At 41.9% G+C, this 71,857-nt stretch overlaps 2 protein-coding genes across 8 annotated transcripts; one reads left to right on the forward strand and one right to left on the reverse strand.

Annotated features, from left to right (window-relative positions):
- Positions 1 to 2,734: 2,734 nt before the first annotated feature.
- LOC123931836 (putative tripartite motif-containing protein 75) lies at positions 2,735 to 4,144 on the forward strand. The gene has a single exon (XM_045989447.1). It carries the CDS (start codon positions 2,735 to 2,737, stop codon positions 4,142 to 4,144), a length of 1,410 nt encoding a protein of 469 aa, XP_045845403.1.
- A 7,857-nt stretch (positions 4,145 to 12,001) lies between these two features.
- Positions 12,002 to 53,921, reverse strand: TMEM192 (transmembrane protein 192). 7 transcript variants are annotated; one of them, XR_006817054.1, is made up of 7 exons: positions 50,674 to 50,827; positions 46,628 to 46,774; positions 38,929 to 39,193; positions 34,916 to 35,050; positions 26,883 to 26,985; positions 26,045 to 26,573; positions 12,002 to 12,587 (listed from the first exon to the last, which is right to left on the reverse strand). XR_006817054.1 is itself a non-coding variant. In XM_045996817.1 (6 exons), the coding sequence occupies exons 1-6, from the start codon at positions 53,814 to 53,816 to the stop codon at positions 26,435 to 26,437; spliced, it is 816 nt and encodes a 271-aa protein (XP_045852773.1). In that variant the 5' UTR covers positions 53,817 to 53,921; the 3' UTR covers positions 26,023 to 26,434. The 7 variants fall into 7 exon arrangements, 6 of the variants coding, with proteins under 6 accessions (XP_045852773.1, XP_045852777.1, XP_045852770.1 ...); XM_045996817.1 differs by lacking the exons at positions 12,002 to 12,587; positions 50,674 to 50,827 and adding an exon at positions 53,790 to 53,921 and having other exon boundaries at positions 26,023 to 26,573; XM_045996821.1 differs by lacking the exon at positions 12,002 to 12,587 and having other exon boundaries at positions 26,023 to 26,573; positions 38,929 to 39,130.
- Positions 53,922 to 71,857: the final 17,936 nt, after the last annotated feature.

Below are 71,857 nucleotides of genomic sequence, written 5' to 3' on the forward strand. Positions count from 1 at the left end.
ACCTGGTCAGGAATGACATTCGGGTTTGGCTTATTTCAAAACGTGTTAGTGTTCCCTGTCTCTGAAACAACCTCGTACAGAATCACCTGAAATGCTTGCTAAACACACAGTACCCAGGTCCCACCCTGTCCTAAAGAGGAATTAATACCTGTGTGTGACAAAGCCCAGAGAGGGGTGGGTCTGACATTGAATGTGGAACTCTATACAGGATGTCTTGGTGAAAAGTGGTTTGTGGTGGGGGAAGTGGAGGGCTAAGAGCCATGGGCCCCTGTACCCCTGATTCTGAAGTCCCACGTGCCCTTGGTTTTACTTAATTTAACCAATCTGCTTTCTTAAGGGAGCAGACTTAAGTCTGAGGTTAAGTAGTTTACCCCAAGTCACAACTTGTAAAGGGAGCACCAGGAATCTAATTCAATAAACACTTAATGAGTTCCTGAGCTGGATGTTTAAAGGTCATTTAGGATAAATAAGGATACAGCCTTATTACTGTTTCTGGTGGTTAGTGTGGAAGACAGCGTGACCTCAAAGAAAACCACAACACTAAGATTTCCAGGGGGACGTGTCTGATATGAACCTTGAACGTAGGGTATTGAGGACAGACGGGATGTGTGAGATCTGAGGGAAGAGGAGGAAATGGGCCAGAGCTTTGCTGGACCTTAGTCAGCAGTATGCCACTGTCGTGGGGCCAGAAGTTGGTCAACTTGGAGAAAGTGAAGAACAGGCTGGAGCTAGCTTGGGGGGGCGGGAGGGTGGCAGATAAAGGGTCAGACCGTGGGGGAGTCTTGTGGGCCCAGTAAAGGATTTGGGCAACTGAGCACTCTCTAAATCCTGCACCTGTGTAAGCAGAGGCAGAAATGCCAGAAGGAGCATGGTTCCCCCACGCTCCAGGTCACATGGCCATCCTGAAGTGTCTACAAGTCTGAAACTCAAAAAGCTATAGAACAAGTCTTTGATAAATTTGGTGCAAAATGTATTTGGCAAAACTTCGTCTGACATGAAGCTTTTTTAACCGATAAAGGATGGTTTTAATTACTTCACTTGGTTTGGGTTTCCCATCCCAAAATATGCTCTTTCACAGCATAACAACTTTTTCAAGCTAATTACTTTTGAAAGACAGCAAATGCTGGAGAATCCTTAAAAATAGAATAGATGTTGCCCTTTGTGAGGGAAATTTAAATTCCTCAGAGAAATACCCATTTGTAAGGGTTTCTTGAGCTCCATCAGGAAGAGGGGCAGGACTAAATCTCTGGATACCCTTATCTTTGGAGAGTGCAAGGATTCAAATCTGCCTAACCTTGACCTTGTTTACTCTGCTTTGCCTGATACGGTCAAAACTGCCCTCCACCCCCAACATCTTTTGTTTAGCTGGGGATGGTTTCTAAGGTGGTGGCTTGGGCCAGTTCTGGGAGTTACTCAGTTCTGCTCAGTATCTCCCTTGTGTACAGGATGTATGTATGTCACAAAAATTACGTTTGTTTTTTTGTGTTAATACATCTTTTGATTAGTGTAGAGTCTTGGCCAAGAACCTAGGAGGATAGAGGGAAAATTGTATGTCCTCCCCTCTAGGACCAGGGATGAAAAAAGCAAACCAAATTTGGTATATGTGAATTCTGAGCCATCAGAGAAACTATTGTTCAAGCTTCAGAATTGAGGAGGTTTCCTTAAGTTCTGTAATCTCGTAAGTCAAAAATTTAAAAGTGTTGTTAGAGTCCTACTTACTGATTCTAAGAGTTTGGGGTTATAGGGGAGGAAAAATTCTCTGTCCTTTTAGATTCTATGCCTAGTCTAAGAATTGAGGTAGAATAAATTAACAGGAAAAAAATTAATTACGTATTTGTGCACGGGAATGTCACAAAGATAGACTCAAAAGACCACCACGAGATTGAGACTTCATACCATAAAAATCTGTGGTAAACAAAGGTGGTTATGTTACATAAGTTTCTTACATGAAAAAGTTCTCTCTGGTAATAGCTCTCTTTTTACTAAGGATCTCATGCAGTGTAAATTCCCTATTTATAATTGCAGATTTACTCCATGAATGGGGAAATTATTTTTTGAAGCCAGTCAAGATGGAGGTAAAAGGCCTTTCCTGGTTGAATCTTGATTGCATTTATCTCTAAGTAATTCACATATTAATGGCACGTAAAATGAATTCCTCCAAGTTACACCGATAGGTGACCAAAGCTGTGACTTAATTTGGTTAACACATCTTCCTGTCCCAGAGCTCATGAGCTTTCCACAGCCCAACTTGGGGTTAATGGGAGGTTGATGGGATGCAGAGATTGTGGTACTGGGTAGTAGGAATAGATGGGGCATAAAAATAAAAGGCATGGGAAGAAAAGACGGGGGTTAGTAAAGGATAATCAGACTAGACTGTGGTAAGTGGGTAGGACCCCCTGAAACAAATCCAGAGTTTTTTATTTTGCTTTAAGGAAGTAATATCTTCTCTGTAGTAATTAATGATGTGAGGAAACAATTCTCCTGGGAGAGCTGTTTAGCTTGGCTTTATTTTCTGTTTTCAGAGACTGAAGAGTAGTTGTCTAGCTGAGTTGTGACTGGCTACAGACTCGGAGGAGCTCCTGGTGGCAGCTGGAATTAAAAGGCCTGAAAGATTCATACTTTAGGAGATGCCAGTAGAGTGAGGTCTGAGATTTTAGTGTGTATCCAGTTCTCACTGTGGGGCCCACGCTCCTGAAGAAAACCCACCTCAGTCCAGGTCTTCATTCACAGCCCAATGGCAGTCCCAGCAGCCCTGGCAGGACTCCAGGCAGAAGCCAACTGTCCCGTCTGTCTGGATTACCTCAGAGACCCCGTCACCACGGAATGTGGGCACAACTTCTGTCGCTGCTGCATCCAGCGGTCCTGGGCTGAACTCAAGGACAGGTTCCCGTGCCCCGTGTGCCGTCATGCATGCCAGGAGAGGCACTTGAGGAGCAACACCCAGCTGGGAAGGATGATTGACATTGCCAAGCTCCTCCACGTCACCAGGACCAAGAAGAGGAGGCCAGAAGAGAAACATTTGTGTGAGAAGCACAATCAGGTCCTGACCCTCTTCTGTGAGGAGGACCTCGAGGTGTTGTGTCCCAAGTGCACACAGCCCCCTGACCACCAAGGCCACTTGGTGAGGCCCATGGAGGAGGCCGCCTCTCACCACAGGCAGAGGCTCAGCCGTTACATTGAGCCCTTGAAGAAGCAGATGGAAAATGTTCAGAAATTAATAATCATTCAAAGCAAAAAGCCCTTAGAGCTGAAAGAGAAGGTGGAAAATCAAAGGCAGGAATTACTCTCTGAATTTGAGTGCTTGAAGCAATTTTTAGACCGTGATCAAGAAGCCGTTCTTTTGAGGCTAGCTGATGAAGAGAAAGACATTCAGCAGAAACTCAATGCGAACATCACCGCATTTTCAAACTACATCTCCATACTGAGAGGTCTGCTTAGTAAAGTAGTTGAGAACAGTGTGCTGTCTGAAGTGGAATTGCTGTCCCAAATTAAAAATTTCTACAGGAGGTCTGAGGATGAGATCAGTCCATCAATTTTCTCAATCCAGTTAAGAAGGGAAGGCTGCAGCTTTCCTCCCCAGTATTCTGCTTTGCAGAAAATTATAAACAAATTTAGAGTAGACATTATCCTAGACCACGAGACGGCACACCCTAACTTGATTGTCTCAGAGGATAAGAAATACGTGACTTTTTCGAAGAGAAAACAGAACGTTCCTCATTTTCCAAAAAGGTTTACAGCCAACACAGTTGTCCTGGGTTTTCCATATTTTTATTCTGGCAGGCATTACTGGGAGGTAGAAGTGGGAGATAAATCTGAATGGGCTGTCGGGATTTGCAAAGACTCTCTTCCCCCCAAGGCCAGGAGATCTCCGCAGGCCTGGCAGGGCTGCTGGGTGATTCAGCGGCAGGAAGATCGCTATGAGGCGGTGGAAGCCACAGCAACCGTGCTGCTTTTGGCTGTGAACCCCAGAGGCATTGGCATTTTCTTGGACTATGAGCTGGGTGAGATCTCATTTTATAACAGGACTGAAAAATCTCACATCTATACTTTCACTGACACTTTTACTAGACCTCTTAGGCCTTATTTCTATGTAGGACCTGATTCAAAACCTCTCAGGATCTGTATGGGGACAGATAGTGAATGAAAACTCCCTGGATCATCTTAGTAGTTAGTTTTAAAGAATGGAAGGTGGATGGGCTATTGTATTAATATGCCAGTAAAGCTAATCTTTCCACCACCCCCAGTTTTTTTTCTTTCTCAGTTTAATCCAAGAAGAAAGTTTTATTTTGTTTCAACAATTCTCTAGAAAACAGTAATACCTCTCTCCAGGAATGTCACAGGGGTTTGCTGGGTCTGTGGGTGATTAAGTTTGTCAAAGTGTAGACGGAGTTTGCAAAGGATTAACCAAAACAACTCGTCACCTTCTCCTCAGCTCTGAATTTGTGCTATTAAAACATTGTGCTCAGGGCGTGTGGGTGGCTTAGTCAAGCGGTTGCCTTCTACTCAGGTTATGATACCACAGTCCTAGGATCAGGCCCTGCCTCGGCCTCCCGATTCAGGAGGGAGCCTGCTTCTCCCACTCCCTTTGCCTGCTCTCTGCCTACCTGCAAGATCTGTCAAATAAAAAAAAATCTTAAAAAACAAACTGCTCTTCCTGCCATGTACAAGTTGGGTACTAGACAGGAGCCGATTGTAACCTTGGTTTTCTCTAAGGGCTCAATTTGAAGGGGTTGGGGGTGGGCATCAGAGAGAGCTTTTAACATACCAGGGTTTGACAGCTTTTCCCCTTACCCCAAGGGGCCAGCTGCTGGTGGCACTCGCTACATCTGCTTTCTTAGAAACCCTTTACATAGTTCCATTTCATTCTAAATTGCCCCCCCTTTTTAAAAAGATTTTATTTATTGGTAGAGAGCACAAGCAGGCTCCCCATTGAGCAGGGAGCCTGATGGGTGGCTCAATGCTGGGACTCTGGGATCATGACCTGAGCCAAAGGCAGACCCTTAACAATTGAGTCACCCAGGTGCCCCTAGATTCTTTGTTCTTAGGCATTGTGTTTTACAACATGGTGACTTAGACATTGTGGAGAATTGGAAAGTCTTACTAATAACAGATACAGTTAGATACCATGCCAGAGAATAAAATGGATCACCAGATAGTAAAAACTACTCAGGAATGATGGCATATTTATTTTTATTCAGCATTTTCTTACAAGTGTAACTAACTTGTACTGATCCCTGACTGTCTCAGGAGTTAACCGTTTTTTCAAAGCAAATGCTGAGTGGGAGGCTATGCTGTTAAGGATGCCTGCTCCTGTTTAACTCTCGGACACTACTAAATTCACCAGAGGACCTAGGTTTTTCTCATTTTCTATGATGGACTTAAACTAATTATAAGTTGTAGATAATACTTACTTTGCATGATGATGAAATTTTATATGTATGTGTGTATGCTCCAAAGTTTCGTATCTTTCCCTGTTTTGAATTGTACATCATTTCCTCTTTTTTTTTCTTATACCAAAAATCTTTATTTTTTAAGAAAATAGACATAATGAATGTGTGAGTCATATTTTAGAGCTTGATTTGAACAATTGGAAAAGACATTTTTGACTCAGGGAAGTGGGAATACAGTGGCATGTTAAAGATATGCATAAAAATACATTATTCAGGGGGTGCCTGGGCGGCTCAGTGGTTAAAGCCTCTGCCTTCAGCTCAGGTCATGATCTCGGGGTCCTGAGATCGAGCCCCGCATTGGGCTCTCTGCTTGGCAGGGAGCCTGCTTCCCCCCTCTCTCTCTGCCTGCTTCTCTGCCTACTTGTGATCTTTGTCTGTCAAATAAATAAATAAATCTTTAAAAAAATACATTATTCAGGAAATGTTCTTATTAGAGATTCTGGTGAAATATAATCGGTGCAATTTGGTTTTTATAATTTACATTTATAAAGAACACCAGCAAAAAAAAAAAAAAAAAAAAGGGGAGGACAGAGTGCAATATATGAAGCCAAATGTGACAAAATGCTGATTAACTGTGGAATCTAGGTGATGGTGTATGGACATTTCACTTCATGTGCTTTTTCTATAACTTACTTTAAAATAAAAAGAAAAGCAAAGGTGATTTCCGTTTGTGTTCTGGGGTAAGATTTCTGGTCCCACCTGAAGTTTGAAAGGGTGCATTTGCAGTTGAATGAACCTGTTTATTCCTCCCTCTTGTCTAAAGTAATTATGTTGCTTTTGGCTAGTTCCAAGTTTCATGAAAAACGGGCTGTTACTGAACTACAGATATTAACTGCCTATTTCCTTAGAAAGAATGCAGATTGGATATCTTTTGAGCAGTTACCTTTGAGGTCGGTGGCCTGATGGGCCTGTGTATTCAAGTGGGCTCTCTCTGTTGGCTTTAATTTTTTTTACTGCAGTAGTAAGTGGGGCTTTATCTCAGAACCCAGAGATTATGACCTGATGTGAAGTCAAGAGTAGGACTCTGGGAGCGCCTGGGTGGCTCAGTAGCAGGTTAAGCCTCTGCCTTCGACTCGGGTCGGGATCCCAGGGTCCTGGGATTGAGCCACACATCGGGTGCTCTGCTTGGCAGGGAGCCTGCCCCCCCCCCCCACGCCTACTTGTGATCTCTCTTTCTCTATCAAATAAATAAAATCTTTAAACAAAAAAAAACAACGGAGTAGGACTCTTAACCAACTCTTAACCTACTAGGGACCCAGTCACCCCTGGACAACTTTTTTGGCAAATTCCCTGATAATACAACATGGTTACTCCAGTAAAAAAAATGATAGGCATATAGAAATTATTGGTGTAACCTTCCATGTACACACACACATTAACAATGCTAACATTTTTGTGTATAATTGTAGTGATTACTAAATACATCAATCAGTATACATAAGGTCCTTTTTATGTGAACTAATTTGTAACAAGGCCAATATTAGGGACAGAAAGATTGGAAGAAAGCGGACTGTAGGGAGCCATACAAGTATATTAGGATTTAAGTACAATGGGAAGCCACTGAGGGGCTTGAATCAGGGAACTGGGTGCAGTCAGATTTCTCACTAGCTATATCACTCTGACATTCAGATTAGTGGTGTGAGTGGAGATCTAAATTTAGGAGTCCTCAGTAAATGCTTAGAAACTGAAGCACTGGGACTAGGTAAGAAAACTTGGGAGAAAGGATAGAGTTTGAAAATGACAAATCATAGGACTTGCTGAGAAGCCATCAGAAGACTGAGGAACAAGAACTAGAAAGATAGGGGCACCTGGGTGGCTCAGTGGGTTAAAGCCTCTGCCTTCAGCTCAGGTCATGATCTCAGGGTCCTGGGATCGAGCCCCGCATCGGGCTCTCTGCTTGTCAGGGAGCCTGCTTCCTCCTCCTCTCTCTCTGCCTGTCTCTCTGCCTACTTGTGATCTTTGTCTGTCAAATGAATAAATAAAATCTTTAAAAAAAAAAAAAAGAACTAGAAAGATAGATGGAAGTTTATTCTCCCTCCCCTACATGTGTAGAAGGGTCCTGAATAAAAGATGAGAACCACTATCTTAAAATTTAGAGGGAAAGAAGGGAATACAAAACAGGAATTTTTAGTCTTTGATCTTGACAGTTACTACCTTGACTTAAAAGAGGTAAAGAGGATGGGTGGTGTGTCTAAATGGGGTGTCTCGAACAGATGGGGGCCCCTAATTGTGGGGCAACGATAGGGTGAAAGTGGTAGCGGGAAATGAAAGAATTCACCTGAGGTGGAACAAAGAAGTTGATTGAATGCAGTGTTAGAGAATGGCGGGCAGGATCACTGTTTGCCAGGAGGAAGTAGGGGCTGGTGAAAAGGTTGGGGACAAATGGGATCATCCCTTTTTTGGTTACTGCCTAATTGTAAGTAGCCCATAGGTCAGTAAGAGCCTGTGGCTATTTTGAGGTGGGTTGCCCTGTTGGGCCCGTTTATTGGGGGGGGGGGGGGGTTTGCTGTGGACCCTTTCTGCATTCCATTGCCCAAGCTTGTTTGCTTAAAAGCGGCCTCTATAGATGAGATTGGGTCTCAATGTTAAGTACATTATAGAAGTTGAGGGAGTTCCCATCTGATAGATTCTGTTTTTAATCTACATAAATGTTGGTATAAATTACTTAAAGACATTTAAAATTTTGTGCAGGGGTGCCTGGGTGGCAGTGGGTTAAAGCCTCTGCCTTTGGCTCAGGTCATGATCTCAGGGTCCTGGGATCGAGCCCCACATCGGGCTCTCAGCTCAGTGCAGAGCCTGCTTCCCCCTCTCTCTTTGCCTGCCTCTCTGCCTACTTGTGATCTCTGTCTATTAAATAAATAAACTCTTAAAAAAAAAATAAAATTTTGTGCATTCTGGTTTCAGGTCATCTTAGAAAGTGATGCTTATACCAAGATTGTAAATTCGGTATCCAGTATTTTCTTACATCTTCATATTAAGGTTAATTGTATATGCCAACTTGACTGGACGTAGGGTACTCTGATTAAACATTTCTGGGTGGGGGCGCCTGGGTGGCTCAGTGGGTTAAAGCCTCTGCCTTCCGCTCAGGTCATGATCCCAGGGTCCTGGGATCGAGCCCCACATCGGGCTCTCTGCTCCGTAGGGAGCCTGCTTCCTCCTCTCTCTGCCTGCCTCTCTGCCTAGTTGTGATTTCTCTCTGTCAAATAAATAAAATATAAAAAAAAAAAATTCTGGGTGTGACTGTGAGGGTGTTTCTAGAGGAGATTAGCATTTGAATGGGTGTATTAGAAGATGGACCTCCCCTGCTTGGGTGAGCCTCATCCAATCCGTTGAGGGCTTGAATAAAATAAAAAAGGCAGAGGAAAGAATTCACTCTATTTTTCCATCTACTTGAATTGCCACACCTCGTATCTACCCTTGGATTCAGACAGAATCACACCACTGGCTTTGCTAGGTTTCTGTTTGTAAATGGCAGGTCACCAGGCTTAGCCTCCATGATCACAGGCCAGTTCCTCAATATATGTGGCTTCTCTCTCTCTATAGTTTTTTGCTCTCTATATAATATCTCCTCTCTATATATAATATATATGATAATACATTGATAATTTGTATCATATATATTCTATTTTTAAAAACAAAGTATATTAGGAATTTTAAGAGATACAGATATCTTCTAAGATAAACTAGTATCTAACAGAAGATAGGTATCTCCTGTTTGAAGATCCCTGACTAATACACTTTATGCTTTTTTTTTTTAAGATTTTATTTATATATTCGACAGATCACAAGTAGGCAGAGAGAGAGAGGAGGAGGAGGCAGGCTTCCCGCCAAGCAGAGAGCCTGATGTGGGGCTCGATCCCAGGACCCTGGGATCATGACCCGAGCCACAGGCAGAGGCTTTAACCCACTGAGCCACCCAGGTGCCCCCACTTTATGCTTTTTAAAATAAAACTATAATACATGCTCCTTAAGAAAATTCAGGTATAATAGGAATATATAATTTGTAAATGAAAGGTTAAGTTCACAAAAGAACGCTTGTTATCATCTTAACAATTTGGTATGTATTCTCCACCATTTTTATTTTATTAGAGTTATACATGTATATGCTTCAATGCCAAAAAGTTCTCCACAACTTCTAAAAAACCGCAATCTCAAGTGTCCCCCACCCCTCTCTACTCAGAGATAACTACTCTCAGTGTCTTTTGGCATTTATCTCCATTTTTTCTTTTTAGATTTTATCTGACAGAGACACAGCAAGAGAGGGAACAAAAGCAGGGGGAGTTGGAGAGGGAGAAGCAGGCTTCCTGCCCAGTGGGGAGCACATTGTTGTAGGGCTCCATCCCAGAACCCTGGGACCATGACCTGAGCTGCAGGCAGATGCTTAACGACTGAGCCACCCAGGCGCCCCATATCTCCATATTTAATAACATTCTTCTGTTGTGTAGCCGCCGTCTATCAGCCTTCCTTTCCATCCCAACCCACACATGCAGTCTTTTTTTCATCCAAATCTACCATTTACTTTTTTTTCTAATTTTTATTAACTTATTCTAATTTTTGTTATTCTAATTTTTGTTAACTTAATAGTCAGTGTTTAAGTTATGACAGGGAATGCTCTGGTCACTTTTTTCTCCTCTAATCATTTTTCCTTTTTTATTCATGTTACTTTGTCTCAAGTTAATCTTCTTCCCTTTGAGCTTAGTGTTCTATATGTTATTTAATGCACAAAGTGCTGGTTCTTTATGTCTCTCAAACATTAGGGATGGCATGAATTTTTTTGCCCTGAGCAAGGGCAAGGATGGTCTTGCCTTTACTGAAATGGGGAAGATGGTTGGAGCAGGTTTGGGATAGGGGAGATTAGGAGTTCAGTTTTGAAAAGATGAATTTTTAAATGTTTATAAGATACCCAAGTGGCAACCATACAATTGGACCAGCAGTTCTGGAGTTCAGGAGAAAGCCTGGCAGTTTAAATTTGGGGAATCATTTAGGCGGTGGCACTGGAGGAAGTCAGAAAGGGAGTGTGTGTAGACAGAGATGGAACGAGGGCCCAGGGCTGAACCCCGGGGCTCTCCAACCTTGAAAATCCAGGGAGAGAAAATGGACGTCAACCAAGATGCCTGCTGTAGTGTATCTCTCCTCTGATTTCGACTAAAAACCCGGACAACATATAAAAGCAGTTATCTGGAGACTCCAAAAAGTAAATAGCAGACAGACTGTGTTCGTGGACACACTTGAAGAGTATCCTGTAAAGTGTCCCTGACTTCCTGGGTCATTTCTCCTATTATCTCCCAGCTTTGATCTGAGTGAGATAATGAATCAAAGACAGCCAAAACTCAGAGAGCAATCCATCCTGTGAGAGGACCAGAAGAAAGACCCCTGGGGGTGGTCTCCCCTCCTAGTTTTTCTCCCTCCTAGTTTTGCCCAGAAGCCAGACCTAATTCCAGCTGGGGATCTGCACTCCCAGGCAGTGGGAACTAGGAAAGCAGACCCCCTACTTGAAGGAGTGGCAAAGGACCCCCCTGTTACTTAACTGCTTTGTCCGTAGTGCAGGCCTATTTGTACAAAATGGCACAATTGCGCAGAAGTTAAATTTGCAAGAAAACCCCATCTATCTGGCCACAGATGATTGGAAAAGGGAGTGAAGAGAGTGGGGAGGAAAGGAGGAGAAGGGAATTCCCTTTCTGTGAATATTTCCAGGCTCACCCATAGCTGAGCATAAGCAAACAACCCAAAGAAGCAAAGGAAATGCTTTGAGAAATGTACTACCACGCAAACCCTCAAGAAGTCCCAGACAAACTCCGGAGTGGTCTGCACAATGGGCAGATAAAATATAAAAAGAATTAAAAACCAACACTAAGAAAGCAAGCAGCCCAGTAAAAAAAATGGATAAAAGTTTAGAACAGACATTTTATTGAAAGAACACAAACAGATGGCAAATAAGCACACGAAAAGATGGTTAAGATTGTAGCGGCTGGTTAGATGAACATAAACAGTAAGATACTACAACATACCTATTAGAATAACTAAAATTTTTCAAAAGTAATAATGTCAGGCTCTGGCAAGTATGCAGAGAAGCTAGAATTTTTTATTATGGTGCTGCTAGGAATGCAATTTCAGAAAATTGGCAATTTCTTATAAAGTTAAAGATACACCTACCATATTACTTGGCAATCCCATTCATAGATATTTACACAAATGAAATGAAAACATCGTTTCAATGAAGTTCACACAGAAACATTAATGCAGGGGCGCCTGAGCGGCTCAGTGGGTTAAAGCCTCTGCCTTCGGCTCTGGTCATGATCCCAGGGTCCTGGGATGGAGCCCCGCATGGGGCTCTCTGCTCAGCAGGGAGCCTGCTTCCCTCTCTCTCTGCCTGCCTCTCTATGTGATCTCTGTCTGTCAAATAAATAAAATCTTTTTAAAAAATTAATGCAAGGGCACCTGGGTGGCTCCGTGGGTTAAAGCCTCTGCCTTCAGCTCAGGTCATGGTCCCAGGGCTCTGTGATAGAGCCCTGCATCGGGCTCTCTGTGCAGCAGGGAGTCTGCTTCCCTTCCTCTCTCTGCCTGCCTCTCTGCCTACTTGTGATCTATCTGTCAAATAAATAAATAAAATCTTTAAAAAAAATTAATGCAAATGTTTATAGCAGATTTATTCATAGGACCTTTGAAAGGGGAGCAACCCAAATGTCTCAGGTGAGAAAGGGATAAACTGGTCTGCTCGTGGAACACCATTCAGCAATAAAAAAATAATGAACTTTGATAATCATAACATGGATAGATCTCAAATGTACCAGCTAAGTGAAAGAAGACAGACCTAACAGGCTACATACCATATAATTCCATTTATACAACATACTAGGAACGACAAAACTATACAGATATAAAACAGGTTGATCCTCGTCAGTGATTAATAGTCAATAACAAATAATGTTAATTACAAAGGGAATATAGGATCCGATACTTGTGGGGGGGGGCTGATGAAGTTATTTATCTTGATTGTTGTAATAGTTTCCTGTTGCTGCTGTCACAAATGAATCACATCTTTGTGGCTTCAAACAACACAAATTTACTGTCTTCCAGTTTAGAGGTCCATAGTCCTAAAACCAAGGTGTTGGCAGGGCTGCATTCCTTCTGGAGGCTCTAGGAAAGAAAGGGAGGGATTGTTTTCTCCTTGCCTCTTCCAGCTTCTTGAGGCCACCCTGCGTTGTTGGCTCATGGACCATCCCTCTGTCTGCAAGGCCAGCAGTGTAACACCACATTGCTGACTTCTGCTTCCCTTGGCCCTTCTTCACTGCCTTTTACTCTCCTGCTCCCTTCTTCCCCTTTTAAGGACCCTTGTGATCACACTGGACCAACACGAGCATTTTCAGATAATCTCTCCATCATTCATGAGACTTAATTTCATTAGACCCGCAAGTCCCTTTTGCCATGTAAGTTAACAAACAGGTTCTTGGAATTAAGACAAAAACGTCTTTGGAGAGGGTCCATTATCTTGTCCACCACAGCCCACTCTCTGACTCCAAAGATTCCCATGTGTCCTACATGTAAAGCACATTCATCTAGGGGTGTCTGGCTGGCTCAGTTGGTAGAGCATGTGACTCTTGATCTTGGGGTCTTGAGTTCAAGCCCCATATTGGGTGTAGAGTTTACTTACAAATTTAAAAAAATTATAAAAAAACAACAAAGAGGGGAAAGGTGGTTCAGTCAGTCAGGCAGCTGCCTTCAGCTCAGGTCCTGATTCCAGGGTCCTGGAATCAAGTTCCTGCTCAGCAGGGAGCCTGCTTCCCCCTCTGCATGCTCTGTCTGCCACTCCCCCTGCTGTGCTCTCTCTGACAAATAAATAAATAATCTTGGGTGCCTGGGTGGCTCAGTGGGTTAAGCTTCTGTCTTCAGTCCAGGTTATGATGTCAGCGTCCTAGGGTCAAGCCCGGCATTGGGCTCTCCGCTCAGTGGGGAGGCTTCCCCCTCTCTCTGCCTGCCTCTCTGCCTACTTGTGATCGCTCTCTGTCCAAAAAAAAAAAAAAATCTTAAAAACAAAAAGAGAAACCACCTCCCCTCCCCCCCTTCACCTCATCTCGACCTCCCCAGAGTTTTAACTTATTACTGTTGTGGTATTGGTCATACAACTTTGTCTGTACTTTTTAAAAAAATCACAGAACATCATACCAAACATGAATTTTGCTGTATATAACTGTTAGAACTGGGTCTAGAAAATGGGGAAACAACAAAGGAGACTGAGAAGAAATCACCAGGAATGTGAGAAGATACCAAAAGTTTGTGGTGACCTGGTAGCTAAGTAAAGCAAGAATATCAGGGAGGTGGGGCGCCTGAGTGGCTCTCTCGGTTAAGGATCTGCCTTTGTCTCAGGTCATGATCCCAGGGTCCTGGGATTGAGTCCCACATCCGGCTCCCTGCTCAGCGGGGAGTCTGCTTCTTCCTCTCCCTCTGCTGCTGGCTCCCCCTGCTTATGCTCAATCTCTGTCTCTGTCAAATAAATAAATAGATGAATAGAATAGAATAGAATAATGGCAGGGAGGCCATGATGAACTCAGACGCTCTCGAGATCCAGGACGGTAAGGGATGAGTAGTGATCAAGGAACATGGAAGCCTCTAGTCAACTATTTGACAACCGTAGTTTCTGGGAAGTAGTGGAAACAAAAGCCAGACAGAAGTCTGGGTTCAAGAGAGAAGCGAAGGAGTAAAGACAGTTAAGGAAAACCACTGCCACTCAAGTAGTCAGTCCTTGAACCATTAACAGAGTTACTAGTCCTCTAGGAGATAAGGAGTTTGCATGGGAATTTAAACCAGCACACTGCTTCCTGTATTCAGAAATCTTGCTATGGAAAAAAAAAGTCCCCTGATCTTAATGCTTAGTGACAGAGCTGATTTATGTCTTGGCTCTCCAGCCTCCTCCTCTTGTGGCTGCTTGCAGGTGCCAGCACCAGACCAGAGATCACACTTGGAGCAGAAATAGCAACACTCTGGAAGAGTTTTGCTGCTTTACATTAAAAAAAAAAAAAAATTGTTTCCTCTCCTATTCTTCAGTCATTCTGAGTTTGTGCTTAACAAATTCTTTACTATTTTAGTGTGGTTTAGGGAGGAAACATGGGAAATTTGTGTATTCCCACCATCTTTTCTTTCAAGTACCAGCTTTTCTTTGTATGTACAGCATGCACTATTACTTAAAAAAGCAGTTGTAGGGTGCGTGGGTGGCTCAGTGGGTTAAGCCGCTGCCTTCAGCTCGGGTCATGATCTCAGGGTCCTGGAATCGAGTCCCACATCGGGCTCTCTGCTCTGCAGGGAGCCTGCTTCCTCCTCTCTCTCTGCCTGCCTCTCTTGTGATTTCTCTCGGTCAAATAAATAAATAAAATCTTTGAAAAAAAAAACACATCATGGCAATTACAACTTAAAAAAAAAAAAGGCAGTTGTAGGGGGAGTGGCTCAGTAAGTTAGGTAACTGCCTTTAGCTCAGCTGAGGAGCCATGCTTCGCCCTCTCTTCCTTCTCTCCCTCTCTCTCTCTCAAATAAGCAAAATCTTAAAAAAAGAAAAAAAGCAGTTGTACGAAATATACTGAGTTGTAACTTACATTTTTTATTTACTATATATGGAATATTTCTTTATTAATTAGAAAATAATAGTCACTCTAAAAATTTTGAATACAGAAATAGAATAAAAAGCCAAAAATTCTTTATTTTACTCTCCTTCAATCCTACCTTTCATTCTCCCATTCCACAGTTACACAATCTTTACAGTATGAACTATTAAGTTGTTTTATATCCTTCTGTCTTGATTCTTATACACACACACACACACATAATTTTTAACCTACGTGGAATGACACATTATACAACTATGTTGAACAACATGCTTCTTTCACTTAACAATATATTAGAGGCATTATTTCATGCTGCTATGTGTATATATATAAATTTTTTTGATGTTGCTGAGTTTTTCATGCCATGAATCGATCATAATTTCTTTAAGGATTCACCTACTGAATCCATTTCATTTCATATACTCAGTAAGAAAATAATGAAGTAGGGGCACCTGGGAGACTCAGTTAAGCATCTGCCCGCGGGTCAGGTCATGATCCCGGGGTCCCTGCTGCGCTGAGGGGGGCATCTGCTTCTCTTTCTCCCTCTCCTCCCCCCCATTCATGCTCTCTCTCCCAAATAAATAAATCTGTAAAAAAAGAAAAAATAATGAAGTAAACCTTCACTCATATAACTTTTCACACATGAATAATTTTGTAGTAAAGGTGGAGTCAAAATTACTAGGTCAAGTTACCACTAAGAATGTTTTCCCACTTATTTGACCATTATTGATATATCCGTTTGTGCATACTCCAGCTAAAATTGGGTATTGCTAATCCCACTCTTGCTACTCTTTTTAATTTAAATTCAGTTAACTAACATATAATGTGTTATTAGTTTCAGAGGTAGAGTTCAGGGATTTATCAATTGTATATAATACCCAGTGCTTATTACATCACATGCCCTCTTTATTGTCCATCTCCCAGTTACCCCAGCACCCCTCAGCTTGTTTCCTATACCTAAGAGTCTTTTTTTTTTTTGGTGCAGAATGGTGGTTTGTTAAAGCATGGAGGCCGGACCCATGGGCAGAAAGAGCTGCTGCACTGGAGTTGTGAGGGGTGGCTAATTATATACTTTGGGGTTGGGGGAAGTAAGGAAAAGGGAGGTTTTCAAAAGAGCTTTCATATGCTAGGGGACCTACAAGATACCAGAGGCCCTGCTATTGTCAAGTTAAGATTGTTTTCCCCTCTAGCAAGGCATTAACATTAAGATAGTTGGGAGATTCTGGTAGAATACCACACTTGTCGAACCCAGAAGTGTGGAGGGAGAGGAGGAGGTTGCAGGGTATCAGCCTATGCTTTGTCTTTAGCTAGCCTTCTGCTCCCTCATCATTTCCCCCCTGAACAAATTTGACCTTAAACCTTTAAGGTTGTTGTAGGTGGAAGTTTTCATCTTCTGTAATGTCTTCCTGCTGAATAAGGGGTATAGAAATGTCCCTAGCTATGGGTCAGTATTGGTCAGTTGGAGAACCCGTAGGGGAGTTATGAAAGGGGAGGCAGCTGAATCCAACACCATCAATGTATATGAACCTCTAGTTAAGAGTCTTACAGTTTGTCTCCCTCTCTGGCAGTATACCCAGTCTAACTTCTGTTCCCAGATAGGTAATAAGGTGGAACATTGGGGCGCCTGGGTGCCTCAGGGGGTTGGGGCCTCTGTTTTCGGCTCGGGTCATGATCCCAGGGTCCAAGGATCAAGTCCTGCATCGGGCCTTCTGCTTCACTGGGGAGCCTGCCTCTCTGCCTACTTGTGATCTCTGTTAAATAAATAAATTAAATCTTAAAAAAAAATAAGCTGGAACATTTTTTCACATGATTTTTGGCCACTATGTTTGACCTGTAAGCTGTGTGTTTTTTGCTTTCCTTTCTAAAATCTTAAATGTAGGGGCATCTGGTGGCTCAGTTTGGTTAAATGACAGTCTTGGTTTTGGCTCAGTGTTGGAAGATCAAGGTTCCCCTCCCATGCTGAGTGTGGCGTCAGCTTGTCCCTCTCCCTCAGCTCCTTACCCCTCTCTCTTTAATAAATAAATAAATAAATAATCTTTTAAAAAAATCTTAAATGTAATATTTGAATAGGTATAAAAATCAAGTTTCAAAATTCAAGAGGTAGAAAGGGATTATACAGTTTAGTCTCAATCCCACTCATCTCCTAGCTACCTAGTTTCTTTCCCCCACCACAGGTTGGCATAGGAGGACTGTAAGTTCCAACTCAGGGTGCCTAGGTGGCTCCGTTGCTTAAGTGACTGCCTTGGCTCGGGTCAAGATCCCAGGGTCCTGGGATCAAGCTCCACATTGGGCTCCCGGCTTGGCAGGGGACTGCTGCCCCCTCTCCCTCTGCCACTCCCCCGCTTGTGCTCTTCTGCTCTCTCTTCTGTCAAATAAATAAATAATCTTAAAAAAAAAAAAAGGTTCCAGGGCGCCCTGCTGGTTCAGTTGGTTGGGCGGCTGCCTTCAGCTCGGGTCATGATTCCGGGGTCCTGGAATCGAGCCCGAATCGGGCTCCCTGCTTGGCGGAGAGCCTGTTTCTCTCTCCCCCTCTCCCTGCCGCTCTGCTTACTTGTGCTCTCTCTCTAGCTCTCTGTCAAATAAACAAATAAAATTAAATTAAATTTAAAAAAGTTCCGACTCTGTCAGTGATTGATCTTCCAGGCAACCAGCCCCGTTCCTTAGGGGGTTTCCAGAAGTCACCTCCATAACATAAACTCAGGTGTGGTTGAAAGGGGCTTGTTATGAATAATGAGATACTCCTTTCATTTTTGTGGCTCTGGGACTATTCAGAAACCCGCTTAAAGACCAACTGTTATAACAAAAGATGGTCCTAGACCTTTTAGGAAATTTCAAGGGTTTTAGGAGCTCTATGCCAACTACATATTTCCCTTTTATAAATCATAAATCACAGTCTGTGACATTAATTGTAAATGTATCTTTTTGAATATTTTATTTATTTATTGGTCAGAGAGAGAGAGAGAAGGCATATGACAGAGCAAGTGGCAGACAGAGGGAGAAGCAGATTCCCCCATGATCAGGGAGCCCGACACAGGGCTCCACCCCTGGACCCTGAGATCATGACCTGAGCCGAAAGCGGAGGCTTGACCAACCGAGCCACCCAGCCATCCCTGTAAATATTTTTTTTTATCCAGTTTTTTGTCTTCTTTGTTTATTCATCTCATAAGAGGTTTTGCAAGGGGAAATTCAACTTTTTATGTAGTTAAATATGTCAGGTTTTTCATTTATGGCTTCTATGCCAAAAAAGTTACCTTAAAAAACCTCTCCCATGGGACGCCTGGGTGGCTCAGTTGGTTGGACGACTGCCTTCGGCTCAGGTCATGATCCCGGACTCTCGGGATCGAGTCTCGGGATCGAGTCCCGCATCGGGCTCCCAGCTCCACGGGGAGTCTGCTTCTCTCTCTGACCTTCTCCTCGCTCATGCTCTCTCTCACTGTCTCTCTCTCAAATAAATAAATAAAATCTTTAAAAAAACAAAACAAAACAAACCTCTCCCATAATTTATAGTACTTTCATAGTTTCATTTTTAAACAGTGAAGTCTTTGAGTCAGCTAGGATTTATGAGATATGAATTCTAAGGTAGAGATATAATAATCTGTTAACCTAAATAAAGGGGTAAACCGAAGCAAGCTCAAATTACCAGAAATTGAGTTTATCTGGGAATAGCAGAGGAACTGCTGTTCAGGGAATGCAAGTTCTAGCAAGCTACAGGTGAGTTTGTTAAGGATTTGGGACAGACTGTATTTATGGGCAAGGAGTGGGGGAGGGGGTGGGGGGGATCCAGCTAGAGTTCAAACAATAAATTCATTGGCTTGAGGATGGGGGAGAGATTCTTGGTGGATGTTCATTGGTTAGGAGATAAGTCTGTCTTCTGAAAAAGAGGCACTTATGGGAACTCAGTCTCAGTTCTTAAATTCCATGCTTCTAAAGGCTATGGGAGGTTCTCCTCCATTTCATATCCTTCAGTTCCATTTCAGGTGGAAAGCCTTTCACAAACCCGTTCTTTCCCTTGATGGTTTACCTCGTTGTCTCAACACCATTTACTGGACGAGCTTTTTAATGTTTTGTTTTGTTTTTTCAAAATTTTAAATATTTATTTGACAGAGAGAGACACACAGTGAGAGAGGAAACACAAGCAGGGGGAGGGGGAGAAGGAGAAGCAGGCTTCCTGCCGAGCAGGAAGCCCTATGTGGGGCTGGATCCCAGAACCTCGGATCATGACCAGAGCTGAAGGCAGACGCTTAAGGACTGAGCCACCCAGGTGCCCTTTGGTGGTGGTTTGAAGTTCCATCACAAAAGCCCCACAAAAAGATGAGACTTAAGCGAACAACGCAGGAAGCTTTCAAACCTTTAAGACAAAGAAACAATACATTTATGAAAAATGGACAAGACAAAGGGGTTTGGGCTTGGGGGCAGTGAACTGGTAAAGAAGTAACAAGGTTCATTTATATAGTCTCTAGCCCGGAGTGCCTGGGTGGTTCAATGTAACGAAGGCTTCTGCCTTCCGCTCAGGTCATGGTCCCAGGGTCCTGGGATTGGGTCCCGCATTGTACTCTGCTCAACAGGGAGCCTGCTTCCTTCTCTCTTTCTGCCTGTCTCTCTGCCTACTTGTGATCTCTGTCTGGAAAAAAAAAAAAAAAAAAAAATCTCTATAGTCTCTAGCCCAAAATCCTATTCCTGGTCATATGGGTGTCTTCTACCCTCCTGTTACAGGGAGGACACTTTTCACCAGGGAGGTTTATAATCTCCTGTCAGGGGAACAGAGGCGGGCAGGGGTGTCCAGGCATTTCTGTTTCTCAAGTATCTTTAATTCAAAATAATAAGTCAAAGTGGCATATTTTGGGGTGACAGTATAAACCCCTACAAGGGTAAGGGAGATAGAAAGTACTGAGTGTGGGGAAAGCTGTAGTTTTATTTATTTTTTATTTTTTTTTAAATTTTATTTATTTATTTGACAGACAGAGATCTCAAGTAGGCAGAGAGGCAGGGAGAGAGAGGAGGAAGCAGGCTCCCTGCTGAGCAGAGAGCCCAATGCGGGGCTCGATTCCAGGACCCTGGGATCATGACCTGAGCTGAAGGGCAGAGGCTTAACCCACTGAACCACCCAGGTGCCCCAAGCTGTAGTTTTAAATAGTGGTCCAGAGCAGGCCTCACTGAGAAAGTAACATTTTACAAAGACTTGAAGGATGAAGGGTATATGGGAATTGATCATCCCAAGTAGATAGAACAGCAGCTACAAAGGTCTGAGGTGGGGCTCACAATGGAAAAACCACAATGTAGCTGAAACAGTCAGCAGTGGGAGAGCAGGATGAGATAGATGAGTTAAAGGTGGGAGATGGTGCAGATTTTCTAGAGCCCTGGAGGTCCCTGTCAGGCTTCGATTCTACTGAGATAAAGGGAGCCACTAGAGTATGACAATCTGATGGATGTTTCAGAAGAATCTCTTTGGGGGCGCCTGGGTGGCTCAGTGGGTTAAGCCTCTGCCTTGGGCTCAGGTCATGATCTCAGGGTCCAGGGATTGAGCCCCGCATCATCGGGCTCTCTGCTCAGCAGGGAGCCTGCTTCCTCCTCCCTCTGTCTGCCTCTCTGCCTACTTGTTTTCTCTCTCTATGTCAAATAAATAAATAAAATCTTAAAAAAAAAAAAAGAATCTCTTTGTTATTTTATTAAATACTGATGTTTTGGGAGGGTGTGTAAGGGGTTTGGGGGGTGGACTGTGGCAGTTAGAAGCTAGAAGACCACTTAAGAGACTACTACAATAATCCATGTGAAGACAATAGCTTCTAGATCGGTTTTAAAGGAAGATTCAGCAGGATTTGCTGAGAGACTGTATATAGGATGTGAGGGGTAGAGGAACCATCACCAGGGAGACAGGGAGCAGCTCTGGCAGATAGTCCTGCTTTGGACATGTTGTGTCTGAGGTGTCTTGGACATTAAAGTAGAACTCTAGATGAGGCAGCTGGGTACATGAGCCTGGAGTTCAAGACCGGGCTGGAGGTACACATTTGGGAACTGTGAGATTGTAGACTGTATTAAAGCCACAAGATAACCAAGAGAGTGGGTACTGATGGAGAAGAAAGGGGCCTAGGGACTGAGCTCTGGAGTACAAGGAGAAGAAAAGGAACCTTCAAAGGACACAGAACAAGAAGCTAATGGGGTCAGAAGACAACAAGGAGTTTGCAGTTGTCTTGAAAGCCAAAATGAAGATGAATCCTAAAGGCAGTGCTCAGCTGAATCTACTAGGGCTGACGGCGAAGGAAGAGGAGGAGAACTATGCCTTCACCCCTAGCTCCAGCAACACAGAAGGGCATTCAATAACAGTTTCATTGGAATATTAGGGTGAAAAGTGAGACTGATTTAAAAATGAGGAGAGAAGAATTAGACACAGGCTTCCTTGGTTTACAAATGAAACAGTTTTCCTCAGGAAACCCAGGGCACGTTTTGAGATTTTTGTGATTTGTGATTGTCATATATTCAAGGTTTATTTCCTTAAATATTTATAAGACCTACAAAACCATCTCTGATCAAGTTGTGAAGTCACTAAAATAAGTCTTTTCTGTAAAATGGGGAAAGAAAAACAAAGTTCATTTCATTTGCCGTTTGATTTTCTGAATGGTTACAGTACACAGAAGTTAAAGTTTCTCTGTAAGTCACTTTTTTTTTTTTTTAAGATTTTATTTATTTGAGAGAGAGCGAGAGCGCACAAGCAAAGAGAGTGCAAAGAGAGAGGGAGAAGCAGGCTCTCCACTGAGCAGGGAGCCTGATGCAGGGCTCCATCCCACTTGAGCCAATGAAGGCAGACGCTTACCGGACTGAGCCACCCAGGTGCCCCTCTATATGTCACATTAACATAAGGGTGCTCCAGGAGGTCTAATTTACAGAAGAATAATCAAACTCATCAAACCTGATGGTCAGTTTATTTGTCTATTGTGTTCACTTCCACCTTTCCTCTACCCCTCCCCTCACCCCAACACCATCCTTAGAATGTAGACTCCAGGAGAACAGGAACTTTCTCGGTCTTTGACCCCTGAATTCCCAGCACCTAGAATACACTCCAGCACATGGTCAGTAATTAAATGCTAAGTGTTAAATAAAATAAAATGCATGTTATGGAGACATTTTTGGCTGTAACTACTGGAGGGTACACAGAGGCATCCTGGAGACAGAAATACCAATAAACCTCCTACAATTCACAGGACAGCAGCCTCACAACAAAGATCGTCCAACCTGAAATGTCAGTAGTGCCAAGGTTGGGGAATGCTGCCTTAGAGGAAAGAGGAAAAAGAATTAGCTTGATTCCTGTAAGACTTGGGTTTGAATCCCTGGAAGAAGAAAAGGGCCTCCAGCAGAGCTCGGGTATATTAAAATTCACTCCAGATACTGCTGGCTCTCACACAAGAAAACATCTGATGTGGCTTGCAGGGATTCACTGGTATGAACTTTGTCATCCCAGCTGCAGCAGATAAAATCTAGGCTGCAGAGTAGGAAGAGAACATGGCAGAAGAACACAAAACAATGAAGTATCTCCAACAAACAGAAACGGAGGACTATCCTGTTATATAAAGGAATGTTATGTTTGTTAAGAAAAAATATCCCAGGAGAAAAATAAGCAAAAGACCTGATCCATACATACCACAAAGGCCGGATAAAAGGCCAGAGAAATGTGGAGGAAAATGCTCAATATCATTAGTATTCCAGGAAATGCAATGAGAAACAATGATGTATTTTATTTTAATCCATCAGATGGGCTAGAATGAAACAGACTGATAATACCCACAGTGGGTGAGAACACAGGACTGCAAGCAGTACTGGTACAATTCCTTGGCAGTGGGATTTCAAATTATTTTTTTTCTTATATTTTTCAACAGTGCTCTTCTAAAAAACAAGCTTTTAGCTTCTACGTCATGACGCTATTGTCATCTGAAATAAAATCCCCAAATTATAGAAATACATATTACACATATATACATATAGACTTTCAATGTCATTGTGCCTGCCCTAGTTCAGAGCCAACTCTTTCTGCCACCTAGCTTTCCTCCTCCTTGTACTGTAATTGGATCCTCCTGAAAATAAAACCCACTCTGTAACTTCCTTGCTTGAAACTCTTCAGTGGATCCCATTTCAGGGAACCCCTCACATAGCATCAGGGCACCCTCCTAGATCTGAGACTATCCAGGTCTCCTCCCGTGTCCTCCCTCATATCTTTTTTTCAAGATTTTATTTATTTATTTGACAGAAATCACAAGTAGGCAGTGAGGCAGGCAGAGAGCAAGGAAGGGAAGCAGGCTCCCTGCTGAGCAGAGAGCCTGATGTGGGCCTGGTTCCCAGGACGCTGGGATCATGACCTGAGCTGAAAGTAGAGGCTTTAACCCACGGAGCCACGCAGGTGCCCCACTCCCTCATTCTTTTGGTCCAAACTTGACACAGTGCTTGTAACCTTTGTAGCTGCCTTGCTTGACTCATTGATTTGCCTGGAGGTCCTACATCCCCTTCCCTACTACGGTACTGGTACTCTGACCTGAAGTTCCAGTTCCTTGGGCTGACAGCCATTATTTCACTTAGCACAGAGCCTAGAAATCCTAGTCCCCTCCTTCCTCCTTACAAACCAGGGTCTTCTTAATTTTTTATCTGCTGTACTAGCACACCACCTGCCTGGTGAATAGAATGCTTAACATTTAAAATGCTTTGTTCATTACCCTGTTTTCCTGGTTTTGATACCTTGTTTCATTTTTCTTATTGTTTGCTATGTTCATTATTGAGTTTAGAAGAGTCTTTGTGGTTCTACAGACAGCAAGCAGAATCTGAGTATGCCAACTTTTTAACTATATCTTTCTCTGTAAGCCAAAGTTCATCCTATAAACACTAGAAACTGACTATAGATCCCAAGTGAACTTAAAACTAAGAATCATCTCCTACTGGTGTTTTCCTTATTTATTTATTTAAAAAAGATTTTATTTATTTATTTGACAGAGATCACAAGTAGGCAGAGAGGCAGGTGGTGGGGGCTGGGGGTCAAGTAGGCTCCCTGCTGAGTAGAGAGCCCAATGCAGGGCTCCATCCTAGGACCTGAGCCAAAGGCAGAGGCTTAACCCACTGAGTCACATAGGTGCCCTGGTGTTTTCCTTTTTATTTATTTACTTATTTTTAAAGATTTATTTATTTATTTGACAGAGATCACAAGTATGCAGAGAGGCAGGAAGAGGAAGTATGCAGAGAGAGAGGAGGAAGCAGGCTCCCCGCCGAGCAGAGAGCCCGATGCGGGGGCGATCCCAGGACCCTGAGATCATGACCCCAGCCGAAGGCAGAAGCTCTAACCCACTGAGCCACCCAGGCGCCCGGTGTTTTCCTTTTTAAAAGGAAAATAGCTGAAGGCTGTTATGAGGAGGTCATTGAGAGGACATGACTGCCAGTTCACCCACGAGCTGGACTTGGGCCATCAGAGGCTGCTCATCCCCTCCCCTGTCCTTGGAATGTATGTTCTGCCCACCGTTGGCACAGTGGGAGGGGGCCTAAGGACACAGCTTTGAGACAGCGGTATGCTGTTGACAGCTCTGGATGGTCTACGTGACTGAACCCAGTTAAGGCCTCCTTATACACTTTGAAGATTCTGGTGGGTGCCCTTCCGGGATCTGCTCACCTTGTGGGCACCCCAGACAAGCCTTGTAATAAGCAAGTCAGTTTCTTTGTTTATTGAACAGTCTGGAGGGGTCTGCCCCTTTCTTTGGTCTCTCCCAGCCCTCCACGTACAAGGGCCAGTTTCAGATTATACTCAGGAAAGCTCTCGAGGAGTTTGCAGACCAACAAAGGCAGTTTACAGATTCTTCCAGAACACAGAGACAGATTTCCGGAGAAGGCAGTGGCTTTGAGATATACTTATTAAAAAGGAAGGAAAGAGGAAAAAAAAAAAAAGAAGAAGAAGGGAGAAAATAAGTCAGGAAACCTGGATATGATCTGAATTTTTAAAAATGCTATTTGGCTTTAGTTTGTGAATATTGTCATTTTGGGGCCCCAAGGGGACTGACTATAGGTGACACACCATCACTTTTCCCTTGATAGAGAACTTTTAGAATGTCCCAGCAGTGACTAGATCTAAAGGAAACTGGTGTTCATCCTCCTAAGTACCTGGATGTGACCAAATCAATACAACCTCTGCCAAATAGTTGTGTATAGTGTATGGGTTTTCAAATGAGATCTTGATTATTCAGCTAATGGACCAACACACATGATCGCAAAGGGCCCCTCCCCTCAATTAAGCTTTCTAGGGCAGCACATAAAGGTGCTAATGCAAATGGATGAATTAAAGGGGCAAACTAGGAAAACTGGGGAAATAATGCCCTTTACTCATAAAAATGCTTCATTTCACCTGGAGAATTAGATATGATTAATATCTATATGTAAGTTTATATGACATCTTAGTCTCATAATTTTAAAGTGTAATCCAAGGTGGGCCCAGCTGGCTCAGTTGGAAGAGCATGTGACTCTTGATCTCTGGCTTGCGAGTTCGAGCCCCACACTGGGTGTAGAGAGTATTCAAATAAGTAAGACTTAAGAAAGCATAATTCAAGGCTAACAAAGGTTAAAGCCAAAGAACATACCTTTCTTGATCTAATCAAGGTATAGTCAATACTGAAACACATGGCAACTTCTTGAAGAGGGATTAAAATCAAGGGAACGTTCTCGAGTTTTCTCTGAAGTATTTCAGCATAGCCAGTGGAAGGTGCTGCTGACGTAACAAGCAATACTGGTCAGTCTGACACTGGTCCAAGTGATCTTGATTATCTTATTTCTGGAGAATGGAAAACTATAGGAGTTTGCATAGTCAGCCACCTAGTGAGACTGGTCTTACAAAGAGGATATTCTCCATAAGAGCTACAGGGGCCAAGCTCTCATCCCAGACCACACAAGCACTTCGAGTACATGATGAGGCTCTGCAGGGGAAAACAACATTAACCACAAAAAATAATGACTTCTCTCATCAGTTTAAGAGTGGAGAAAACTTACTTGATCAAACCCTTGTTTCAACTAGATCATCGTGTCAGATTTCCTCCATATACATAACCAAATTATTACCAGGTTCTAATCTTGGGCGGGAAGAGTCGTTTAAACTACACCTTTGATCTGAGGATAAACCAGACAGTTAAACAACTTCAAAATATGCAAAAACAGACGTTCTTCTCGAGATATCCAGGGTCTACAAAATACTTTTCAAGTGACCCAAAAGTCTCACCTACTTGAGAGCCATGCAGGTGAGAACAAAATTAAAGTTTCCAACCAAAATTGTCAAATGTTATCTGGCAAAAACTGGCATTCCTGAGGATAGCTTGTCAGGTCATCCATCAGTCTTAGATTCCTCCGCATTCCTCTGCAACTGCTCTCCTGACCTTGAGCAGCTCACAGGTGACCAGGCGGAGAGTCAAGGTCAGAGGAAGTGAAAGTCAACAAGCGCTTACTCAACAGGGCATTGTGTCGCTTCAGGTAGGCAATTATGTCTCCTTGCTTTTCAACGATCTCTTCTAGGCTTGAAATAGGCCTGTGAAGAATCAACATATTCACCAATACTCATCTCTTTGCAAATGGGTCCCCTCCCAGTTTCCAGTACAGCATATTGTATTTGGGACTTTTTCTTAAGATGCTGTAAGCCAAGGTAATATTCCAAAATGAGGTTCTTTCATTAGACTTGGTTTTATCCAACTGAATGGGAGCAAGCAAATCAAACTTAAATCTAAGGCACATATGCATAATCATAAATTCCAAGCATAAGAATGTTTCCTAGATTTTCAAGGTGGGGGAACCTCATAATTCTCTTTCTCTAGTCTTTCATTCCCCACCCGAAGCTTACCTGAATCCAGTCTCTGAGGTAATATTGCTGGGGTAAGCATAGATTTTTTCTTCTTCAAGTACGTCAGGTTGTGGTTTGGCTTTATTAAATTTTCGAATTTTCACTAAAATAATAAAGTCAATATTGTCAGGTTACCTAATTATGAAAAAAAACTTTTACTTCCATTTATTCAAATTACAATAATTGTAATTACTTGTAATTACATATTAACTTACTTTTCAAGTAAGTTAATATGGATGAAAATGCTTCATAAAGTGAATAAACAGATTTGTTTATTGATATACTCAAGCCTTTGAAAATCTGTGAGCAGGCCTGAACTAAACACTGGACTACAGAGAGTGTCATTATTACTGGTAATAGTAACAGCTATGATTTTTTTGTAAATTTAAATTTTTTTATTTTTATTTTATTTATTTGTCAGAGAGAAGGAGAGAGAGAGACAGCACACAGGCAGGCAGAAGTGGAGAGAGAAGCAGGCTCCCTGCCAAGCAAGGAGACCATGCGGGACTCGATCCCAGGACCCTGGGATCATGACCCGAGCCGAAGGCAGCGGCTTAACCCACTGAGCCACCCAGGCGTCCCTGATTTTTTTGTAAATTTAAAAGACAGAAGGCACAGGTGAACTATTGTGCATGGACAGCCTCATCCAGTTCTCAGAACCACCCCCTGAAGCAGATGCCCTTATGACTCCTACCTTCTACAATAAAGTGAAGCCCAGAGAAGTTAAATAAGTAGCCAGGTTTCCAGTCCAGGAACCATGACTTTTTTCCAACAACCTCCATTGTTTTTTGTTTTGTTTTGTTTTTTAAAGATTTTATTTATTTATTTGACAGAGAGAAATCACAAGAGAGGCAGGCAGAGAGAGAGGAAGGGAAGCAGGCTCTCCGCTGAGCACAGAGCCCGATGTGGGACTCGATCCCAGGACTCTGAGATCATGACCTGAGCTGAAGGCAGCGGCTTAACCCACTGAGCCACCCAGGCAGGCGCCCAACAACCTCCATTGTTGATACTACCCTATAGAAAGAGCTACTAGTTCAGGGGAAAATACAGATGATCAGTCTACATTCCAAGACAGTATGAAAAGAACCAAAATCAAAGCTTGCATGAGGAACTTGTGGCAGCCCTGGAAAGCAGCCCCTTAACTCAGCAGGAGTGGGATGGGAGGGACGATCATGGAGGAGGATGGAAGGGCTTGAGCCCAGTCTTGGGGGAAACAGGAAAGCTAACTGCACAGACTAGGGGAGGAGAGAAGAAGGGTGTTTTAGGTGTGGGAAGTGCCTTAGACCTTGAGAAGGGGTGTGTGTGTGCACTCACGTGTGTGTGTGTGTGTGTGTGTTTGTGTGTGTGAGGGGGTGGAAAGGTAGGCGAGACATGAGTGACTGCCAAGGCGTTGAGATTTTGTCCTGAGAGTAAACGGGAGTCACTGAAAGGAGCTTACCATCACCCCTGAAGGGCAGGGATGAGTAGGCCCAGCTCATGGCAGGCCTTTTCTTTTCTTTCCTTTGTTGTTTTTTTTTTTTTCCTTTTTTTTTTTTTAAAGACTTTTTATTTATTTGACAGAGAGAGATCACAAGTAGGCAGAGAGGCAGGCAGAGAGAGAGGGGGAAACAGGCTCCCCACTGAACAGAGAGATGGATGGTGGGGTTCGATCCCATGACCCTGATACCATAACCTGAGCCGAAGGCAGAGGCCTAACCCACTGAGCCACCCAGGTACCCCTCATGGAGGGTCTTTTATGCCACACTAGTCTGACTTCAGAAAACTCTGAATAGGGAAATTGTTAATGATAAGAGTTACTTCTGAATACAATTACATTGGCAGGAGGAAGGAATACAAAGTTAAGAGAACAGAGGAAGGGAGAGCAGTAGGATGCCTATGGGAATTATCCACACAGGATGTGACGAGTGTCTAAGTGAGGCAGTGGCACTGACAGGGGGAGGAGACGGATATGGGAGACAGGCCGACTGAACAGGGCTGATGACTGAGGGAGGGGAGAGTAAGGTGGAAGGAAGAATCCAGGATGACAAACAGGTTTTGAAATGAGCAGGAGCTGCAGGCTGGTGCTCTTAGCTGAGGGAGGGGAAGAGGGACGGGATGGGGGAAGGTTTGGAAGAAGAGACAGATGTTCAGGTCACTTCTGTCTTGGTACACTGGAACACCAGGATGGAAATGATCACTGAGCAGGTGAATATAAAGGTCTGGGTGGCTCTGTTCACCTGAGGACTGCCTATTAGTGTGAGGACGGTAACTTTCAGTAGGTAGAGAAAAAGGATGCAGGAAAGCTGGCACCCACTTATAGTAAAGAGATGGGGAAGAATCTGTTAAAAGGAATGAAAATGAATCTCCAGAGAGGGAGGAGAACCGGGAAAGAGCAGTCACCGCCAGGAAGGTGAAGACACGGAGAGGACCCAGGGGACGCAGCAGTTTGGAGGCCAGCGATGAACTTGGCAGCTTGTGAGGATAAGTGATACTATGGACTGAACCGTGTTCCCCGAAAACTGACATGTTGAAGCCCTAACCCCAAAGTAATGGTCTTTGGAGATAGGGCCTCCAGTGAAGTAATCAACATTAAATGCGGTAATAAGGGTGGGGCCCTGATCGGACAGGAGACATACCAGGATGTGCTTGCACAGAGCACAAGGCCATGAGAAGACACCCACAGAAGGCAGCTCAGGAAGAGAGGCTCAGGAGAAACCAAGCCTGTCCATACCCTGAACTTGGACTGGCAGCCTCCAGAACTGTGAGAAAACGAATCTGTGTGGTTTCAGCCACCTAGTCAGTTACTGCAAGTGGAGGAAGTCAATGGCAAAGAGGCAGAGAAGCAGACATGGTGAACGCCGCTGTTCCCCACCTCTCAGGGGTGACAACAGACCAGGACAATTCGCACCCTGGAGAGTTAACTGGGCTGGGGCTCTGCCCTGCCTGAACGGTAACTCTGGGACCAGGCTGATATGAGTAGCCTCCCCCAGAGATGGCTACCAGCGGGGAGAAAGCCAGGGGAGAAGGAGGCAGTGATCGTCAACCCCGACTGAACACGAGAATTACATACACAACACCAAATAGATGAGAGTATTTGCCATGGGAATGGCAGAGGGGAAACATGTCAGACCCCAGCATTACATTTTATAAAAGCTCCAAATGCCATTCTTTCCTTTTTCATAACAACTTTTCAGATATAATTCATGTATCATGCTTTCACCCATTGGAAGTATACAAGTCAATGGTTCAGTATTTCAGAGCACTGGGCAATCACCTCCAAAGTCAATTTTATTTTATTTTATTTTATTTTTAAAGATTTTATTTATTTATTTGACAGACAGAGATCACAAGTAGGCGGAAAGGCAGGCAGAGAGAGGAGGAAGCAGGCTTCTTGCTGAGCAGAGAGCCCTATGTGGGGCTCCATGTGGGGCTTGATCCCAGGACCCTTGTTTCCTGGCCCGAGCCAAGGGCAGAGGCTTTAACCCACTGAGCCACCCAGGCACCCCTCCACAGTCAATTTTAGAACACATTCATACCCCCAAAGAGAAACCCGATATCCATTAGTGGTCGTTCTCCATTTGCCCCCTGCCTTCTAGCTCTAGGTAATAGCTCATCTATTTCCTCTCTCTGTACATGTGTCTGTTCTGGGCATTGCATATCCATGGGCTCGTACATAGACCATCTTCGCAATGACTGGTTCTACTTAGCATAATGTTTATTTTAGTACTGAGTAATATTCTGTTGTATAGACTGAACACATTTTGTTTATCTATTCACCAGTTTATTCTAACATCAATTAGATGTTTTCCCTTTTGGGCTATTATAAACAGCACTTCTTTGAACAACTGTGTATGTGTTTTTGTGGAAATGTCTTGGATATATACACAGAGTCAGGAGACACTCTGTTTCTCCTTTTGTGGAGCTTCCAGGCTCCTCATTGTGATTTGAATGTGCACTCTCAGCTGAGAACTAGGCTCAAGAAGTTGGAGTGAAGAGGTTAAAAGTGAGAAAGTTGTGTGTGTGTGTGGGGGGGTGGCGCCTAAGTGGCTCAGTCAGTGAAGCAGCTGTCTTCGGTTCAGGTCGTGATCCGAGTCCCACATCTGGCTCCCTGCCACAGGGAGTCTGCCTCTCCCTCTGCCTGCTGCTTCCCATGCTTGTGCTCTCTCTCTCACTCTCATTCTATGTCAAATAAATAGATGAAATAAAATTTAAAAAGTGAGAAAGTTGGGAGATGTGCAGAGGGTCCACCAGGAAGGACCAGGATGAAGAACACAGTATGCCGCCAGAAGAACCAAGTGTGCCCAATACCTAGATGCCCTTGACTTTCAGGTACAGCGAGGAAGCTGGAAATGAGAAGCACCTTCTGGCTTTGAATGGCCCTGGCACAAAACCTGATGTGCTCTAGCTCGCAGGTTAGAGGAGACAGACTGAGCCGTGGGGCTCCCTCCAACAGGTCAGGGAGAGCACTTGACAGAGGAGACTAGGGAGCCCCACTGAGGCAGGTAGGAAACCAGGAAACCAGAGGCCTGAAGCTAGTGAGGGGTAAGCTTCCAGGAGGTAAACTGTGTCCAAGGTCATCCAGTAAAGATGAAGGCTGAGAATCGAACCTGTTATGTGACAGCTACCAGTGAATCTGAGCTGTTCAGTGTTTACATCTTAGTTTTCTAAAATGGTATCTTCCCCAAATAATTCCTGAATAAAGGAAGAAGCTTAGAAAAAATGTAAGTTTCTTGAACTGGGGGACAGGAAATAACAGCTAGATAGTATTAAAGTAAAAGGGGACAGAAATAAAAGACACACCATAGTCTGACAAAATAAAAAGGTCTTGGGCACCTGGCTGGCTCAGTCGGTTAAGCGTCTGCCTTCCATTCAGGTCATGATCCCAGGGTCCTGGGATGGAGCCCCACACTGAGCCCTGCATCAAGCCCCGCACTGGGCTCAGTAAGCCTGCTTCTCCCTCTCCCTCTGCTGTGTTCTCTCTCTGTGTCAAATAAATAAATAAAACCTTTAAAAAAAAAACCTCTACAGTATATTTAAAGGAACATTGTAATTTAATAAGTTAAGCTTGGTCTTGACGATGTGTAGGTAAAACAGTCATACTTGAATCTTCTGAAGAAATTAAATATTTGCAGAAACCCAAGTTTATAATTACAATTATCATAACCTTTCCTATCTAAACCATCTATTTACTTTGAGAGTGTGAATTACCAATTATCAGGTTTTCTTACAGTAGGAAGCATATTCATTTGAGATTTAACAAGATGGTTTTTTTTTTTTTTTAAGATTTCATTTATTTATTTGAGAGAGAGAGAGAGAGATCACAGGTAGGCAGAGAGGCAGGCAGAGATGCAGGCAGAAAGAGAGGGGGAAGCAGGCTCCCCACTGAGCAGAGCCCCATGTGGAACTTGATCGCAGAACCCTAAGATCATGACCCGAGCTGAAGGCACAGGTTTAACCCACTGAGCCACCAAGTGCCCCAACAAGATAGTTTTTTAATGGTGTTTTTATTCAGATAAAAATTTAAAAATCAATATAAATAAAGAAGAAATATGCTACAAAGTCTTTGAGTATAGAATAAAGCAATTCTTTTTAATTAGAAGGCAATATATTAAAATAAATGGAAAAGAATAAAATAAAACCCTTTTTGTTTTAGTTTAGGTGTCATGTAACTATTTGTGTCCAACTGTAAATATGAATCCTGTCAGGATTCTTGGACTATCTGTTTCCTTTGCCTCTTAAACACTCTCAGGATTTTAGTTTTTTTATCTCTTATTTATAATTAATTATAGATGCTACAGCAAATCCTTTAAAAATAGTATAGTAAGCCCTAGAGAAACTTGGGCTTGGACTACATTTTAACAGTATTAATTTCCCCTTATTTACATGATTGACATTCACATGATCTTTGGAATATTGTTGTTACCTCCTTCTATGTCACATAGCATTCTATAGATCTTTAATACAAGAAGACCTGCACCCCTTGTAGTAAATTAAAGTTGTAGAGTACTAAAGTAACAGGGTAAGTGAATTCTATACTCAGATCTAAACTATGATCTCATTTATAGCATCATCTGACAGACATGTCATAGACTGGAACTGATCTCAATCAAGAAGGTAATTCAGTATTCATTTGTCATATGGACCACTTTACTGAAATAGCAAGCTGTTTCTTATATATTGAAAAACTAATCTTACTTTAAAACTAGTCTCATTCTGGACACCTGGGTGGCTCAGTTGGTTAAACGACTGCCTTCAGCTCAGGTCATGATCCTGGAGTCCCAGGATCAAGTCCCACATTGGACTCCCTGCTCAGCAGGAAGCCTGCTTCTCTTTCTGCCTGCTCCTCCCTCCTCTCGTGTGATTTCTCTCTCTCTCTCAAATAAATAAATAAAATCTTAAAAAAAAAAAAACTAGTTTCATTCTTTTCTAGGAAGTTAAGTGGGTGATATACATTTATTTTTTTAAAGTGAGGTACAAAATGTAATCCTATCCATAATTTGGCTCATTGTTAGCTGATAATTATAGAAAAATTTATAAAGATCAATCAATAATGTGACATTCACATTTACAAACTAGTAATACCATTCATATTCTAAGTACTCTCTTTTTGGCCTAAGGAGATGCACAGAAAAAAAAAAAATCAATAAAATGAAACATAAGCTGAGACCTGTGTGACTTTGCCCTTCTTGGCAAAAAGAAATGACCTTTTTCAAAATGGATGCACAAGGTATTTTATTTTATTTTATTTTATTTTAAAGATTTTATTTATTTGACAGAGATCACAAGTAGGCAGAGAGAGGAGGAAGCAGGCTCCCTGCTGAGCACAGAGCCCGATGCGGGCTCGATCCCAGGACCCTGGGATCATGACCTGAGCTGAAGGCAGAGGCTTTAACCCACTGAGCCACCCAGGCGCCCCACACAAGGTATTTTTTTTTTTTTTTAAGATTTTATTTATTTATTTGAGAGAGACAGTGAGAGAGAGCATGAGCGAGGAGAAGGTCAGAGGGAGAAGCAGACTCCCCATGGAGCAGGGAGCCCGATGCGGGACTCCATCCAGGAACTCCGGGATCCTGACCTGAGCCGAAGGCAGTCGTCTAACCAACTGAGCCACCCAGGCATCCCCCGCACAAGGTATTTTATTATCACAAAATAACTGTTATGCAGTGCCAGAAAATTAGCTACTATTTTGGGCAGATTTTACTGCATGTCAATATTGCAGCAGGAATGAAACCCAGAGTTTTCCAGGGCTTGAATTTTTTTCTGTTAAAAGTATTCTTCCATCTGTTTTTCATGTTAATATATCTAAAGCTTTTTTTTTTTTTTAAAGATTGTTTATTTTAGAGGGAGAGTACACGCAGGGGGAGAGAGAGAGAGAATCAGATTCCCCACTGAGCACAGAGCCTGATGTGGGGCTTGATCCCAGGATTTTGAGATCATAACCTGAGCCAAAATCAAGAATCAGCCACTTAACCAACTGAGCCACGCAGGCACCCCCTAAAGTAAAACGTTCTTTAATTTTAACCCCTGAGAGTTCTGAGAAAGAGAGAGAGACACAGAGAGATAAATAGACCAATCCTTAGACAGCTCTAAATTTAGAAAATGAGTTCCTAAATGGTTTATCCTAAAGCAAGTCTGGGCTAAATGCAGTTTTGCACACGTGATTTATTTACTTACTTATTTTGTATTTGGTCATTTTGAATTTAAATTCCAGACTTACATCTCAATTGCCTTTGAAGAAGCAAATGTCTGTGGGTCTTTTCAATTTTTTTGTTTTAAGGTGTCACTTGACAAAAATTAGTTTTTTTTGTTGTTGTTCTGTTTTATTTTTGACAAAAATTAGTTTATGACACAAATTTAGAAGCATCACTGGTATGTTGCTGTTGGTTTGAAATCGTGCAAGTTTGCATGTGGTCAGCAATGAAAAGTACAGGGGCTCAACAGGCTCTCAGCTGCTAGGAAAACCTTGCCGCAAAGATAATGGCCTGCTTCCCATGATCAGGGATGAAACAACCACTTAATGGTCTTTGGTCCAACAGTCTCGCTGTAATTCTCACCTGTGTAAATGAGCAGACAGGTCAAGGAACAGATCAGTTCCAGGCCCAAGATGGCCAGGATGAGGTCAAGATACAGCCTGCTGGGCTCCGGGAAGGAGTGCTGCACGCACAGCACGAGGAGGAGAGCTGTGCTGCCTGCAGAGGACAGAGAAGTGCAGGGTTAGCAGAGCCCAGATGGGGTCCACAAGGCAGGCGCACATCCAGGCCCTGTTAATATGGAGCAGTGAAGGAAGCGTTGGTAAAAACCCCGAACTGTGGCTCTCTAGAGGGAAAAACCCCCAACACAACTAAGAGTTAATGATGCCCCCAAAATACAATTACATAAGAATCTGGATTTTCTTAAAAACTAAGTAATGATTTTTTGCTCTATACAATTATTGACAATGGCATTGCATGAAGTCCCATGTGCATTTAAAAAGAGATGCAGGGGTGCCTGGGTGGCTCAGCTGGTTGAGCGTTTGACTCTTGATTTGCATCGGGTCATGGTCTCAGGGTCATGGGATCCAGCCTCTTGGGCTTCGCGCTCAGTAGGGAGTCTGCTTGTCCCTCTCCTTCTGCTCCTCCCCCTGCTCTCTCTTTCTCAAATAAATAAATAAATACATAAGGATGAAGTTTCTGGAAATTTGCATTATCCCAGTTCTTCCAAATCCAGAGGCACTTGAGGACCATGGTGGCCCATCCTGGTCACATAATGTACCAGCAGAGAACTGCACAGAAGTTAAGAATGTTGCAGTTATGTGGACCACCTGCCTGGACATCTGGGACATGCTGCTGACTATGGACAAATGACCTGACACATCTGCTCCTCAACTTCCTTGTCTGAAAAATGGGAACATCAGTACCTTCCTCTTGTGAGGAATGAATGAAGTTAATACATGAAAAATACTTAGAATGGTGCTTGGACACTATATGATCAATATGAACTGTTCCCCACCCCCTACACACACACTTAGCATATCTATTTGGTTTTGAAAATCATTAGCCTTGTTTTGTACACTTTCATTTTGAAGAATACAACGCAGAAGAAAAGTAAAATTCTGGAGCAAGGAGGCTGGGTCTTGCCATCGTGTAAGGTATGACTGTGAGACTGCCACAGGGACTTGCTTGGAGGAAGGGCTGTAGGGCATTGTGCCTGGGATTTTTAAAGATTACACAAAACCAAAATTAGTAGAGTAGTAGTAGTTTTATTTTTAAAGATCTTCTTTATTTGTCAGAGGGAGAGAGCACATACAAGCAGGGGGAGTGGCAGGCAGAGAGCCCTGCAGAGCAGGGAGCCCCAGCGGGACTTGATCCCAAAACCTTGGGATCATGACCTGAGCTGAAGGCAGAAGCTTAACCAACTGAGCCACCCAGGCATCCTGAAACCGAAATTATTATAATAATGCTGATGATACCCACCATTTATTGAATACCTACTAGGTACTGTTAGTTCACTTCCTCCTGCAACAGAGTTTGTGTGAGAAATATTATTTCCCTGATTTTATAGAGAAAAGGTATCAGGATGAAGCTAATCACTTGCCCACAATACTATCACATGCCATAGAAACAATGGTCACACTCATCTGATTACCTGGATATTCTACACCCTCATGGATTTACCTTTTTATTCTTCATATAAGATAAAATACTTAAAGTAGAAACAAGGTCAGTACCTGCCCCAATCTCTTTGATCTTCTGGGTCCTTATATGAGACATAAAAGTCATGCCATCTGCAATTAAAAGTAAGGTCTAATTGCTTAGAAATATTAAGGGTCATATGTTAGCAAGAATTTGAAAGTGAGCGGAAAGGTAAAGATCAGACAACCCTTGGTGTGCCTCAAAAATACTATTTCCACACCGCTCACTTGAGAGACTGAACATTATTTTGGTTATAATGCATATACAGTCTTTAAGTTAAAAATGGGTTTTTGCTTTTCTCTTTAGTGGGTGGGAGGAAAGGTTATAGTGACATCTTCTGGCCAAAAACAAGTATTACACACCAGCAGCGGAACATAGGAGCCAAGCTGTTCCTCAAGGAAGAGGTAAAAATGTCCCCCCCAATGCCACAGTGAGTCAAAACCAGCCATCTCTATAAAATGCTTCTCTGTTATCGCATGGCCCTGCAGTTGCCACTGAGAACATCGCAGAGTAGATGAACTCGCAGCTTGCCCTTTAAGAAAATGTATTAATAGAACACAGAAGAAAAAAAAATAAATTCTGTAGAGTTGTTTTTCTGGGGGAAAAAAATTATCTTCAAATTTGGCTTCAAAATGTATGAGTATTTATTCCGGATTCAATCCGAAAACGAGGTTCTCTAAAAAAGGCAGGAATTTTGAACACCAAGGCAAAAATGCCTAAAGAAGTTCAATTTAATTCCATTCAGCCTTTTTAAGATGTTTGCAAAATCAACAAAGTGGGTCCTAATGCAGCTAAGTCCTGTGCAGGCTTTCCAATCTTTTGTTTTCCATTTTCGATAATGCATTTTATTATATCACAGTCTCTCACTAAAAGAAACACTGAACTTCATTTAAAGTAAAGCCAATTTCTTCCTCTCACCCTACAAGTATCAAATAGCAACAGCAGCTTATCTTCTTGAGATGATTAAGACGGCTCATACCAGGAGGGGAAAGTCTACAGCATGCACAGGCAGATCCTTGGACACAATGTTCACAATGGGGGCAAGAAAATGTCACCCCAAAATATGCTTTTGGGCATAAGGATTATTTTTTTCTTAAGATTTTATTTATTTGAGAGACAGAAGTAAGGGGAGCGGCAGAGGGAGAAGCAGACTCCCCACTGAGCGGGGAGCCCGACTTGGGGCTTGATCCCAGGATCTCAAGATCATGACCTGAGCTAAAGGCAAACGCTTAACCGACTCAGCCACCCCGACATAAGGATTATTTTAAGCTGATTAGTTTTAAGAAACAGCAGACACAGGTGATCCCAGAAAGCTGATGGAAATTACCTTTTTAAAAAAATTTTATTTACTTATTTGAGCGAGAATGAGAGAGCAGCATTCTCTCAGGGGGAGCAGCAGAGGGGGAACACCAGAGGGAGAGGGAGAAGCAGGCTCTGCACCGAGCAGGGAGGCCGATGTGGGGCTCCATCCCAGGACACCAGGATCATGACCTGAGCTGAAGGCTGACGCTTAACTGACTGAGCCACCCAGGTGCCCTGGAAGATACCCTTTTGTAAGAGACAGTTACAAAGGGAAACTAGTTTGTAAGTGTGTCCTCCTTTCTGTACCAGGAAGAGAAGGAAGGCTTAGAAACTATTATCCACAGAGAAGGCACAGACTTAAGTCTGCATAATAATCTTACCATTGTTTCCAGAGCTTTTACTGCTCACCTTCCTGTTATTCCTCCCACTGCCTCACCACAGTATCTATGGTCTCTTTGGCTAAAGATGGTATTAAAGGTGGTGGCGTGACCCCTTTTGGAGAGTTACTCAGTTTTCTTGGGTCTCTCCCATGAAACATAGGAGGTATGCATGTTAATAAATTTGTTTATTTTTTTCTTGTTAACCTTTTATTATAGTGGGGTCTCAACCAAAAATCTACCTAGAAGGGTAGAGGGAAATTTTTTCACCCCTCCCAATGATAACAAACACAGATGTGAAAGGAAAATTAAGACTATACTGGGGTGCCTGGGTGCCTCAGTCAGTTAAGGGTCTGCCTTCAGCTCAGGTCATGATCCTAGGGTCCTGGAATCGAGCCCTATCTTGGGCTCTGTGCTCAGGGGGGAGCCTGCTTTTTCCTCTTCATCTGCCTGCCACTCCCCCTGCTTGTGTTTCTCTCTCTCTCTGTCAAATAAATAAGTAAAATCTTAAAAAAAAAAAAAGAAAGAAAAGAAAATTAAGACCATACTATTAAAAAAGCTTCAAGACAATAATAAGCTGATCCGAATTTTAGTGGCCACAACACAAACTCACAAACATGAGAGACTATATTTGATTATAAAGTCAAACCTCCCATTTTCCTTCTGCTGGCATTTCCACCACACAAGCAAGCCACAGACAGGCTGAGCCAGACTCACCGGTTGAATGTATCATCAGTGCAAGTCCTTTAAGATGCCTCGTGGCTAGGTAGATCATGTTATAGCCTCGGTTTCTGACTTTGTTGTGGTGATACTGGATGTAGCGTTCCAGAAGGAAATGCAGAATCCACAAAATAACTTTTCCAAGGATTATGACTGTCTGAACCTTCAGTGGGTTGGTATAGTTTCCTGGGCACTTGTCCTCAATTGGATTAGGGTAAGAACAAAGCACACCTGTTAAAAATGCTAAAATGACAAATACAACCTGGCGGAAATGAAAGCAGTAGGATTAATATTCAGTATTTAAAATTAAGAAATGATATTTACCACCCAAGCATATAGTCATACCTAAGACTTTTGAGATCCTTTTTTTATAAATGAATTTACAAACATCTTTTTTCTTCCTATGTTACAAATGTTTTAAACAGAAAATTTGGGAAAAAATTTGCAGAAAATTTGGAAACAAATCACAAATAAGAGAAGTCACCCCAAATCCCGTCTAATAGAGACAAGTACTTAAAACAATTTCTTGCCCACTTCTCTTTTATTTAAAAGAATAAAAGCAGTTAATTTAGTGCTTTAGAGGTAACTAATAAAAATCATGGCTTAAAAAACTTTATTTCTAGTTTCAGTTTTAAGAGAACAAAAACAAGTATGCAATTAGATTGACAAAAAATTAAAAGACTGATGCCAAAATACAGGCAGACAGGAATTCTCATATATTCTTGTATATTGCTGGTCTGGGAATAGATGTGGAAAAAGAATTTGGAAGCATCTTGATTCTGTCTTAAGAACTCTTCTCATCAGAAGTAACAGCCCCAGTTCAGACGGCTCTATGACTACCAATATTTATTACAGTATTCTTTATTATTTGCAAAAACACTGAAAATTGCCCAAGGATATATGTGTTCATCCATAGCAGAATGCCTGAGTAAATTAAAATACATCTACTCGTAAAACAGAGTAGTACTGAGCTATTACAGAATTAACTAAATCTCCCTGTATTAATTTGGATGGATGTCTGTGTGTTAGGATAAAAAGAAGTTACAGTGTAGTAGTTCGAAGTGCGGTTTACAGACCAGCACAATCAGCATCACAAGGGAGCTAGTCAGAAATGCAAATTCTCAGGCCCCACCCAAAACCAGGAGAATCTGGGGATGTCACCAAGCTATCTAGTTTAACAAACCTGCTGGGGAGTCTGAGACAGGCTGAAGTGTTAGAAACACTCGGGCAGAGTGATAAATACAGTATTATCCAACTGGGGGGTGGGAGGAAGAAATAGGGGAAATCCTTTAAAATATGTATGAATGTGTGTGTGTGTGTGTGTGTGTTAAGCAGGCTCCATGCCCAGGGTGGAGCCCAACACAGGGCTGAACTCAGGACCCTGAGATCAAGACCTGAGTTGAGATCAACAGTCGGTCACATAACCAACGGAGCCACCCAGGCACCCCTCTTTTTGTACGAATTGAACGAAAGGCACTGAGATATACCCATTTATTAACTCAAAGAAAAGGGCTAAAGCAGAGAAAAGGGAAGACAGGATTTTATCTTTGTACACTTTGGTGATGTTTTACTTGTTACGATAAGGAAGTTATTTTGTAATTTTAAAAACCAAATAAAGAAAAATGTATCCTTGGTATTCATCACCAAACACCCAATAGTAGGCAATCCTAGCATATAATAAATCTACTTAAAACATATGTGATTTGTCTACGTGATTTGTCAAGAGCAGTCATATTTGCTAGGGCAACTCAAGATGCCTATTACCATAAAGGAAAAAACTGAAAGGTCGACAAATTCCCTATACTGGAAAACACTGTACATTGAAGCATTGTACATTTGTATGATCCATATTATACAAAGTAGCATAAAGACATTTTACTTATTTAAATTTTTACTTTAATTTCAGTTAATTAATGTATATGGAGTGGAAATTTAATGTTAGTTTCAGGTGTACAATATAGTAATCCAACAATTCCGTACACAACCGATGCTCATGACAAGCACCCTCCTTCATCCCCATCACCTATTTCTCCCATCCCCACCCCCCCCCCCCCCCCAGCTCTGGGAACCATCAGTTTGTTCTCTATAATTAAGAGTCTCTTTTTTGGTTTGCCTCTTTTTTTTTTTTTTTCCTTTGCTCATTTGTCTTGTTAAATTTCACATGAGTGAAATCACATGGCATTTGTCTTTCTCTATTTTGCTTAGCATTATACTCTCCCGCTCCATCCATTTATCATTGCAAATGATAAGATTTCATTCTCTTTTATGGCTGGGTAATATTCTGTTGTATATATATATACCACCTCTTCTTTATCCATTCATCAGCTGATGGACACTTGGACTGTTTTCATAATTTGGTTATTGTAAATAATACTGCTATAAACAACAGGGAGCATGTATCCCTTTGAATTCATGTTTTTGCACTCTTTGGGTAAATACCTAGTAGTGCGACTGCTGGTAGCTCTATTTTTAACTTTTGGTGGAACCTCAGTACCACTTTCCAGATTGGCTGCACCAGTTTGCATTCCCACCAATAATGCTGATGGGTTTCTTTTTTCTCCACATCCTTGCCAACACCTGCTGTTTCTTGTGTTGTTGATTTTACCCATTCTGACAGGTGTGAGGAGATATCTCATGTAGTTTTGATTTGCATGTCCCTGAGGATAAGTAATGTTAGGCATACTTTCATGTGTCTATTGGCCACGTGGATGTCTTCTTTAGAGAAATACATGTTCATGTCTTCTGTCCATTTTTTAATTGGATTGTTTTTTGGGTGTTGAGTTTTGTTAAGTTCTTTGTATGTTTTGGATACTAACCCTTTATTAGATTTGTCATTGGCAAATATCTTCTCCCATTCTGTAGGTTGCTTTTTAGTTTTCTTGTTTGTTTCCTTCGCTGCGCAGAAGCGTTTAATTTTGATGTAGTCCCAACAGTTTGTTTCTCTTGCCTCAGGAGACTTTTCTAGAAAAAAGTTGCTATGGCTAATGGCAGAGAAATTACTGCCCGTATTTTCCTCAAGTTTTGTGGCTTCAGGTCTCACATTTAGGTCTTTCATCCAGTTTGAGTGTATTTTTGTGTATGGTGAAAGAGAATGGTGTAGTTTCATTCTTTTGCATGCTGCTGTCCAGTTTCCCTGCACTGTTTATTGAAGAGACTGTCTTTTTCCCACTGGATATTCTTTCCTGCTTTGTTGAAGATTAACTGACCAAGTAATTGTGGGTTCATTTCTGGGTTTTCTGTTCTGTTCCATTGACCTATGTGTCTATTTTTGTGCCAGTACCATACTGTCTTGATCACTACAGCTTTGTCCTAGAACTTGAAGTCAGGAATTGTGATGCCTCCAGCTTTGCTTTTCTTTTTCAAGGTTGCTCTGGCTATTTGGGGTCTTCTGTGCTTCCATACAAATTTTAGGATTGTTTGTTCTAGTTCTCTGAAAAATGCTGTTGGCATTTTGGTATTTTGATAGGGATTGAATTAAATGTGTAGATTGCTCTGGGTATACAGGCATTTTAACAGTATTTTTTCTTTGAATCCATGAGTGTGGAATGTTTTTCCATTTCTTTGTCATCTTCCAATTTTTCATCAGTGTTTTATAGTTTTCAGAGTATAGGTCTTTTACCTCTATGGTTAGGTTTATTCCTAGGTAGCTTTTGGGTTTTGATGCAATTGTAAATAGGACTAATTCCTTGATTTCTCTTTCCACTGCTTCATAATTGGGTGTATAGATATGCAAAAGATTTCTGCACATTGATTTTGTATCCTATGACTTTACTGAATTTATTAGTTCTAGCAGTTTTTTGGTGGATCTTTCAGGCTTTCTATGTGTAGTCTCATGTCATGTACAAACAGTGAAAGTTTTACTTCTTCCTTGCTGATTTGGATGCCTTTTCTTTCTTTTTGTTGTCGGATTGCTGAGGCTGGGACTTCTAGTACTATGTTGAATAAAAGTGAGAGTGGACAGCCCTTGTTGTTCTTGGCTGTAAAGAAAAAGCACAGGACTCCTGTGTAGTTCAGCTGGTTAAGCATCTGCCTTCAGCTCAGGTCATGATCCCAGGATCCTGGGATAGAGCACCATGTCGGGCTTCTTGCTTAGTGGGGAGTCTGCTTCTCCCTCTGCCTCTGCTGCTCCCCCTGCTTGTGCTCTCTGACAAAAATAAATAAAATCTTTAAGAGAAAGCTCAGTTTTTTTTTCCCATTTAGGATGATGCTAGCTGTGGGTTTTTCAGATAGCCTTTATCATGTTGAGGTATGTTTCTTCTAAACGTATTTTGTTGAGGGTTTCTTATCATGAATGGATGTTGTACTCTGTCAATTTTTTTTTCTGATCCTTTGAAATGACTGCATTGTTCTTAGCCTTTTTAAAATAATTAATGTGATGAATCATGTTGATTGATTTACAAGTACTGAACCAACTTTGCAGCCCAGGAATAAATCCCACTTGATTGCAGTAAATGATTTTTTTAAATGTATTGTTGGATTTGGTTTGCTGGTTTTTTGTTAAGGATTTTTGTGTCTATGTTCATCAGAGATGTCTGCCTATGGTTCTTTTTTGTGGTGTCTTTATCTGGTTTGGGTATCAGGGTAATGCTGGTATTTTTCTTCTTTTTAACACAAGATTTTCTTAGTCCTAAAATTAGGGCAATCGATCCCATTGTATCATAGGCAGGCATTTTAAAGGTATTTTTTTTTTTCTTAATTTATTTGACAGAGAGAGAGAGATCCCAAGTAGGCAGAGAGGCAGGCAGAGAGAGAGGGGGAAGCAGGCTGCCTGCTGAGCAGAGAGTGATGTGGGGCTCGATCCCAGGACCCTGAGATCATGACCTGAGCTGAAGGCAGAGCTGAGCTTAAGCCACTGAGCCACCCAGATGGCCCTGTAGGTAGGCATTTTAAAATAAAAAGGTTTTTCAAAGTCATATGTATGTATGTTTGTGTGTACATGGGGGTATAAATACAGAGAGAGTATGTTACACAGAGATGTTATTTAAAAAAAAAAAAAAGAAGAAAACGGGCCATAATCCAGTGACCAAGAGGCCACCTCTTCCGTTGATAATCTGGGGATTGGGAAGCCCGGGTAAAACCAGGCCACACTTAACTACATCTACACAAGGAAAAAGGATGCTCCTCTCTCCTCAGGGTATTCAGTTCTGAATTCAAGTCTACATGGTATGTCACTGGAGCAGCAGCTGAATGAGTCAATGAACCACATTCATTCTTCTCATAAACACTTGGGATCGCTAAGAACTTGCCCTCCTGACTTTTCACACTGTAGCAAAGAATAACTACATCCCCTCGTGCTTCAGATCTCAGTGACCAAAATGGAGATGATTAACAGACTGGATGCAGAGCCATCGATAAGCTTACACCAAGACCATTCACATGTACAGGTGTTTTGCTTGTTTTTCCATTTAGGGGTTTCTTTTTGTGTGCATGTGATGCTGAATTTATTTACTTCTTTATTCTTATTGATATAACTGGCATATACCATTGTGTCAGTTTAAAGAGGACAACGTGGCTTTTGGTTTGTTTTTTCTTTCTTTTTTTTTAAACTTTTTTTTTTGTTAAAGATTTTATTTATTTATTAGACAGAGATCACAAGTAGGCAGAGAGGCAGACAGAGAGAGAGAGGAGGAAGCAGGCTCCCTGATGGGCAGAGAGCCTGATGTGGGGCTCAATCCCCAGGACCCTGGGATCATGACCTGAGCCGAAGGCAGAGGCTTTAACCTACTGAGCCACCCAGGCACCCTTTTTTTAAACTTTTTATTTTAGTTTTAGTAATCTCAACAGCCAATGTGGGGCTCAAACCCATGACCCTGAGATCAAGAGTCACACCCTCCTCCAACTGAGACAGGCAGGTGCCCCTACAACTGGTTGACTTGATACATTCAGGTATTGCAATATAATTACCTTCCCAGTGTTAGCTAACACCTCTATCACTTCACATCATTACCGCTTCCTTTTTGTGGTGACAACAATTAAGATATCTAATCTCTTGGCAACTCTGAAGTTCATAATACATAAAATATGGCTGACTGTAGAAACTAGGCTATGCATTCGATCGCCAGGACTTTTTTCCTTTTTTTAAAGTGATAGAATTTTTTAAAGCAAGGATGCAGAAAAAGCTCTCATGAGTGAGAGGGGTCCTGACAGGGTTGCCCTCTCCAGAACTTATTTATCTACTAGTTGCAACACATATATCTTTAGAAATCCCCAGACATTTGGGGAGCCTGGGTGGCTCAGTCAGTTGGACATCCAACTCTTTTTTTTTTTTTTTTTAGCTTTCTCCACCATTACCTATTTATTTATTTATTTATTTATTTATTTACTAACATAAAATGTATTGTTTGTTTCAGGTGTACAGGTCTGTGGTTCATCAGTCTTACAGAATTCACAGTGCTCACAACACACAACCTCTTCAATGGGCATCGAACTCTTGATTTCAGCTCAGGTCATAGTCTCAGGGTCATGGGATCAAGCCCCATGTCCAGCTACACACTGAGGATGGAGCCTGCTTAGGATTCTTTTTCTCCCTCTCCCTCTGCCTCCCCATCCCCCAACTCTCACTCTCTCTATAAAAAAAAGAAAAGAAAAGAAATCCCCAGACATTTGTAATTTTATCATTGTTTAAAAAATGGTGCAACACTACTTACTGTTCTGCTGCAACTTGACTTCTCTCCTTAACATTATTTTCTAAGTGTAGATAAATTGATAAATTTCTATGTCAACATATATTTATCTACATTTTTTTTGTTTTAGTAACTGAAAAACACATGCATATGGTAAAAAGAAATTTCAAATAGTACAAAAGGCAAATAGTAAAATGTATCAGGTGTGCCTTCTACGGAGGACCTCAGACCTGTACCACAGTGACACCTAGTGTTAAAGGATCTTGTGAATGCTTCTAGAAATTTTCTGTTTATACACGGGAATACACATACACACCAGCCCTCTCAATTATCTTTTAAAATGTGCAAATGGGAACATTCCATGCAAACTCGAATGTAAACCTGTGTTTGTGAATACTCAACAATGTAAACATGAAGGCTAGTCTAATTAATATATATACATCCACCCTGTTTTTTTCCCAACAGTTGCAGAGCATTCCTTCATGTGGATGGGAAATACAGTGTCCTCTGCATGGTGGTAGTTGCAATATCTTGAAATTACAGACATTACTATTATTATCAATATCCTTACACGTGTGCAAATATATTTGCAATAAATTCTTTGAAGTAGAGAGATAAGTAAAAAAGTATGCACATTTTAAATGTTGGTAGATGTAGCCAAACTGCCCTCTGAAGATCACACACACACACACACACACACACATATTATTATTACATTTTATATATACATAAGAGCTTGTATATATATGTGTGTGTGTGTGTGTGGTTTGCTTTTTCTTTCTTTTTTTTTTAAACTTTTTTTTTTGTTAAAGATTTTATTTATTTATTAGACAGAGATCACAAGTAGGCAGAGAGGCAGACAGAGAGAGGGAGGGAGGAGAGGGAGGAGGAAGCAGGCTCCCTGCTCAGGCTCAGCAGGGAGCCTGACATGGGGCTGGATCCCAGGACCCTGGGATCATGACCTGAGCTGAAGGCAAACGCTTAACTAACTGAGCCACCCAGGCATTCTGAGCTTATATATATATATTTTAAGAACATTGCCTCTGTATGGATTATTGTCCCAGCCAACTTACATGTATTAATAAGAGAAGATTTGCTATGATGACCGTAGGAAGAGGATGGAATCTGGGTCTAAACTGAGCATGTAATGAATGGTGTGGAAGATGCTGGGTGTCCAGAAGAGGGTCATCTTCAATACTTTGGGTGAGATCCAAGGAACCCTGAGGTACAGAAAAACAGAAGCAATCTTTTAATCCCCACTTTCCAGATTATGTTTCTAAGACAAATCTACTAAATTCTAAAGCATTAAAAACCATTACACAAGTTAGAGATGAGAAAAATACCCTCCCTACATAAAGCCAATTTAAAAATATCATACACTTCTAGGTAACTACTATATACAAGTTGGTGAAAACAAGTGTTAAAATGGGTTGAGGAAATCTTACTTCAATTATCTTCAAGTGAGGTATTACATAATGAGATTAAAGCAAACAATGTTTTCTTTAAGTCCTCAAACTTAGATATTGATTTATCTAATATTACTTAGCTTATTGATGAAATAATTACATATGGTTGCAATTCTTAAACTACATCCTGATGTTCCACAAAATTTTGGAAACTTTCAGTTATGACAGAAATGTTTTAGAGGGGGCGCCCGGGTGGCTCAGTGGGTTGAGCCTCTGCCTTCGGCTCCGGTCATGATCTCAGGGTCCTGGGATCGAGCCCCGCGTCGGGCTCTCTGCTCTGCCGGGAGCCTGCTTCCTCCTCTCTCTCTGCCTGCCTCTCTGCCTACTTGTGATCTCTGTCTGTCAAATAAATAAATAAAATCTTTAAAAAAAAAAAAAAAAAGAAATGTTTTAGAGAAGGAAACAGACCACCATGATAGAGCTTCAAGGGACTTTAGTTGACAGATACCAGAGTCTCAATGAAAACAACTTGCAAAGTTCCGGAAGTAGATGATGGCGTTGAGCTGCAACCTAAAAATTCAGTCTGACTTATTTAAACGTGCTGTCTCGGCAGGAACAGTACTACCAGATCTCTGGCTCATATAACCATCTCTTAATCTCAGACCCTTGCTGAAAACTATTATATATAAGATACTATAAGATGAAAAAATTATAAAACACAGTCCCTGTCCAAAAGATCACATTTTCATTGAGGAAGCTTGGAATAAAGGTATACAGGATGAAATAATATTGTAAGTGAGCTAACTGGACAAAAATAGGATGGAAATAAAGATTTCATCAGAAAAAGGGAAGCCTGAGAATAGCATTTGGAAACAGATAAGGGCTCTTTGGAAGGGGAAGAGTGAGACAAATGGTATAGGGATGGTTTCTGGGCACCAGATTACAAAGATAAAAATAATAATCTGGAGCCTAATTCAGATCTGGGGCGGGCTTCTCAGTTTCCAAACTCAGGCATTCAATGCTGCTCTGCAAATTTCTTTTTTTTTTTTTCATTCAGTGCCTACATACAGCTTCCTGTTTAGTTTGCTGTAACTTACGGTATGATTCTGATTATTTCTGTTCTTTTCCAGACTCCTCTACCTCTAGCTCTCTCTCAGTCAGCAGACAAATGTCCCAGTCTCCACAGAGCTTCCTCTGGCTACCATCTGTGCATCCTTCCAGGTCCTGCTGGGTCAATTCCTACACGTAGCCTTCCTGGGCTGCCAAGCATCTAGATCACGCCACACTTCCACGCCCTCCCACAGTTTGGTGCTTGCCTCCTCTATCATTCTCACAAGTAGATTACATGAGACCCACAAACTCCCCACCACGTATTTGTCTTTGGAATCTTAGCGCCCAACAGGGACTGGGGGTTAGCACCCACAGAACAGATGATGAATGAATGACTGTTCCGATCTCAGCAGTGTTTCTAAGTCAGTCAGAGTGTCTTCAAAGACCCGGGGTAAGCAGGAGAAGTTATCCGGAGCTGTGGGGAGAATCAGCTCTGACCAGATGCAAAGGCAGGAAGTATTGTGCTTACAGGTAAGCTCCTAAGGAAACTCCCCATTCAGATACCAGTTCTCCTGCTTCCTTAGCGGTGAGGGAGTTATTTCATCTCTGTGCCTGTTTCTCATCTCAGGAAACAGAGTGCTAATAGCAACTGCTTCATAGCTTTGGGGGGAAGATCAGACCAGTTACTATTCATAAAAGGGCTGGAACACTGGCTGGCACAGACGTGACAGTCAGTATCAGCCGCTGCTGTCTCTACCACTTGCTCTTCCCTTGCTCCCCATGGAGCACGCCTTACCACTCTGGCCCCTCAATCTCATCTTGCTCTTCATTCTTACTATTCAGGCCAGGTCCCATCATTTCTCATGGCCTTTGCCTTCCAGTCCCCAGACCTTAGCAACGTCTTGCTGCAGTTGATGTCTTCTAATATGAACATTTATGTTTCTCTCCCCCAAAACTTGAGTCCCTCCCCATTCTCCTCTGGACAAAATCCAAATTCTTAGTCTGGCTCTCTGTGTTAGAATCCCTTCCCAAGCTACTTTTTGGGTCTTGCCTCTTGTTATTTCTCTCTCCTTCCTGATGCTGACTGCTCACGCGCCTGTCTCTCACAAATCTCTTTCATTCCCTGTGCCTTTACTTACTCTGGCCCACGTGTCAAGGGCTTGTCTTAGCAAGAACACTGGCTTCACTGATCCTCAACATTGTTCCTACAGCCCTGTCAGCCAACATTGTACTTCTCATGTCCCCAAGTCTGACTTGGGTCTATTTTATATCTTCCATATGTCTTTTTACCCCTTTGAACACACAGAAAACAGGTATAATAATTTTTTAATGTTCCTGTTTGCTATTTTTAGCATGTCATTTCTGAATCATTTCAACTGACTTATATGTAATGTTTTCCTGCCTTTTGCATGCTTGATAATTTTTTTCACCTTATTAAGATCCAGTCGACATTTGGCTTTGTGTAAGTTTAAAGTGCACTAGGAGTTAATATGACACACTTACATGTATTGCAAAATGATTCCCACTGAAGCATTACCTAACACCTTCACCACATGACATAATCATCAGTGCCTGGTAATTCTGGATTGGATGCGAGACTTCCCGATTTATTGCTTTGGGTATGGGACAGTTTTGTGTCTATAGTCTTGAGTTTTTGTTTTTGTTTTTTTCTGGAATGCAGTTAAATTACTTGGAAACAGTTTGATCTTTTTGGCCTTGCTTTTATTTATTGTTAGGTGGGACCACAGCCCTGTTTAGTCTAAGGCTAGTTTTTCCCCACTATGAAGGTAAGACCTCTGTGAGACCTAGTACCCTGTGAATTATTGAGTTTCCAGTCGGACTAGTAGGCTAGCCACTATGCCTGGCCCTGTCTGAGCACTAAGTTCCGCTTCCTCTAGTCATTTCAGGTGGTTCTTTTCCAGGCCGTGGGCAATGTCCTCACAGGCCCATACTGAGCAGGACTCTGCTGACTCCCTGAGGGGCACTCTGCACGTTTTCAATTCTCCTCTCCAGGTACTGCCATGTGAACTCTCGTTGCCTCAGTCTCCCCAGACTCTCAGCTCCATCTCCTCAACTCAAGGAGCCTGCTGACCTCTGCCGGGGCGCCCTTTCCTGTCACAGCCCTCAGCCTCTCTCAAGGGGGTCAGCTGGGGCAGTCATATGACTCACTCCATTCCCCTCCTCTTGGAAAGCACTGGCTTTCACTGCGCAACGTTCAATAGCTCAAAAAAGTGTTGTTTCTGATATTGCACGTAGTTTTTTGGTTACTTCAGGCAGAAGAATGAATCGAGTCCCTGTTATACCGTGCTGGCTAGGAACAGAAGTCCCTACTGCACTCTCACACATGTCTATTACAACTTCCAACACTAACCACAGGATAGCAAAGTTGTTGGAAAAGTGTGCTTCACATGGGCAGAGACTCTGTTTTGTACTTTCATTATACCTTTAGCATCTAACATAGAGTACAGGCTCAGTATGTGTGTGGAGTGAACGAAATGTTGCCCAACATCTTGAACACTTGGGGCCTGAGAGTTTAAACAAAGCAGGCCTTGAGACCTTAACTGTAAGACTACTGTCCATTTATCGCCCATTTATCTCCCTTTCATGCCCCTCCTCCCCTAGCCTAGGCCCCACAAATATCCTTATTTTTTCAGAATCCATACAAGCCTTAAGTTCTCTATAAAACTTGTCATGCCGGGGCTCCTGGGTGATTCAGTCTGTTGAGTGCCAGACTCTTGATTTCGCCTCAGGTCATGATCTCAGGGTTGAGATGGAGCCCCAGTCAGGCTCCGTGTTAGGTGTGGAGCCTGCTTAAGATTCAATCTCTCCACCATCCCCTCTAAAAAACAAAAACAAAAACAAAGAAACAACTTGTCCTGCCAACTGTTTTCTTTCTACTTTACAACTGCTATAAAATGTACTGCTCATAATATTAATTTGGAATAGTTCTTTTTTCTTTAAGATTTTATTTATTTACTTGAGAGAGCAAGCAGGTGAGCAAGAGCAAGCATGTGCAGGGGTGGAGGGGCAGAGGGAGAGGGAGAAGCAGACTCCCCGCTGAGCAGGGAGCCCCATGTGGGGCTCAATCTCAGGACCCCAGGATCATGACCTGAGCTGAAGGCAGCCGCTTAACCCACCCAGCCACCAAGGCTGTATTGTATTTTTTCCTTATGAGTGCTATCTTGTATTTTTTCCTTTTTAATGTATATACATTCTGTTTCTTCTGATTACACTGAACAGGTTGAAGTCTATAATATGGTTTCTTCTCTATGTCACTTATTAGACTCAGTAAATACAATGTATTTGAAGGCTATATCAAATCCACTATCCAGTGGATTCCACTATCCATTCTATCCAGTGGAAATGTGTAACAATGCCTCATGACTCTCAGATGGCAACTCACCATCTCCGTGTGAAAGATAAAATGAAGACAACTCCTGGAATCCATGTAATTTCTTCACTTACACTATTAAGAACTACATCATGACCTGGGCAAGATATCTGCTGTTTTGCCCACATGGATCTCTTTCCTCTTCTTTCGTGAAAATAACTGGATCTCCTCTGGGGGCTCACTGTCTACCTCTCCATTAAGTCCCAGTGGGAACATCCTTCAGTACTTTTCACCCTCCTCTGGGAAGGTGGAAACTCTGGCCTCTGGTAGAACCTAACGGGGCTGGACAATTCAATTCTTTCTGTGAGCGACAAATCAAAGGGAGACTATGGAGGGCACATTCAGTCCAGAGCAGACTCTGAAAGGACCCCTGTCTCTTAGATCCCTTGTGCCTCCCTTGATTGGAGTCCTTTCAGAGGCGTAGGTGTTCACTCACTCTGATCATTTCAAAGAAATTCCTTTCTTCCTTAAATCAGTTTCATAGCTTGCAAACAGTGAACCCTAAATGAAACGCCTTTGCCTCGGTTAACTCTTTTAAGTGTCTAGGCCTACGGCACACACATTTTTAACTTTTTACTGAATGGTAGAAATAATAGCCACAAATTACCCAAAACAGGCAACTTGCTCAGATCTAAAGTGATTTAGATATGTAACTGTTGGTGAAACATTAAATCTCCATTTGTTTGGTGGAACAGATTTCTAGAATTGTACTCATCCTAAAACTAAAAGCTACAGATTCAAAAATCTGGGCGCAACTTAGCATCAACCAAGAAGCATTTACTGCACACATTTTCCTGAGATTTTTCCCATACACTGTCAGCTTACAAATCTCACCCTTAAAAATTCAGAAACAATGACTTATTTCTTCAAATGTATGTGAATGTCAAATCTGCCTTCAATGTCTTAGTTAGTTTTTCATTTTCTCAACTGAAAAAAAATTGTAGGTTTTAGCTTTATCATTGGAAATTGTTTGGATCTTAGTTAAGATACTTGAAGTGTGGTTGTTACTTACATAAGAATCTAAGCTCTTGGGGCGCCTGGGTGGCTCAGTGGGTTAAAGCCTCTGCCTTCAGCTCGGGTCATGATCCCAGGGTTGTGGGATCGAGCCCTGCATCGGGCTTTCTGCTCGGCGGGGAACCTGCTTCTCCCTCTCTCTCTGCCTGCATCTCTGCCTACTGTGATCTCTGTCTGTCAAATAAATGGGTAAAATCTTAAAAAAAAAAAAAAAAAGAATCTAAGCTCTTGTGGGCCTGGGGCTGACTGTTATGTGTCTTGCCTAATGCCCCTAATTCAATGACAGGATCACAGTAATATTCCTATTTATGTATTAATCCAAATTAATGCTTTAATGTAACTGTCCACTTTGCATTTCTCAAGGATAAATTTTATTACCTGTCAATGAGGCAAAACAGTTACTTCTGAGCACAATTACATGTTTCCCCTAAGAAAGTTTCAATATATTTAAGTCAAGATTTCATTTTGTACTATACAGACTGTAAACTACGCCTATTTTTTTTTCCTTTTTTTTTTTTAAGTAATCTGGTTTGGACCCATGAAGTAAGGCAATTTAAAAAATCCTCCCGGGGCGCCTGGGTGGCTCAGTGGATTAGCCGCTGCCTTCGGCTCGGGTCATGATCTCAGGGTCCTGGAATCGAGCCCCGCATCGGGCTCTCTGCTCCGCAGGGAGCCTGCTTCCTCCTCTCTCTCTGCCTGCCTCTCTGCCTACTTGTGATCTCTCTCTGTCAAATAAATAAATAAAATCTTAAAAAAAAAAAAAATCCTCCCATGCCTATCACGCTTGCATTCAAAACATCCCAACACTGTTTTTCTCTAGTGCGGGTTTCTGAGCAATTGACAGCAACAAGTCGGCCCGTGGGACGCCGGCGGCCTGACTGCGTGTCACAGCCGCTCCAGGTCCACAGCGATCTAAAGCCAACGCAGGGAACCCACGACGATGGAGACGGACCCCCTGCGCCCCAGGACATGTGAGCGTAGCCCAGAGGCCCGACGCAGAGAAGCGCCCGAGGGAGGGCTGTCAGGCCAGACGCGCGCGTCACGTGAAGCTCCCAGTTCCGGGATCAAAGACGCGCTCCGCACGTGAGCTGGGCGCCCGTCAGGGACCCCCGCATCCGCGCACCCACCGCCCAGCAGCCCACCCGGCCTCCACGCGGGAACAGAAGCCCAGAGCCGGCGCGTCGCGAACCCCACTGCCTCCTGGGGTCTCGTCCCAGCACCCCGCGCCCTGGGCCAGCCCTACACAGGAAGCGCCGCCTCCAACCGCGGCAGCAGCGGTTAAGGGTGGCTTCCCCTGGCAGTCTCCGCCCCGCGCGCCCAGCAAGGGAAGAAAGGGGTTCCGGGACCAGCCTCCCTCCATTTCCGCGCACTCACGTCCTCCATCCTGCCCCTCGTAGCCATTTCCCGAAGCCTGAGGCCGAAGCCCCGGCCAGCCGGTCCTCTCCACCTGCTCCCCGCGCGGCTGGCCTAGGAAAATTGCCACCTTCTAGGACTTAGCCTCCCCCACTTCAGACACACCTCCTCCTGCTCCCGCTCCGCCCCCGTCTTCCCCCGAGCCCCGCCTCCTCACTCCCGATTGGCCAAGACGCGGAGGCGTGTCCCGCCCTGAGACAGGCCTGTGGGCCTCCCGCAGCTGCACTGGTTTCCGCTCAGGTCGGGTGGTGGCCAGAACTTGGGTGTTAAAAGTTGCGTTCCGAATCCAAGAATTTAACTATTTTTGCCACCACTTGTTTCTTTTTAAAACATAAACTTTTCTCGGTCTTCCTTAGTTTGTGTTTGGAGGCACAGCTCCATGCATGAGTAGAGCCAGCTTTAGAATCCTCCCACTGCCATTTACAGGGGGAAACTCCACCAGTAGAGTGATAGGAACAGATTAAAGATTCTAATTAACATGACGTATTTACACATTTCACTAATGGGAAATGAAGCAGTTCAGGATTTTTAGGGCTTTTGTTTCTTTTTAATGGAATAAATAAATAAAACTTTTCTGAAAATCTATGATCGTTGTAAAAATGTAAAGAAAATTAAAAAAAAAATTGTGTTAAACATCAGTTCCCTGATCTGACTCAGCTACTAGTGGGAATATGCACACTTTCATACTTTCTAATGCTTATTAGTGCATTGCGTATGGTGTAATCCTGTTTATGACATTGGAAATAAAATTACTCAAGTAGCCAAGGAAAAGATGATACAAGACTCCACCTAATTTTAATTTAAAATTTCCTGATGTTCTATAAATTGTTATTATTATTATTATTTTGAGAGAGAGAGAGAGCATGAGAAGGGACAGGATCAGAAGGAGAAACAGACTCCCCGCTGAGCAGGGAGCCCCATGTGGGACTCCACCCCCGGACTTCAGGATCATAACCTGAGCGGAAGGAAGTCCCTTAACCAACTGAGCCACCCAGGCATCCCCTGTAAATTGTTTTCCAAGAGCCGTTTCCAGGCATTCGTATTCCTTCAACATTTGATCTTGAAAATTTTCACACCTAGGGAAGTGTTGAAAAACTAGTGCGGTAAACATCCATGTGACCCTCACATCCATTCATTAGTTCATATTATGCCACAGCTGCTGTGAGTGTTTGTGCATGTGTGCTCTAGTGTTCACGCACATGTTAAGGGAATCATTTGAAAATACTCAGAGGACATTATGAAAATTCATTCCAAATACTTCATTGAAAATAAGGACACTTTCCTATTTCACCACAATATCATTATCACACCTAAGAAACCAATAGTACCTCCATGTTTGCTAATAAACAATCCATGGCAAAAATTTTCCAAAATTTCCCCCCAAATTTTTTTTTTAAATTTTAAGGGGCGCCTGCATGGCTCAGTGGGTTAAAGCCTCTGCCTTCTGCTCAGGTCATGGTCTCAGAGTCCTGGGATCGAGCCCCGCATTGGGCGCTCTGCTCAGCAGGAGCCCGCTTCCCTCTCTCTCGCTCTGCCTGCCTCTCTGCCTACTTGTGGTCTCTCTCTGTCAAATAAATAAATAAAAATCTTTAAATTAAAAGAAAAATAAATAAAAGACTTATTTATGGGGCACCTGGGTGGCTCAGTGAGTTAAACCTCTGCCTTCAGCATGGGTCATGATCCTGGGGTCCTGGTATCCAGCCCCGCATCGGGCTCTCTGCTCAGCGGGGAGCCTCCTTCCCCTCTCTCTCTGCCTGCTTCTCTGCCTACTTGTGATCGCTCTCCCTGTGTCAAATAAATAAATAAAATCTTTTTTTTAAAAAAGACTTATTTATTTTAGAGAGTGAAAGAGAGAGTGAGCACAAGCAGGGGGAGGGGCAGAGGGAGAGAGAGAGAGAATCTCAAGGCGATTGCCCTCACTTCTCCTGTGCTTTCATCTTAGGAGGTGGAGATCATGACCTGAGCCAAGACTCAGAAGCTCAACCAACTGATCCACCCAGGGGCTCTTTAAGATATCTTTTTTAGTTCTTTTTCATCATCCAAAATTCAGTCAAGATTCACACATTGCTTTTAGTTATTATGTCAAGTGGTATATTTTATTATTTTTAAAAAGATTTTATTTATATATTTGACAGAGAGAGCGAGAGTGCACACAAGCAGGGGGAGCAGGAGAGGGAGAAACAGGCTCCCCACCGAGCAAGGAGCCCAATTCCGGGCTTGATCCCAGGACCCTGGGATCACGATCCAAGCCAAAGGCAGTTGCCTAATAGTCTGAGTCACCCAGGCACCCCAGTATACTTTACTAAGTACATTATACTGGTTAAGACCAAGGCTCTGGAATTAGTCATGAAGATTTGAATTTTGTCTTACTAGGGGTATGATCTTGGGTACCTTACTTAAATTCTCTAGGGGTCGGTTTCCCTATCTGTAAAAATGGAAATATTACTAGATCCAATTTTGGAGGGATTTTTGATTAAATGAAATAATGCATGTAATGCTCTTGGTACAGGGCTGTCTCTAAGCACTCAAAATGTTAGCACTTTTTTGTGTAAGTTGGGTTTATTGAAACATTATTAACATATACAGTCACTGTTTTAATAGTATACTAAAATATTACTTTATTCAAATAGTTCAGTAAGTCTTTTTTTTCTGGAGGTTGAAATTTTTCCCAAAATAAAAATAGTAGCTGGGGGGAAAGATGATGGTGCACTTGGTTGGCTAAAAGGCTTTAGGGTAGGAATAATCTGTGATTACCCTGTGTAAACCAGAAGGGAGCAATGATGCCAGGAAATAAAATTCTGAATGTTGCAAGACTTTATAGGAGTGGGTTGGTAGAGGAGAGAGGTTGTCAGGCCAGGAACTGTGCTTCAGTAGGAGGCTGTGACCCGCAAGGATTAGAAAGAGCAAGAGAAAACGTTGCCCTATGGAATGGCTAGGGTGACTTTTATTTATTTTTTAAAGATTTTATTTATTTATTTGTCAAAGAGAGAAAGTACAAGCAGGGGAAGCTGGAGGTGAAGAGAGAGGGAGAAACAGGCTCCCTGCTGAGGGAGGAGCCCAATGCTGGACTCGATCCCAGCACCATCTGAGCTGAAGGTAGATGCCCAACTGACTGATTCACCCTGGCGTCCTTACAAAGAAGATTTATCTTTGCCTCATCATTTTCTTTAGGCCTAGCCATGCAAGCATAGTTATGTTTACTGTGCCCAGGTCAAAATTTAGAGATAAAGAAAATCATGTGATTGCCACTAAAAGATATTAATATTCATATTCAGGGAATATAAACAGAAACAATAGGTTAGGTGCAGGAATACAGTTCTGTGGAACTCTCTCCAAAAATTCGAAAAGGATTTATTATAGCACTCAGGCACAGATGACATGTATGGGGAATGAAAATTTAGTCATTATCAGGAAAGATTATTAAAATGTCCATATAGGGTGCCTGGGTGGCTCAGTGGGTTAAAGCCTCTGCCTTCGGCTCAGGTCATGATCCCAGAGTCCTGGGATCGAGCCCCGCATCAGGCTCTCTGCTCAGCTTCCCTTCCTCTCTCTGCCTGCCTCTCTGCCTACTTGTGATCTCTGTCTGTCAAATAAATAAAATAAAAATCTTTTTAAAAAAAAGTCCATATAATGTTCTAGTGTTGATCAAAGTAATTTAAATAAGCAAAGACCTATAAAGAAATACTTATAAAGATATGTGACATTTCATTGTTGCATGATTGAAATATTTTTAGTGAAAGTTCTTGTGTTTGTTCACCTTGAGGAATAAGAAGATAGGAAGAAACTGTTTTTCTGCCAAAGGGGTGACCTTTTGATTCGGGTCTGAAGCTTTATCTTTCCTATAAGTGTTATCACCGTCAACATTATTTTGAGCAGTGCTTAGCCCAATCACAGATACTGAAGTGTTAATAATATCTCCTTTTTTTAAAGATTTTATTTATTTATTTGGCAGAGAGAGATCACAAGTTGGCAGAGAGGCAGGCAGAGAGAGAGAGAGAGAGGGAAGCAGGCTCCCCGCTGAGCAGAGAGCCTGACGCGGGACTCGATCCCAGGACCCTGAGATCATGACCTGAGCTGAAAGCAGCGGCTCAACCCACTAAGCCACCCAGGCACCCAATATCTCCTTTTTTTTAACATCAGTGTAAAATGTGTCCTTAATTCACTTTATAGTGTTACTAATACAACTTCCTTTATTCATCCAAACATAGTAGCATGTAGCATGTTAACAACAGGTGCTCAGTTAATATTTATTATTGATTTTAAAGTGAGATCTCGTTAGCTACTAATACTGATTTTAATTTGGCTTTTTTTTTAAAGATTTTATTTATTTATTTGACAGACAGAGATCACAAGTAGGCAGAGAGGCAGTCAGAGAGAGAGGAGGAAGCAGGCTCTCAGCAGAGCAGAGAGCCTGATGCAGGGCTCTATCCTGGGACCCTGGGATCATGACCTGAGCAGAAGGCAGAGGCTTAACCCACTGAGCCACCCAGGCGCCTCTAATTTGGCTTTTTAATCAAATTTTAGATTGAGCCAATCCTAGTTAGACTTTTCTATGATTCGCTTAAGCTTCCTGTTCCTCTGTCAGGAATACTCTTATTCCAAGCTCTGGCTTTGGATAATGCTTTCTAGCTAAGTCTCTCTTAGATACCCAGAGAGATGCTGCTGACAATTTCCCTTTCATGAACAGACAGAAAAGTAAGTCAACAGTTATTTTAGTGTATCAAATTATTTTTGCTTATATACTTTTCCTGGATTTTTTTTTCCTAGAAAGGAATTTAAGGATATTGTGAGCACTCAGAAATATTCTGCAGTTTCTATTTATTTGTTCCATAAATATGTGGGCCTTTGAGAACACCAGGTCCCACAAATAGAATCCAACTGTAACCAAACATTTCAAGTTTGGATGAAAAAGGTGTATTAGAGGTCCTCAGAACCTATGAAATTTCAGATTTGTTACCCATCACCTCCTCCCACATTATTGGTTTGTATTCTCCTAAAGTTCTTGTACTGACATTTAAAAACACACTTGTTTCTGAAGGCAGAAAAATTTTTTTGGTTTCACTGACTAATTCGGGAGTGGGAGAACAAATTTGCTAAAACTTCCAAAAATTATTTATTTTTGGATAGATACCAAATATGTGAAGTTTTAGACCAAAAAAAATGTTTTCATTTAAAGTTTTAGAAAAACAGGGGCACCTGGGTGGCTCAGCTGCTAAAGCATCTGCTTTTAGTTGAGGTCATGGTCTTGGGGTCCTGGGATTGAGCCCTGAGTTGAGCTCGCTGCTCAGTGTGAAGTCTGCTTTTCCCTCTCCCTTCGCCCCTCTCCCCCATTGTGCTCTCTCACTATCTCTCTCAAATAAATAAATAAAATCTTATAAAAAATAAAGTTTTAGAGAAACATTTACAGAAACTCAGGATGAAAATGTAACCTTCATGGGGCACCTGGGTGGTTCAGTGGGTTAAAGCCTCTGCCTTCAGCTCGGGTCATGATCCCAGGGTCCTGGGATGGAGCCCCACATCGGGCTCTCTACTCAGCAGGGAGCCTGCTTCCTCGCCTCTCTCCCTGCCTGCCTCTCTGACTACTTGTAATCTCTGTCTATCAAATAAATAAATAAAATCTTAAAAAAAAAAGAAAGAAAATGTAACCTTCATGAAGATGTAACCTTCATTTGTAACCTTCATGGAAATCAAGGCCACTACTTAGTAATTGTAGCGCTAATCTCATCTGATCTCTGCTCCCTTCTGATTCTACTCTAATGCTAAGTGCCAGGTTCTGTAATCCAGCCAGGTTAGTTTTCTGCATTTTCATGAAGGATTTCATTATTTCAGAATAACTAGAAGATGGGGCTTTAAGCTTTTTGCATGATATCCCTCTTAATGAAGTTGTAAGAAGTAAAATTTGGGGGATTTTTAAGATTTTATTTATTTATTTGTCAGAGAGATAGAGAGCACAAGCAGCGGGCAGAGGGAGAGGGAGAAGCAGGCTCCCTGCTGAGCAAGGAGCCTGATGCAGGGCTAGACCCCAGAACCCTGGGATCATGACCTAAGCCAAAGGCGGATGCTTAACTACCTGAGCCATCCAGGTGCCCCTAAAAATTTTGTTTTAAAATACAATTCATAATTCTGTGTGCTGAAGTTTGAAGCGCATTTGAAAATGTCCCCCCAATAACTTATAAAATAATTACGTTGATTTTTCCAATATTTAGAAAACCTCATAACTTCTAAGTCTCTGAAGTTTTTTGAACCAAGGTGAAATAAGCTAGGATACACAGGGATCTGTTGTTTACAACACCTGTGTTAATATAAGACATGGACTTATTCTTTAGAGTAAACGAAAATTAAGTTACTTAGAGTGTTAAAAAGGAGAGAAAACAAAAGACAAAAGCAAATAATATGTAAATTTGTACACGGGTTGTATATGTCCTGTCTTTCCTTAAGAAGGATACTGGGTGCAGTGTTTATGTGGGCATGACAACTTAAAAATTTTACAAAAATTTTCAAGTTTACAGTTGAAAACAACATACTATTTTGGTCCTTACGACAGTCCTTAGAGCTGGGGTTGTGTAATATTATTGCTTGCATTTTACAGTTGAGAAAATTGGCAAGAGAATTTAAAAGACTTGCCCAAGGTCACTTGTTAATAATGGAGAAAATTGGAGTTTGATTTTATGTTTGGTACTCTCTTATTCATTTTTTCAGTCATCAATAAGTACTTATTAAAGTTCTCCAATATGAGACACTGGTAGGCCCTGTAGGAAACTAAAACAATCAGAAGGTTCTATGTTTCTTTTTTCTATGTTTCCTTGCTTTCTGGCTAGTCTTTGTAAATGCCGGTCTCAGATTTGCCTATCTTCTTGTCTTTAAAATGAACCTCCACAGGGACTGAGTAAATTATATTCATGAGTTCCCATTGGGCCTCAGCTTTCTCCTAACTATGCACGCTCTCTCTCTCTCTTTAAATTATTTCTTTATTTGACAGAGAGAGAGATCATAAGGAGGCAGAGAGAGAGGGGGAAGCAGGCTCTCTGCTGAGCAGAGACCCAATGTGGGGCTCAATCCCAGGACCCTGAGATCGTGACCTGAGCCAAAGGCAGAGGCTTAGCTCACTGAGCCACGCAGTCAGCCCCTAACTATGCTCTCTTACTATGTTCTGGTCTCCAGGCTCAGCCCAATTCTCTGGTATCTTCTGTCAACCCTTTCCTATTTCTTCTTTCTAGTCTTGGACCCAAGTGTTGAAAGGGACTCCTAGACATTCTGATGTGTTTAATTAAAGTAGACCAGGAGCAAAAATTAACTTTTTTTTTTAAAGATTTTATTTATTTAGTTGACAGACAGAGATCACAAGTAGGCAGAGAGGCAGGCAGAGAGAGAGGAAGAAGCAGGCTCCCCGCTGAGCGGAGAGCCCGATGCGAGGCTCAATCCCAGGACCCTGGGATCATGACCTGAGCTGAAGGCAGAGGCTTTAACCCACTGAGCCACCCAGGTGCCCCAAAAAATAGACTTTTAGAGAATGAGGAAATAATTTCTTTATGGATGAAGTGGCAGCTGAGGTGGGTTTCACAGAGAAAACTAGAAAGAGAGGGAGACTTGGACCGAAGGGCATGAGTAAAGAACCCAAATTAGAAGCTATAGTCATCCACACTGAACTGAGCAGGGGCTCCCTAATTCGGCTCTGATTCAATTCTGAAAGATAAGTAATCTTTACTCTCTTTTAGGAAACTTACTCTCAGAGTCTGTCTTTGCCTATGTAACTCTTGCGGGGGTAAAAAGGTCCTACCTACTCCTTCTTCTTCTTTTTTTTTTAAAGATTTTATTTATTTGAGAGAAAGAGAGGGAGAGCATGAGTGGAGAGGGAGGGGTAGAGGGAGAAGGAGGCTCCCCACTAAGCAGGGAGCCCAATGCAGGACTCTATCCCAGGACCCAGGGATCATGACCTGAGCTGAAGGCAAATACTTAATCAACTGAGCCATTCAGGTACCCCGCCCTACTCCTTTTTCAACTTGAACTTTATATTTCTTTTATAAGTACTCCCCAGTTGATGGATTATTTAGTGAATGATGTTGGGGAAAGCAGCTAGCCATTTGGAAGAAAATAAAGCTGGATCACTCCCAAAGTTCTTAAGCCAAAATAAATTCCTAATAGCTCAAAGATTCAAGCTTAAAAAAAATTAATAAAAGTTCTAGGGGAAAACATACTGTAACATAGTCTACGAGAAAAGGAGGAATTTCCATGCATGACCCCAAAGCCAGAAGCACTGAAGAAAAAAAGTGCAATAAATTTGACTACATAAAGTTTCAAACTTCTGTATGGGAAAGAAGAAGACAACTTAAAATTAAAATATAAATGCCAAATACCAAGTAAATGGAAACAACCCAAATATCTATTGTTTGTAGAATAATTAAGTGAATTCTGTATCCATACTTAGATATTATCCAACAATTTTTATTTTTTTAAGTTTTTATTTACGTTCCAATGAGTTAACAAACAGTGTAATATCAGTTTCAGGTGTACAATATAGTGATTCAACACTTCCGTACGACTCATGCTCATCACAAATGCACTCCTTAATACCCGTCGCCTATTTCACCCATCCCCCCATCCACCTCCCCTCTTTCAACCTTCAGTTTGTTCTGTATAGTTAAGAGTCTGTTTCTTGGTTTTCCTTTCTCTCTTTTTTCCCCTTTGCTTATTTGTTTTGTTTCTTAAATGCCATGTATGAGTGAAGTCAGATGGTATTTGTCTTTCTCTGACTGACTTATTTTGCTTAGGATAATGCTCTCTAACTCCATCCGCATTGCTGAAAATAGCAAGATTTCATTCTTTTTTACGGAGGAGTAATATTCCATCTTCTTTATCCATTCATCAGTGGATGGACACTTTGGTTGTTTTCATAGTTTGGCTATTGTAGATAATGCTGCTATGAATATTGGGGAGTAGATATCCCCCCCAAATTGGTATTTTTGTATTCCTTGGGGAAATACCTAGTAGGACAATTGCTAGATCATAGGGTAGTTCTATTTTTAACTTTTGGAGGAACCTCTATTCTGTTTTCCAGAATGGCTGCACCAGTTTGCATTCCCACCAACAGTGCAGTTGGTTCCTTTTTCTCCACATCCCTGCCAACACCTGTCGTTTCTTGTGTTGTTGATTATAGCCATTCTGAAAGGGTGAAGTGATAGCTCATTGTACTGATTTGCATTTCCCTGATAATCAGTGATGTTGAGCATCTTTTCATGGGTCTGTTGGCCACCCATGTGTCTTCTTTGGAAAAGTGTCTATTCATGTCTTCTGCCCCTTTTTTACCTGGATTATTAGTTTTTTGGGTGTTAAGTTTTATAAGTTATTTATAGATTTTGGATACAAATATATTTTTTAAAATTTAAATTCAATTAATTAACATATAGTGTACTATTAGTTTCAGAGGTAGAGTTCAGTGATTTCATCAGTCTTTTTTTTTTTTTAAGAATTTATTTATTTGACAGAGAGAGAGATCACAAGTAGGCAGAGAGGCAGGTGGCGGGGGTGGGAGGGAGGGCGGGGAAGCAGGCTCCCTGCTGAGCAGAGAGCCTGATGCAGGGCTCTACCCCAGAACCCTGAGATCATGACCTGAGCCAAAAGCAGAGGCTTTAACCCACTGAGCCACCCAGGTGTCCCCATCAGTCTTATATAATACCCAGTGCTATACATCATGTGCCCTCTTTAATGTCTATCACCCAGCCACCACATTCCCTTACCCCTCACCCCTCCAGCAACCCTCAGTTTGTTTCCTATGATTAAGAGTCTCTTATGGTTGTTCTCCCTCTCTGATTTCATCTTATTTTATTTTTCCTTCCCTTCCCCTATGATCCTCTGTTTTGTTTATTAAATTCCACATATGAGTGAGAGCGTATGATTATTGTCTTTCTCTAATTGACTTATTTCACTTAGCATAATGCCCTCTAGTCCCATTCAAGTCATTGCAAATGGCAAGATTTCACTTTTTGATAGCTAAATAATATTCCATTCTGTATATTTACCACATCTTCTTTATCTTTTTATGTGTTGATGAATATCTAGCCTCTTTCCATAGTTTGGCTATTGTGAACATTGCTGCTATAAACATTGAGGTGCAGTTTCCTCTTTGGTATCATCCAACAATTTAAAAAATAAGATAGCTCTATATATGTTGACAAAAAGAGGTTCTGTAATATAGTGTGTCATAAAAGTAGGTTGCAAAATAATAGTCATGCTATATTTAACAATTTTAAAATTATTATTCACGTATAATGTATTGTTTGTTTCAGGGGTGTAGATGTGTGATTCATCAGTCTTATACAATACACAATGCTCACCACAACACATACCCTCCCTGATGTCCATCACACAGCCACCCCATGCTATATTTTTTAATGAAAAAAGAATATACATATAAAAAACCCAGATATTTTGATATGCAAATATGAGCTATGAAAGTATACAGAGCTGGAGAAATTAGGCAAGAAAAAGAAATAAAAGGCATTTAAACTGGGAAGAAAAGGCGTGCCTGGGTGGCTCAGTGGGTTAAAACCTCTGCCTTCGGCTCGGGTCATGATCCTGGGATCGAGCCCCGAGTCAGGCTCTCTGCTCAGTGGGGAGCCTGCTTCCCTTCCTCTCTCTGCCTGCCTCTCTGCCTACTTGTGATCTCTGTCTGTCAAGTAAATAAATAAAATCTTAAAAAAAAAAACTGGGAAGAAAAAACTAAAACTACCTCTATTCTTAGAAGACATGATGTTGGGGTGCCTGGGTGACTCAGTCATTAAAAGTCTGCCTTCCACTCAGGTCATGATCCCAAGGTCCTGGGATGGAGCTCCGCATTGGGCTCCCTGCTCAGTGGGAAGCCTAATTCTTCCTCTGCCACTCCCCTGCTTGTGTTCCCTCTCACGCTATGTCTCTCTCTGTCAAATAAATAAATAAAATCAGTTTTAAAAAAAGGAGACATTATGTTATATCTAAAAAACTTTAAAGAATCCACAAAAATACTGTTAGAATTAATAAAGAAATTCATGGAAGATTCAGGATACAAGGTCAATTCAAAAAATGAGTTGCATTTTTATATACAATCAAAAAACACTACAAAAAAGGATTTAAGAAAAGTAATTTCATTTACAATAGCAACAGAAAAGATAAAACACTTAGGAATATTTATTTATTTATTTATTTATGAGAGAGAGTGAACATGGGGGAGGGGCAGGAGAGGGAGAGTCTTTTTTTTAATTTATTTATTTTTTTCAGCGTAACAGTATTCATTGTTTTTGCACAACACCCAGTACTCCATGCAATACGTGCCCTCCCTATTACCCACCACCTGTTCCCCCAACCTCCCACCCCCGACCCTTCAAAACCCTCAGGTTGTTTTTCAGAGTCCATAGTCTCTTATGGTTCTCCTCCCCTTCCAATTTTTTTTTTAATAAACATATAATGTATTTTTATCCCCAGGGGTACAGGTCTGTGAATCGCCAGGTTTACACACTTCACAGCACTCACGATAGCACATACCCTCCCCAATATCCATAGCCCCCTCCCCCTCTCCCAATCCCACCTCCCCCCAGCAACCCCCAGTTTGTTTTGTGAGATTAAGAGTCATTTATGGTTTGTCTCCCTCCCAATCCCATCTTGTTTCATTTATTCTTCTCCTATCCCCCTAACCCCCCATGTTGCATCTCCATGTCCTCATATCAGGGAGATCATATGATAGTTGTCTTGGAGAGGGAGAGTCTTAAGCAGACTCCACACTGAGCACAGAACCTGATGGGGGGCTCAATCTCATGACCCTGAGATCATGATCAGGGCCAAAACCAAGAGAAAACACTTAGGAATAAATTTAACCAAGGAAGTTCAAGATTGTACACTGAAAACTAAGAAATATCGCTGAAAAAAATTAAAGACCTAAATAAATGAAAAGACATCCTATGTTCATGGATTGCAAGAATTAATATTTCTGAGATCACAATACTATCCAAAGTGATAATATAGATTCAAGGTAATCACTAGGAAAATCGTAACAATATTTTTTTTTTAAGAAATGGAACCCATTATAAAAATCACATGGAGGGGTGCCTGGGTGGCTCAGTGGGTTAAAGCCTCTGCCTTCAGCTCAGGTCATGATCCCAGGGTCCTGGGATCGAGCCCCAAATCGGGCTCTCTGCTCAGCAGGGAGCCTGCTTCCTCCTCTCTCTCTGCCTGCCTCTCTGCCTACTTGTGATCTCTGTCTGTCAAATAAATAAAATCTTAAAAAAAAAAAATCACATGGAATTTCAAGGAATCCAGCATCGCCAAAATATTCTGGGGAAAAAAAAAGAGCTAATTGGGAAGACTTACACTTCTTGATTTCAAAACATTCTACAGAGCTATAGTGATCAAAAGAGTGTGCTACTAGCATAAAGTAGACATATTGGCTAGTGGAATAGAACTGATATCTGAGAAATAAATCCACACATCTATGTTGAGTAGATTTTCAACATGGATGCCAAGATCATTCATGAGGGAAAGGATGATCTCTTCAACACATTGTGTTGGAAAAGCTGAATATCCACACCATATACAAAAATTACACAAAAGGGATTAAAGATATAAACTTAAGTGTCACCTGTGTGGATTCTCAATCCATAAGAATCTGCCTGCAACTCAAGTCATGATCCCAGAGTCCTGGGACTGAGTCCCACATAGGGCTCCCTGCTCAGCCCCTTACCCTGCTCATGCTCTTTCTCTCTCTCTTGCTCTCAAATGAATAAATAAATAAAGATAAATTTAAGAGCTAATGCTATAAAACTGTTAAAATATAAGGCAAATTTGTGTGACCTTGGTTGAATTAAGCAATGATTTTAAAAATATGGCACCAAAAGTAAAAATAGATAAATTGGACACCATTGTATTTAAAAACTTTTGTATATCAAAAGATACTATCAAGAAAGTGAAAAGACAACCCACAGAATGAGAAAATATTTGTGAATTCTGTATCTGAGAGGGTCTTAATATCCAGGATATAGAAAGAACTCTTACAGCTCAAAAATAGGAACAAAATAGGAACTCTGACAATAATAATAACAAAACCAAACTACCCAATTAAAATAAAGGACAAAGAACTTGAACACGCATTTTTTCCAAAGAAGATCTCTAAATGCCCTAGAAGCATATGAAAAGATGCTCAACTCTTTTCCTCAATTAAAGAAATACAAGTCAAACTACAATGAGATGGTACTTCACAGTTACAAAAATGACTATACTTAGAAAAATGGAAGATAACAAATGTTGATGATTTAGAAAAATTGGAACTCTTGTACATTGCTGATGGGAATTAAGTGATGAAGCCAAAAGAGTTTGGCAGTTCTTCAAAATGTTAAACATAAAGTTACCATAAGAGAATTTCACTTCTAGGTGTATAACCAAAGAATTTGAAAGCAGGCACTCACATAGGTACTTGTACATAGATGTCCGTTACAGCATTGGTCACAATAGCCAGAATGTGGGAACAACCTGAGTGTCCATCAACAGATGAACTGATAAACAAAATAAAGTATGTATATATAAGATGGAATATTATCTAGCCATAAAAAGGAATGAAGTTCTGATACTTGCTGCAACGTGGGTGAACCTTGAAAATATTTTGCTAAGTGAAATTAGTGAGATCAAAAAGGATAAATATTATGTGATTCCACTTCTGTGAAATATCTAGGAGAAACTGAAAGTAGATTAGAGGTTACCAGGGGCTGGAGAAAGGAGGGAACTGGAATTATTCCATAATGGCTAAAGATTTCTGTTTAAGATGATGAAAATTTTTGGAAATCAATAGTGGTGATCATCGCATATTATTATAAATGTAATTAATGCCACCAAATTGTACACTTAAAAATGGTTAACAGGGCAAATGGTATGTTATAAATATTTTACTACAATAAAAATAATAGTTTTTAAAAGTCTGGAATACACACACAAAATTGTTTACTCTGTAATTATGAATCATGGCATGATCCTAACACTAACTCACGTGATAAAGAGCCAATTCTTGGGGGAGCAAGATGGCGGGGAAGTAGGAGGAGGCACCATTTCAACCTGTACCCTAAAGTGAGCTGATTACCTACCAAAGAACTCCGACCACCCATGAAATCAGCCTGAGATCTCTACTGGATCTCTACTGGAGCAGAAGACGCCAGTGGCAGGTAAAGCAGACTGGGAGCATCGGACTGATATCGGAAGATAAACAAAAGGGGGAGGGAGCCACCAGAGGTGACCGATTGGAAAGTAACACCCCAACACGAGAGTGCTCTGCGTCTGGGGACCAGCATTAACTTGGAGTCTGGTTGAAAGCACTCAAAAAACAAACAGCAAAGGATCGCGGTGGCAGGGGGGTAATAGTGGGAACCTGGGCGGTTAGGGTCAGGGACCTAAGTCCCCAGACCCAGGACAGCCTCCCCTGGCGCGGAGCCAGAGAGAGTGCGGCGGAGAAATCAGGTCTCGGTCCCTGAGCCGCGAGTGCACCTGAACGCCAGCGCGCCTGAGAACGAGTGGGGTCTGTCTCCCGTGAGGGTCTGGGAGCCTGGCCTGACAGCAATCCTGAAACGCGCGCGTCCCACACCCTCCCTTGGGATAGGTGCTCATAGGCGCTAGCCTGGAGCTCTGGCAGCAGGAAAAACCAGACATTCCCAGCCCGGGACAGCGGGAAAATTTCAGTGCGCGATCTCTGCTCGGAACCTCTCTGGCGGTCTGGAGCTGCCTAGACAGCCACAGCTGCCCTGGTTTTGGGCACAATGAGGAGCCCCTGCATCCCCAGGGACAGTGACCCAGAACCAACTCTGCCAGCAGCTTTTGCAAAACAGTCTGAGGCTTCTCTCTGAGAGGGAGGTTGGGGTGCTGTTTGCTCTCCTCTAAACCTCCAAAAACCATCAAAAGCTGTCAAGGCGAGAGAAAGCAGATGAAAGAACATAAAAACCCCCAGAGAACAAAAGGCTGAAAAAAAAAAAAAACAGTTTCCTAAAAAAAAAAGAGCTCACCCCCTTGAGGGGAGCAGGAGGACCTAACTCAGGGAACATCATTGTCTGAAAACCCACGTGGCAGGCCCCTCCCCCAGAAAACCAACCAGGAAGGAAGGAAAAAAAAAAAAAAGACTACAAGAGAACAACCACCACTACTTCATAAATACAACTTTTATTTTTAACTCTTTACCAATATTCTGGTTCTTTTTTTTTTATACATACAGATAATTTTTAACCTATTTACCATCACACTGAGATGTCCAGTACATCAAATTCTTTAATAACCTTCTAACCTGAAATTTTTGATACATACACCCGTGTTTTTCTTTTGTTTTTCTATTTTTTTAATTTTAACTTAGTTTAGTCTAGTTTATTCTTTTTTTAATTTTTATTTTCTACTATACATATAGAGTTAAACTTCAAGGTAACCCCCTTTCCCCAATCAATGCTACCCCTATAGGCAAACCAGTTTCTAATCCCCCTGTAACTTAGGAAAGTTGAGTCCCTTAACAAAAACATCAAGATACCTTCAGGAAGAATCAAAATAACCTTCCTCACCCACACTGAGAATCTATAACCATTCTCCCAATTTTTCCTTCTGTCAGTGTTTCTGTGAATTTGTGTCTGTCCTGACAATATATAAATCTTATACTTGGGGTTCTTTCTGAGGAGGTTTTTCCCTTTTTTTTGCTTATATATACATATTTTTTCTCTTGTCATATACTTTTATCACTCTTTGTCTGTCTGTTTTTGTTTGTATACTCCACAAATCTTACCTTGTGGCCCATTTGGGCTGAGCCTTCTCTTATATCTTCCCTTTTTTTTTCCTATCTCTCTCTCTCTCTTTTTTTTTTTTCTTCCTTTTTTCTTTCCCATTTTTTTTTCTTTCTTCTTCTCTATTTCTTTTTCTTTTCTTTTTTCTCTCATTTGGGTGGGGAATCCTGATTGCACAGAAGCGTTCCAGGGTGCACATTGACTGCACCACAATCGATAAGTCCAGCTGCATCTGTTTAGTCATCTCTTACCAAAATGACTAGGAGGAGGAATACCCAACAGAAGAAAAATACAGAGGATGGGCCTTCTGCAACAGAGCTAATGGCTATCGACATAGACAATATGTCAGAAAAGGAATTCAGACTAACAATTATCCAGGCAATAGCTAGGTTGGAGAAAGCCATGGATGACCAAACAGAATTGATTAGGGCAGAACTGAAAGCCACCAGGGATGATGTTCACAATGTTAGGGCAGAACTGAAAGCCACCAGGGATGATGTTCAAAATGCTCTCAATGAGTTCCAGTCCAATCTAAATTCTCTAAAAGCTAGGGTAACTGAGACAGAAGATAGAATTAGTGATCTGGAGGACAAACAGATAGAGAGAAAGGATCAGGAGGAAGCCTGGAACAAACAGCTCAGAAGCCACGAAAACAGAATCAGGGAAATAAACGATGCCATGAAACGTTCCAACGTCAGAATTATTGGAATCCCTGAAGGGGAAGAAAAAGAAAGAAGTCTAGAAGATATAGTGGAAGAAGTTGTCTATGAAAATTTTCCCAATCTCACGAATGGAAACAATGTTCATGTACTAGAGGCAGAAAGATCTCCTCCCAAGATTTTAGATTCTCGAAAGTCCTCACGGCACCTTATCGTTAAAATGGGGAATTATGTTTCAAGAGAGACCCTCTTAAAAGCAGCTAGGACAAAGAAGCTTCTTACATACAGAGGAAAGCCCATTAGAATAACGCCAGACCTTTCCACAGAGACCTGGAAAGCCAGGAAGGGCTGGCAAAATATATTCAGAGTACTAAATGAGAAGAACATGCAACCAAGAATACTCTATCCAGCAAGACTGACATTTAAAATGGATGGAGAGATAAAGAGTTTCCAAGATCGGCAAGGCTTAAAAGACTATGCAACCACCAAGCCGACACTGCAGGAAATATTAAGGGGGGTCCTATAAAAGAGAAAAAATCCTAAGAATATCATTGAACAGAAATATAGAAACAATCTATAGACAGAAAGACTTCAAAGGCAACACGATGTCAATAAAAACCTATCTCTCAATAATCACTCTCAATGTGAATGGCCTAAATGCGCCCATAAAACGACACAGGGTTGCAGATTGGATAAAACGACAGGACCCATCCATATGTTGTCTACAAGAGACCCATTTTGAACCTAAGGATACACCCAGACTGAAAGTGAAGGGATGGAGAAGCATCTTTCATGCCAATGGGCCTCAAAAGAAGGCCGGAGTAGCAATTCTCATATCAGATAAATTAGATTTTAAACTAAAGACTGTAGTCAGAGATACAGAAGGACACTACATAATTCTTAAAGGGACTATCTGCCAAGACGATCTAACAATTGTGAATATCTATGCCCCCAATATGGGAGCACCCAATTACATAAGAAAACTATTAATCAAGATAAAGAGCCATATTGATATGAATACAATAATAGTAGGAGATCTTAATACGCCTCTCTCAGAAATAGACAGATCATCGAAGCAGAAAATTAATAAAGAAATAAGAGCATTGAATGAAACATTGGACCAGATGGACCTCATAGACATATACAGAACATTCCACCCTACAACAACAGAATACTCATTCTTCTCAAGTGCACATGGAACCTTCTCCAGAATAGACCACATACTGGGTCACAAAGCAGGACTCAACCGATACCAAAAGACTGACATTATTCCCTGCATATTCTCTGATCACAATGCTTTGAAACTGGAGCTCAATCACAAGGAAAAGTTCAGAAGGAACTCAAACACCTGGAAGCTAAAGACCACCTTGCTTAAGAATGCTTGGATCAACCAGGAGATCAAAGATGAACTTAAACAATTCATGGAAACCAATGAGAATGAAGACACCTCGGTCCAAAACCTATGGGATACAGCAAAGGCGGTTCTAAGGGGGAAATACATAGCCATCCAAGCCTCCCTCAAAAACATTGAAAAATCCAGAATACACCAGCTGTCTCTACACCTTAAAGAACTGGAGAATCAACAACAAATCAAACCAACTCCACATGC

The sequence above is a fragment of the Meles meles genome, chromosome 2, assembly GCF_922984935.1.
Source record: "Meles meles chromosome 2, mMelMel3.1 paternal haplotype, whole genome shotgun sequence".
NCBI lineage: Eukaryota > Metazoa > Chordata > Mammalia > Carnivora > Mustelidae > Meles > Meles meles.

Bases quoted from the DNA above. Each gene is read 5' to 3' on its own strand.
- LOC123931836 (XM_045989447.1), top strand. From the start codon at position 2,735: ATGGCAGTCCCAGCAGCCCTGGCAGGACTCCAGGCAGAAGCCAACTGT.
- TMEM192 (XM_045996814.1), bottom strand. From the start codon at position 50,703: ATGACAAGTTTTATAGAGAACTTAAGGCTT. The intron at 35,051-38,928 runs GTGAGTCTGGCT...TGTCCTCTGCAG, and splicing joins ACTGATGATACATTCAACCG to GCAGCACAGCTCTCCTCCTC. The intron at 26,574-26,882 runs GTAAGCTTCGGG...GATTCTTCACAG, and splicing joins ACCTCAGAGACTGGATTCAG to GCCTATTTCAAGCCTAGAAG.